This window comes from Ciconia boyciana, chromosome 2 (assembly GCF_034638445.1).
Source record: "Ciconia boyciana chromosome 2, ASM3463844v1, whole genome shotgun sequence".
Taxonomy (NCBI): domain Eukaryota; kingdom Metazoa; phylum Chordata; class Aves; order Ciconiiformes; family Ciconiidae; genus Ciconia; species Ciconia boyciana.
In genome coordinates, this window is record NC_132935.1 from 32,028,225 (window position 1) to 32,100,313 (window position 72,089).

A 72,089-nucleotide genomic window follows, 5' to 3' on the forward strand; every position below is an offset into this window, starting at 1 on the left:
TGCCCCAGCCTGCTTGAGGCTCCTCAGTCACACAGGCAGAGTCAAGTCTCAGCATTGCTCTCAGCACATCTGGAGTGCCAAATTAGGTTTTGTGGTCATGGCAGAGAAGGTTTTGAGGCAAGGTGAGCATGGGGAGGGGTCAATAAGGGGGAAGCTGCAGAAAGACATGGGTAAATGGGAAGGGGTAGCACTATTTTAGAAGTTTCTAGAATAATAGAATTTGGGGCAAGAAGAAGATTCTCTCCTGCTTTTCCAGGCTTTCCCAAGCTCTACAGTCACCTCCTCCATCCCTCTTCCATGGACAGTTATGCCTCCTTCCATCATTGCATGCAACGTCCCCATCCATTAGCCATCAAACCTGCCTTCTCCCTACGGCAGTGAACCTCTGCTCCTCCAATTACCCCAATGCACCCTCCTCTGTTGGCACCACCAGAGGAATGATAATAGAGAGGAAAAAGGCCGGACCACGATCCAGGGTGCACCTTATTGCAAGGTGAAGAGAAGAAAGTGCAGAGGAATGGTGAGCAGGGATTTCTGCTTCTGCTCCTGTTGCGACTGAGGACTAGGTTTTTGCTTGCCCCTCCAGGAGCAATCATCTCTTACCCACCCTGCATAGGGTATCCCTTTGCAGCAGAAGCACAAGGGGCCTTTGAAATATTTCAGCACAACAGATACAAAATGGGAATACTAGAAAACATTGCAAAACACTGAAGGACTTGCAAAGTTACATAGTTTGTTGGACTCCAGATGTTAGCAAAGGCTCTCACATTTCAAAGGCACATTTCTGTTTCTCGTACAAGATTACAGCAGCCCATATTCTTTAAACTAATCCATTTGAACAGACCTGAAGCTCCTAGGGTGTGTCTCTGCCAATTCATGTAAAGGCTCAGCCCATGGTGTGGCATAGTTTGCTATGCAGGTCAAAGAAATTGGTCACTGAAGAAGAACCTCTAGAAACAAAAGATACAAAGCGGCAAGCAAAAACTACATCAATCTAAATTTATTTTAAACTATATACACAGTAAAATGTTTTTTTACATTTAAAAAAGCTACTATGTTCTTTAGCACAGAGTTGGATCATACATCGAGGCATTGTTCTTTTTGCCATAAAGATTTTCATATCTTCCTTTTCTGGGCTCTATTCTGTTACTTGAGAGTCCTTTGTTCATATATATTAAAAGCGTACATAACTATAGAGAGGATTGAGGAGGCAGGCCTGAGTTGTTAACAGGCAGAGGAAGCAGGCTGCCACCCTTTCCTCTTTCTTTTCTTTGGTGCCATGCTGCTCTGTTCACCAGATGAGGTTGTAAGAGTAGTCCTTTCTGCAGGATGTCCAAAAGGACATCTCCATCTGGATGTGCTATAGCACTTTGAAAACAAGAAAGGCAACTAATAACATTATAGTAAATGTTCCCACAGTCATTTCCTTTCCTGAGACGAAGACAACTTTTTGTCTTTCTTTGTAAAAAAAAACATGGCAAATCTCCTTCAGAAACAATTCTACATTTCATTGTAAGTAAGAGTTTTTTATTCCTAGTGACATTCTTTCTTGCCAAAATGGAGACGGTCTACACTCCTCCCTCCCCAAATATTCCCTCAGGAACGCTTTGTACTTTCCCTTAACTGTTCACTACGTTCACTGGAGCCCGGCTGCAAAAAATGGCTCAACTTTACATCTGGATTTCCAATCAGTCACAAATTCATGGCTGTTTTCCCAGACAGAGAGCAATCAAATGAAACCTGTAAAACCCATTACCAAAACCTCTGGAAACATCAGTTCACCCAAACAAAATTCTGTTCTCAGTATTTCCTAACCTAAGCTTTCAGGATTAAACTGGGATTTTATAAACATTTAGGGAGAAATCACTCCCAAGTTCACCTGCTGCCTCTTTCTCTCTCCCCTCTAACTCACCAGTATTATGTTCCATTTTTTAAATTTTGCTTTGTTTATGTCTTACTTCCACTTGATCCACAAACTGAACTGACTTTGGGAGAGACTTTAGGTATCAGGCAACCCAGCAGGGACAACTGTTAGCCTCTATCCTTCACAGACCAGTAAAACTCAAGAGCTGCTGCTTTGCATCAGCTGCCTCACTGGAAATGACAAAGTGCTTTTTCTCTCTTCACGCTTGTTAACAGGATCAGCACAGGAATGCATAGTTTGACTAACACAACCCTGTAATGTGGTCAAAATAATAATTTACTAGAATTACATCTTCATATTATGCTGACCTGTTCTTAAAAAAACACTTGAAGAACCATTTCACAATCTTTATGTGCATTCTTCTCTAAGTAGGTAATCACTTGCATGATACATTTTGAATTTTTTACTAAAAATCCACTATACTCCAGACAACCAAGCGTACTAGTGGATTTGACGCCCCTGTAGGGTGCAGAACTAAGATAACAGTTCAGTTCTGGAGAAACTAGCTGCCTTCATTGTTTTTCAATGCAGCTTTTGCACAGAACATTCATAGTGCTTTCCCTTTCTATTCACAGGTCAAGTCCTGTTAAATAATCTGCAGGAAAAGCCACATTCAAGTGACACTCTTCAGACCATATTGTAGAAAAGAGAAGAAACTTATTCCTCTCTCAAAATATCCCAAATAGAAGAAGGTGGCACCTGTATGATGCCATGTTCCAGTTCTGTCCATTAAACCATCTCTAGGGAGCTACTGTTAAGGTTTCAAAATCCTAAGTAAACTCAAAAGCCCTGTCAATCAACCAGCTGAAAAACAAAATGGTTCACCAAACGTTACCAAGACAAGACTTTCTTCTTTGTCTTTATACGCTGCGGCCTGGGATGACAGTGTCTATTTTTGCATCAGGGTTCTCCACCTTGCAAGCCTACAGCTGCAAATTGTGTCTAAATAAAAGGACTTAGACACACAGTCACATCTTCTTGAGCACCATCAGTTTTGTCACAAGAGGCAATAAGCACCTTACTCAAGTTCTGCCCAAACAGTGCTTTTTCCCAGGGCTTGCAATAGCAGTTTTCTTAAATTCCTAAAGTTCTCAAGCCAAAAAGCTGCTAATCTCTGATCTAACTTGCACAACACATATTATGTATCAGTCCTCCTGTAACTTCAACATCAAGCCCGTAAGTTCTGCTTTAATTTAAGTGGTGGTACTAGTGAACAAAGAACTCTAAAAACCTACCTTCTATTCATAGCACTAGCAAACAACTTTCTGGGAATGTCACTTCAACTAACATTCCCTATACCATTTCCCTACCTATAAAAGAGTGGCAGTGATGAAAAAATAATACGGCACAAAAGAACTACACAAAACAGCAAGGTATTATTACAAAGTGATACAGATAACATGAAGAAAGATATCCAGACCTCCAGCTATGTAGTGTGGCTTGAATTTTTTCTTTCAGCCAGAGAGTTATAAAAAAAGGGACAATTTTAGTAGGATTGATTGTGATAAAGCTCACACAGGCAGTATAAGGATTGGGCTAAATTTTTTGATACTGATAATTTACCATAAACTCAAAAATATGCATCAATTAAGCACCAGTGTATCATTAAATATCCCCGTCTGTAGTGTTCCTAAGATCATTTAGCTCCTAAATATGGCCTAAAATGCTTATAATACTAATTTACTTAGTACAGAGGTGTCAAACCTCAAACCAATTAACTAGATCCAGCTTGACAAACTGGTTAATCTGGCCCAGCTCTTCCTGCTCTCTTTCCCAAAGCTCCCACAGTGATAGGAGGGGACTGCTCCGTAGTGCTAAACAAACTGGTCTAGCAGAACCAGCCAGCCTTGACCACCAGCCTTTCACCAGCAGGACCCACAGTCCCTCCCATCATAGGGTGACATCTGGGCTGAATGAATTGCTGAGAAAATGGCAGCCTTCTCCTGGCTCTTTTCCTAGGGGCTTCTCCGAGGTGGTCAAAAAGCCAGCAGAAACAATAAATATTCACGTGTTTTAAGAGTCATATTTGCATAAATTCAAGTCTTCAGGACTTTGCAATGCAAGGAGGAGATGTGAATGACCATGTGCTTGTGCAGCATGTTGTATGAAGATTAGGTGCTAAGGACTTAGTCTATCACCTATTTTATTATTGTGGTTTGCATTGCATTTGTCTTTAATGAAAATCCAGCACATCCATTAGAAGTTAAAAGACACTATTTCAGCACTTAGTCCAGAAATGGTACAAATTATACCACTAACGTATGCAAACCAATACCAGAAAATTTGCAGGCTTCTGAATGCGAAGAGGAGACAAAGGAGTCTAAGCACATAAAAATAGGGTGGACGTAACCACTTAAAGCATGTCCTAACCATTCAAGCAGTTAAAAAAAAAAAAGATTTGTATTAATGTTTCTAGTTTAAATGGTATTTGTTCATCTCAATAAATATTTTCCACTGATGTGGGAGAAATATGCAGAAAATGAACAGTTGCAGGCTTTGTGGTTTTAAGCAGTCATTTGAGGCCCTAATGCTCAGTGTGATGACATCTCCCCATGTAGGCAGCACGGGATATATAGCTATAGTCAGCTTTTGTACCCATCCGGTCCCTTCTCAGCTTTTCTATTGGTTCACAAAGCATCTTTCATGCCACTATTGAAGACTGCATTCTGTAGGTTGGTGACATTGTGGCTGGACTCCTCCATTCACAATCCAGCACTGTCATCACCCCATTTTGCTATCTCACATGGTCAGAGGCCTGGGCTATTGCAGCACATCCAGCAAAATCAGTAAAAGGCTGAACAAAAGAAAGAAGTGTTCAATAACTCACTACTAGTCTGAACAGCTGTTCGGGTTTCTGAAGAAATGAAATTTCTAAAAGGGCTGAATTTTCACACATTCATTTATGTAAGTCATACCAAAAGGGCTTGTCCCTGTCCTGTGGGGTAAAAGGAGAGAATGAAAAATAAGTGCTCTGAGGAGGTATTATGTCTTTTCTAAGAGGGCAGCATTCAGAATTCTTGACTTGGCTGCCTTTTGAAATGCTGAGATCCCCAGATGCACATTCTTCCTTCAGAGATTACATTCCCCTTGGAGCAATGAGCATACAGCAGCTGTCTTCTTTCCATCAGCAAATACTGTACCAGACTTGCTGGATGGAGACTTTTGTTCTCTGACGCAGTGCTGTGAAAGGATAAACCATGCCGACCTGGATACTCCCATTCAGGGCAGTAAAGGGCAAGGAGCTGAGGATTAAAGCTTTGTTCACACTACTGTAAGAGTAGTTGGTTTTGATCCCTTGTGGTCTCATGAGTAAAAATTATGGCTGCTTCTCCCTTGCCTACTTATCCTATAATCCACCAAGCAGATGTGCTAAGCAACTTGGAGAAAACTGCTTTGCAAAATACAAAATTTGGGTCATGCACCAGTTCACACTGATGAATGTAGCATTTGTACAGTCTCCAACACTTTAATTTCTAAGATCTTTAGTCTTACCAGAACATTAATTTGTCACATTAGGTGCCTTAATGCACATTTGGAACAAGGATATACACACATCCATTTTTCCCCTGTCTTCCCATATCCATTTTGCATAATGCCTGCAAATGCTGGACAAAACCACATGCCTATCATTCCGGGCATCCTAGGGAAGGTTCCCCCAAAGGGAGACAGCTGTGTCTTTTGTGGAAATGTGGAAACCACTGCAGATGGCGTAGGTGTCAGGAGAGCTTTCTCAGCCAAAATGCTTCCCAAGGCTCCTGCTGAGCAGGGAGGCTCTGCACCACTTCCAGCACAGCCGGTACCACGCCATGCTCTGCTGACTCAGGGCTGAGGCTCATCTCCAGCAGCCTCTCACCTGGCTGATGCAATCATGCTGTATTTTCAAATCATTTCAACCACTTGCCTTTCACCTTGGAGGTGCATGCAATATAGAGTGTGCGCTACGGGAACCTTGAGTAATTTTATTTCAGATTGGGAAATGCTGGATATTGGGCAATGATAAATCCGCTTTAGGCCTCGTTATCTCACTGCTTTAAGAAGTGAAAGCATGTCTGCAAGCATATCTGAATCACACTTCCAAAATGAGGCTTTTCCACAGCCTGTTTTGAACAGGACTAACTTATATCCATGGAAAATCACCTCCCCAAGTACCTTCTTCTCTGCTGACCTATTTTTAATTGTGGTTATAGTCCCATCTCACAAGCCTAGCAATCTACATTTATGCCAAGCAAATTTTAAAGGGTCTTAAACAGTTCCTTTATCATAATATTGTCATCATAAATATGACCACAATGCAAGACTGAAGTCTTTAGTTACCATGTTCTCAAAAGATCATTTGTTCCTTCCAGAGAAAACAACAGACCCAGCAGAAAAAAAAAGTGGCATACAGATGCATCAGTGTGATCAAAATGTCTTGAGAATTGACAATCCCTCTTCCTTTTGGACCCCCTGATCTCTTCTCTTTACCTCTTCTATCTCTCCCTGCTTGTTTTTTCTGCTTATGCAGAAGATGAGTCAGAGAACTCCCACAGGCCTTCAGGATTTTTTAAGGAACACTTTAAAGCATGGAAAACTACAGTGTTTCAGTAAGAAGGTGAAAGCAAATTTAACGTAACACCTTCCTGGCAAAGAGCTGAAGTGCCAGATGTAGTGCAAAGTGAAGCATCACACTGCTTTTTACTTCAGGGTCCTATGCTGTTCTCTTCCACTGTCAGATATTCTCTACTCATGGTACCCACTGGACTCCTGGTAGCTGTATCCAACTATTTTGTGGGACAGCCCCTTTGAGTCCTTTTCTTCTGAGTGCTTCAGTCTGTGCTTGACTCTAGATGACTTGCTCTAATATCAGTCCTCTGACAATATCCTTCTTCCTATCCACCTTCTTCTAGGTGTCATTTCAGTGTGTCATTTACATTCTCCTTTAAATTATGGATTATGCACAGTTCAAAATGTTTTCCTTTCAGCTTCACCAAAGTAGCACTAGGTGTAAGTGGTGGGATTTGCCCTAGACGTTCATTTTGAGGGCACAAAGACAGAGGACATAGACTGGGTCTGAAGAAACATAGGCCACTCCTTAACCAAATGGACAATTTAATCCAAGATAGAGATTGCAATCTCAGTTCTTCTCCGCAGAGATCATTGAAATGAATAAAACAACTTTATGAAGGAGGATGCCAGAATTATAGTCTCTAAAGTGTCACAGTACAGTGTACTAAGCAAACACGTATTGTGTAGAGTCAGTCCAGAACAGACTACAGAAAACCATATCATTGTTGTAAACTTACTATTGTTCCAGTGGCACATAGCTTTAATTCCACAATTACAGTAACTACAATGCCTATAAAGGATATTCTCTAGATCTGCAGGTAGGCTAGATGTTCAGATGCCATACTTTGAGTACATCCTAAAGCTGTTAAGTTGAACCCCCTCCACCCCAAAAAGGGGGAAAAGGTGGGACAAAGGATCTGCCACAGGAAGATAGGAGGAAGCTTACTGATGGGCAGGAAAAAAAGGAGAGAGGAAACCTCAGTCAGACTGAGAGTGCTTGCCTGGCACCAGCAGGCATCAGTTCCGTATTCTGGTGAGGGATTTGGCGTTTGGCCCATATTAATGGGGCCTTTGTAAGTGCCAGACTTCAATCAGTTGGTCTAAAAATACCTTTTTAAAATGGAAATTTTTGGCATCACATTCTGATACTAAACGCCTCTGCATCAGAGACAGCGTCACCAATGACCTGGTGACCCATGTACTGAGGGACAGCCACCTCTTCTGCCACCTTGCCAGCTCACTATGCATTTGGGCTGGACACCTCTCTGTCCGGCAATGCTGTGGGCCTGCCAAGTGGCAGGTTTTCAGAGGCTTATAACTGATGAAATTGAGCCCAGTTTTCACTGGCGCAGTATAAGATGTTCCCCTTCAGTGGGGCTTATGTCTGGCTCACTCCATGCTTTTTTATTTTTTTGGTGCCAGATTTGCTTAAAAAACAGTGAGTGAACTTAGCACGGGGAAGTTATTTTCTCATTCTTCCCGTAAAACTCAGCCAACAAACAAGAAATACTTCCAGTAGTCTTTCTTTTTCTTTTTCTTTTTTTTTTTTTTTGGAAGCTAAATTCAAGGCACTTGCAAATAGAAAGATGAATGTTTTTGAAAAGTATGAATTGTTCCCCTCATGAAAACAGGAGCCTGGAATGGAAACCACAGGAGCTACTGGTGCTCCAGTTATGTTACAATAAATCTAGACAGATTTGCTTGTGTGCATGCATGTAAAAGGAAACTGCAAGTGAGTATGCATTCTTCTTTTAGATAAATTTGTCGGCTACCTCAGTAACATGTATTATTACCAAAGAAGTGATTACAGAAGACATAAATATACTTTGCTAGTAGTTTTCTTTCTCATCCACAGCAAGCACACTCCATACACATGCACAAAGTAGCACATCCTGGTTTCCTTTCAAAAAAATCAGCTTTCTTGAGAAAAAATTAATGTTACTTTATCCACAAGAACATGCATGCTACATGCATGAGACATTTATCGACCTTCCTACTGAAAGATACCCAGTTTTCCAAGCTGTCAGTTTGTACATCGTTCTGCCATTCTTTCCAAGTACATGTATAATTTTTCTATACATGTGCAAGCTACTCATCAACAAGGCTGTTTTGGAAGTAAGCTATCTCAGATAGTATGCCAATGCCTCAGAGCTATGTCTCCAGCTCATTTGGATATGAAGGAAAGGGCTGAGAAACAAAAAGTTTGATTTAAAATTAAACTCCTGAAATAAAGGATTAAGAAAGCATTTCTGTTAGTGGAGGTAAAAATCTACCATTTTGTCACCTAAAATTAACATCTGAGTTGCCATCAGGAATTCATTTACTTACATTAAAATGAAATTTATCCAATTTGATTCAGAAGAAAAAATCAAGAATTTTTAAAATTAAAAAATATTTAACCTTAGTTGCATCATTGCAATTTTTCATTTGGAAATGACATTTTGGCATAAGATTGAGACACCTAAATGTGTAATGGGTGTCTATCTGTGCTCTAGGTGTCTAAATCCCTTCATGTTCAGCAGATATCTAACTAGTACAGTTGGTAGAGCCTGCACTGCTGCTCAGCTGACCAGTGAGTAAGTGTCTGCTTTAGGGTGAGCTAGACCACCAGGCTCCACTGACTGGGTTGACCTGAGGTTCAATTCAGCTGCCTAAAAATAGGCATCCAGTGCCACCATAGGTGCCTTGGATGTCCACCTGGCCTCCAGCTGCCTCCAGCAGGCTTCAGGGCTTCAGTATGTCCCACATGGTAACCACCAGGCATGTGGAGATGAGCCAGTGCCTCCCAAATGGTGCCAGGCACTTGTGTAGGGGCATTGGATTGAGGGAGGCCCCTAAAGCACATGTGGACACCTAAAGGAGACACCCAAATTGCATGTTCCAGGTGGGAGCTGAATCCTGCCTTTTGTTTATTCTTGTTCAGAAGATTAAAACCGGCATCCAAACCCCTAATGCATTAAGTGAAAAAAATTTTTTCCTCAAAACAATTTTTCAATCTTTCAGTTTGGCCAAAAAGGGAAAGGAAACGAGTTCTTCCCTTCCATCTTTATCACTATATCCCATTTAGCCAGATCCTGCCAGGGAAGCTAAAAGCAACAGTCAGACTTTAAAAGTACCCATAGGATCATGAATGTTTTTTCGCTATAGAGCTAATCCATGGCATTTCTAACTCATGTGAACTTGTTTCCGTTAAATGGTCTATTTTTACAACAGTTCGTCTTTCCCCATTCATGTCCTTTGCCTTTGCTTCCAGCGTGCACCAGTTTTTATTCCATCCTTACTGCTTCCTCACTCTTAGTACTCCCCTTTTTTAACAAAGGACCTGTCTGTTGGTGAAACTCATACGTTTCTTTGTATGCTTTTCTCTGTAACATACTTCATACAATGATAACCTGTTGAAGAGCACAAGGTACTTGTCCTGAATATCATATTTACCATCAGTTTCCCTAGAGAAACTGAAGAAAAAAGGCCTAGAAAGTCTCTGCTTACTATGTTAGAAGAGTCCACCTTGCAGGAGCCAGGCACAATCTACACGTGGGACACTTACTCGTTCCATACGTCAAACGTCTTATTTTTCATTAGTAGAGTATTTTTAAAGGACCTCAACTGATGCTTTTGTGTATGACAAAGAGCAAAACATTTGCTCGTCTGTGAAATTTCCCAATATTTTTTATTCAGCCTTGTAAAAATTAAGTTAGCAAAAAGCAAAATAATCTAATCAATGTCCCAGCCAAAATTTCCTTCAAGAGTATCTAAATGCTCCAACAGTACGAAGCAGTATAAAGTCCCAATCCAACAGTCTTCTTAAAATTTGCCATAAATTTTGAAGGCATTTGAAATGCATTTGAACAATCCATAGTTGCTTGCTGCAAATTCCTGAGCCTTTCCTCAAAACTACCACAAAGTAAATACTTAACTTTTTAAGCTACTGCCTGTGCTATCATCCATAGCAGCATACCCCTGCCATAATAGGACGCTGTTTTTGCTTTCTAGCTTGATATACAGTATTATAACAAGAGGTGCATTTAAAACACCCCAAAAAAGCACACAGCTCAGTTTACAATGAAATCCACTTAAAACTATAATTGATTTTAATAGGCATCAGAGAGCTTTCAGCCTGTTTAGGAGTCCTGAGACGTGTCTGATCAGTCGTCCTCACTTTCACGATGAGAGTTAACGTGCGGTTGCAGATGGCTAACTACACAGAAACACGCTCCTTATCAAGGTAGCGTTTCTTCTTACATATGAGTTAACCAAAAGATTAAATTGAAAGATATGACTGAACAAGCCAGGTGCTAAACTGGAAGGCAGGAGCTACTTGGAAAGATATTCCTATTTTTTTGGCTGGAGAACAAATAATAATAATAATAATAATAATAAAAGACTTTTGATAATCAGTTGTGTAATTGCAAGTGGTTTTTCTTTTTGTTTTGGTTCGGTTTCTTTAGGAAAAAATAGTTCTGTTAGATGAAAATATAGTCAATTCAGAGCATGGCTCCAAAGAGAAAGCATTGCCTCGCTGGAGGGAGAGGGCAATGTCAGCCTCCCCAGTGCTCAGAACACGAGACAAGCTGGATATCTAAGAGCCCTGGAGCCATGGGGCTCATGTCTTCGGGGAAAGGAGTGAGCACACAGGCCCTGACCCAGCATAGCTGCCTGGAGCCAGCCCTGTGGGTGCCACCAGGCCTCCAGCCACCTCCAGCAGGCCCCAGGGCTTCTCCACCTCCCACCTTGTGTCCACCAGCCCATGGCAACGTCTGCAGGGAGCCAGGGCACTCGGGCAGTGCCGGCCCCATGCTCCGCTCCAGCTGCGCACCGCCTGTCAGCCGCAGCCCGGGGACGCCCCGGACACTCACTGGCACAACTCAGCCCTGCTGCCAGCAAAGCCAGGCCCAGACACGGTGTGAGCTCCTTCAAGGACAGGCAATGAGGCCCGTAATCTTTTTTGGAAAATAGCTAAAATAAAAAGCGTATTTGCTGGGGCTGCTGGCGCAAGAGGGAGGTTTCTAATGCCCTGGTTGCTGTCACTTGAACTTGTGCAATAGCAGCTCTTGCTCCAGGTCCTGGAGGCCATCCAGCAGCGGGCCGGGGGCTCTGGGCCGTCCTGCTGCTGCGCATTTCCCGGCCCACCCACCCACAAGAGAAAACAAGGAGCCTGAAAATGCCTAAGCAGGATTTTTGGATGATCTGTCTCCATGCAGTCCCTCTGCGCTGGCACCAGCCCAGGCCCAGCTGCTTTCCCACGGGCTCCTCGAGGGCCAAGGTCCGGCAGCTATGTCCAGCGTCCAGCAGCAGCACTCAGCCCTGCCAACCGCTGCTTTGGGTGCAGCCATCTCCATCTGCGGGGCTGGCGATTCCTCCTGTGTCCGCACACAGCCACGTCCCCAAGTGCTGGGTTGCTACCAGGAATAGTCTGTTCCCAATTCAGCATTTGTGTAGGCTTTGTGCCTTTCCCTTCCCGGACGAGCGATGCCTGCATGGCATTGCAGCAAGGAGGGACGTGGTGGAAATGGTGTCTCCTGTTTAGCAGGTTTCCATAGCAGGTTTCCACAGAAAACCACGTTTTCTGTCACACATGGACTTCAGCACCAATATGTGTCCCACAGGACAAACTGCTTCACAGCAATCTCTCAAGAGCTTGGCCCACGCAGGGACTCCACAGCATCTCCTAAATGTGGCACATGGGCAAGAACGAACCTGCTCTCCTCTTGCTTCCTTGGATGCCATGGCTACACACACATAACTAGGCACTGATCACTTCAGTTATTGATATTTAAACTTAATTTAATTTGAACAGCAGGAAAACAAGGTTGACAAATCTGAGTAAAAGAAAAAAATGTTTGGCCACTTGTATGGCCAGGAGAGAAAGAAGCTGAACTCAAACAGCCTTTTTCAAGGACAACTTTCAGTTTGAATGAGTTCAACAAAAGTGCATCTCCAGAGAGACAAAATGTTCCTTTCTAGACAGTAGTTGATTTTTTTTTAAATAAAGACTGAGGTTCTGGTATTACCATAATTCTGACTTTAAAAAAAAAAAAAAAGACTGGATAAGCCTGTGTGGCTTTACTTTGGTTGTGATCACAGGGAATACTTTGTAAACTTGCTTGTAGAAAGCAAGTGGAAATGTAATGCTGTTTATATTGCTTGGAGGCAGAGATCTGGTTGAAATTGCAGTCTCATTGAAGTTTTAGCTGCCTATGCTGCAAAATGCAATATTAATGAAAAAATCTGAGGGATTAAATTTCTGAGGCTTAAAAGTATTTTTGTGAAGAAGGTAAATGTCACTTCCATGCCATCAAATTCCTCATTTTCTAACTTTCACAGGCCACCTAAAAATTAATAGTTGCTTGAATTCAAGTTATCAAATGAATAATACACAGAGGAAGGAATGTCATAATACACAGAGGAAGGAATGTCATGGGAAAACAGTGAGTATTACGATTTTTTCTAATAAGAAATGAGGCCAGAAACACCTGTTCCCAGGTGTAGCCTTTTTGAAAAGTCAAAAAAAGTAACAAAGAATACTTACTAGATAATCTGAGACAAAGGACTAGAAATTGCTTCTAGTCTTGCAGCCTCGGTTTAGTGGTACAAATCAAGCACAGGCCAGTCGTGGGGAAAGGTTACTGATATATGATAGCAGCTCTTCTTTCACCCCTAAGCTGACATTGTTAGTTCTGCTCCCATTTTATATCAGGAATGAGATGAAAAAACATCACTACTACATTTGTTACTGATTCAGAAAATCAGCAATAACCTGAAGGCTTCAGGTATGGAGAGTGAATTTGAGAAGTTGCCTTTGCAGCTCACAGTCAAACGGCAGTGGCTGGGAAGGCAATACAGACAGTTTTATCTGCTCTCTATACACAGAGGATCCACTGCTGCGAGTGTATCATTTTTCTATGGCACCATTAAGATAAAATTTGTCTTTGATATGGAAGGCAATGTGTTAAGGAATATGCTGCTTTCAGACTGGAAGAAATCTCTCCTGCCCAACTTTTGTGGAATTTGTGAAGGAAGATGAAAGTTATTAGGAACAAGAGAAGCATTCAGCGAGGCAAAAATTGGACTTTGAAGAAACCTACTGAAAGTTTTACACGTGACACACCTACATTGTAAATGACATTTTTCCTTCACAGAGGAACACACAATTCAGTAATTCAGCCCCCTCCACCATACACATTAGAAGCCAGCACTGCTTGTCCATTCATCCAAAAGTGCACATTCTCAGAAACTGGGAACTGTGCAGTTCCTAGTGGGCTGCCTGGATGATAATAGCGAGATGTTTCCTTCTGAGCCCACTTAATGGCAATTAATACGGCTTCGGGGATGGTGATAATCATAAATTTATAGTGTTCTCCAATGGAAAAAGAAGCCTTTACCAGTATTTACCAGAGAGCAATAGCTGGGACATGCAGGTTACCTGGGGACAGCTGCGCCTCTTGCACAGATCCTGATTATGAAATGCTATTAGGTTTTATTATGCCTAGAGGAGCATTGGGCAGACTGTACTTGGTAAGCTCTCGTGACATACAACTTCCACCATACTTATTCCTAACTACAAAGCCCCCACCCCTCCCAGGGTAAACTGTTCTCTGGAGGGAAGAGTGAGAAGCTGTTGTTTCTGGGTTTGGCCCTTGCCTAACCAATGCAAATGAAGACATTTCTTATACATCATTCTACCTGCTGCCCAGAATGACAACAAATCAAATCTGGATGTATGAAAGCAGAGTCACCAACCTGGACTTATCAAGACCCAGCTAGAACAAAGCTATGGCTGACCTGACACTGTACTAGTGGTAGTCCTGCTTCAAGCAGGAGGCTGGACTAAATGACCTCCAGAAGTGCATCCAATGCTTGTATAAAACTATAAAGTGTGTATAAAACCCTTAGACATTTAGAACATGCTGGTTTTGCATTTGAGTTGCAATTGCTTTGCAATTGAACCAAGAACGCTGTATTTAATGAAGTTGGTGCTATTCTGTCAGTGTGTCCAGGACTTCTGATGACACATATTGTTGCACACCATACTTCCGTAGCTTGCCTATCCATTCCATGGATTGCAGAGGTCTTTTGATTTCAAAATAGGAAAATGGAACATCAACAAGTCAATATGGTCCCTCCCATGCAAGAGGGATGCAATTAGCTTCAGTCACTGGCCTGACCTGAAAACAGAGGGCCATGGTAGCACAGGAGCTGCTGACAGTGGTTAAAGCCTGGAGGAGGAACTTCCAATATCTTGCAAACAGCACAAAGCCTTCAAAATAGAGCAAAATAATTACTAAATACAGCTTAAGTAGCCTCATTTATTCCATTGGATTAAAATGTTTTAAAGTCTGTAAGAATAGTAATACCTTCATTATGTTTTGATTATTTTCACAGGTGAGGGATCATTTCCTCTGAAGCATTACCAAAGGCAACAGCCTGATCAAGACTGAAAAGGAAAAATTGTTAAGTCAAGATCCTTTTCATGTTGGGCACTTTCAGAGCAGTTTTGGGGCTCAAAGGGCCTTGTCCCCTGAGGATGTTGTGTCAGCAGTACCTGCGAGGTGGTGCTGAGCGATGGAAACTGCCAGGAAAGCTGAAGGGAAAAGCTGTAAAGATAAAACTCCCTTGTTTTTTCAGGATCTGAATCTGAGGACAAAAAAGAAGACCATATCTGTTTCTGCATGTGCCACGTTAATATTTTAGTGAGTGTGGGGGCAAAGAATATCGTTTAAGGTGGGGCTGATGAAGGTGTGGGGTTTTTTGCATAATTTTAATCCAAATTAGTGTGAGGAAGTGATTTGCATAGTTTTCAAAATGCATTAGTGAGTTGCTCCCCTTCTCATAGCCTCTTCCCTCAACTTCTTCTATGACCCCATTATTTTAGTGTGTTGGGTATTCCAATAAATGCCTGTGAGGTAGAGAAGTATTATCATTATATCTTTCAGATGAGAAAGAAAAGCACAGAGGCTACGGTCAGATGTTAAAAGACACATAAGCACATGGCTTTGAAGATCTATGCGTAAGTAATTGTATTTGCTCACAGCAATAGAGAAGATTAGTGTCGGTGTCTGGTAGTCTTGCTCACTAATCACTCTAATAGCATTCTTCTCTGTTATTTATTGCTCAACAAATGGACATAATTAGGTGACCCTCAATAGCTAAAAGCACTTGCTCATTTGTCTGTTAAGATATTTAGAATAATTTAGTCCTGTCAAAGTCATGTGCCATAGTCCTCTGATTTATTCTGAGATTAATATTATAGTAAATAACAATATACCAGCAATACTTTTTGTCATGGATGTTTCCCATGTTTGTAGACTAAAAGGGGTAAAACGTCCTCACATCAAGATTTATGAAAATATCATTTCAATTTTCAACCAGATACAAAGCTAGCTGAAATATGGCTGATCTCTACATAAGAAAGGGAGAAGAATAAACCTGTGCTGAAAAATATAGCATGATCATGCTTTTTTCTATTATCCAGTAGATAGAGAAAATGTGTTGACAGAAATGTGTGGCTTAATGAGGAAAATAACTTCCTCTGTACTTTTCAACTTAATCAGTTGAAAACATCAGCGTCACTGAGCATGGAATGTAATATTGCTCTTGCGTACTGAGTTGTTCTATTTATAGTCATTTTTTGTTTTTGTGCAATTTACTTGTAATAGGAAATACGCTAGCAATGCATTGAGAAATCAATATCTAACATTAACTTGGCTCTTTTTCAGTGCATGATTCTGCTCTAAAAGCCAATGGGAAACCTGTGCACAAACTTTACGCTGTATCATTCCCCAAGGCAAAAGCCAAGAGTGCTCCAGATTGGAACTCTGCAGAATTTAGGGCACAGACTAAATATTTCTCAAATTGCACAGAATTTAAGTGACCCACCATTTAGATTCTCTTTATAGTAGCTTTCATCACCTATTTCCAGCAGGCTCAAGGATTTGTCTGTCTGACATTTCCCTGACTGGCCTCTGTTACTAAAGCATATTCTGGTTTTCCACCTACAATGTTATTTAATTTTCATTCTTGATTTCAGATATTGATTTACTTTTTTCAAATCAAGTCTTTCAAAAAAAATCTCATTTAACAACTGTCTTCAGAGGAAATATTACATTTTAACGCTAATAAAGTGTAGTCCATGTAGTTAATCTATCAATTCATCAATCAGTCATTCTTTCTGAGCCTCCTTTATCTATGTTTCCATATACCTGTGCACACTATCTTTTTTCTGTGCTATTTTCTTTATTTCACTCTCATTCATATCCCAAAACAGATTTTACTTCTTATATTTACCCTACACACCAAAGCAAGAAGAGCCACCACAACTGTGCTGTGACAAGTTCTTATAAGAACAGACGTGCTTCTGAAAACTCAATTACTGGAGGTGCTAGCTGAACCTAAATTTGACCCTGATGCCTTACTAACATCTGAAACAATCCCCTGTGTTAAACCTTGTCTAGACCCTGCATTAATGTCCATCTCAACATTACCTTCACAGACTGCCTCTGATGTGTGGGTATGATATCTCACGTGTGATATTTCAGCATGAAAGACAACACAGAATCACCTGTCACTGAGGCCTGAAGAGACTCTGGGAGGTCACCATCCAATCCCCTGCTCAAAGCAGAGGCAGCTCTGTGTTCAGACCAGGCGGCTCAGAGCTTTGGCCCATCTTGCCATCAAAATCTCCAGGCTCAGAGAACCCACAGTTCTCTGGGCAATCTCTTACACTGCATGGCTGTCCTCAGGGGGAAAACATTTTTCTTTCTACCCAGTCAGACAGTCCCCTATTTCAGCTTATGACCATGGCATCTCATTATCCCACCATGCAAATTAGTATTGAGCCTGGCTCCCTTTTCTTGGTAATCTCCTCATAAGTATTGTAAGGCTGCACTTCGGTGGTCCCTAAAGCTTTTCTTCTCCAGGCTAAACATGCTCCAGTGGGTTGGGAAGTGCACTAGCTGTGAGATTCAACTCACTTAAATGTCATCTTCTAAAACTTGGGTATCTCAGACAGGCTTGTTGTCTAGGGTAACCACACCAATGGAGAAAGAGAGAGGCATGTTCTCAGGGGAATATCCTCTTACAAAATGGGTGTGCATGGGAGGTAGGAAGAACTCACCTCTGCAAATGTCAGAGATTTCCTGCTGACATTTGCCTAACTACTTAGCTAAAAGCAGAGGACTATCCAAATGGCAAACATCAGGTGCAATGAATCTTGCTGATAGGGACACGGACTGTTTCCTCTGGTCTTCGACTGCTATGTTTGTGTGGCACTGGCCAAGAAATAGCCCCTCTTCATTCTTTGTTTCCTCTCTCCTAGAAGAAGAGAGCGATGACTGATCTGAGCGTTTTGCAAGTAGCTTGATTTTCACATATGAAAAGTGCCAGATGAATGGAAAGGGCGCCGGTCCAGCATGAAGCCATAGGAGAATGAATTACTGGGCAGAAAACTCCTTTTAAGTGGCACACCCCAGTGGTAACAAAATGTAACTTTTTTTTTTTTTCAGTTATTGTTTCTGGTTGGTAAATAGAGGAAACATCCCTAAAGGGGCCAGGCCCTGTAAAGGGAGATAGAGAGATTTCTGCCTGGGAAATGCCTGTTCTGCACAGAGAGCTGGCCTACAAAAATCTTTCCTTGTTACAAAGTTACTCTCAAAACATATAAAAACAGAAGAAAGCTGGCACCTCCTTAATCTTATCTTTGTAATTGCACCTATTATGGTTCAGGACACACCTTCATTTAAATACAAGTAAAGTTCAAAATCTTTCTGAATCAATCTGATTTTTTATTTAAGTGTTGTAAGAAAATGATTCAACACTGTAATTACCTCTGGCCATAATTGATTGTATTGTTTACATGGTAGGTTATTAACAAAACATTATCTGGAATTGAACTCTACCTTTAAGCACAGTTTAGATTATTGCAGCAATATACCAAATATAATGTCATAAATGTGCAGCAGGTGGCTACTTAATAACAGCTAGTAACATTCAGCATTCATTCTAAAAAGCGCGTTTAGGACCAAATTAGCTGTCTTGCATGAGTGATTAATTTGACTGATAGTGCACTGTACGGCATGACTAACAAGCATTATGCAGCTTTATTAAGCAATAACTCACAACTACATGGTGATGTCAATCTTTATCTTTGAAATACTATTTTAGAAAAGGAGTGAATGGTCTTTGCTTCTTTCAGAGTGTTGTATTCTATTCCAGGAGCAGTGCAATACTCATCAGTGCCTAAATTCGCCATCTGGTATAGCCCAAAGCTATTATGCTCTCATCTTGCCAGCTTAAAATGACAATCTAATCGGCCACTCCAGATTTATAACACTGTCTGTTTGTTTGAATGTCAGGCAGTAATACCATATTTGATCAAGCCCCTAACTGCATGTAATATTTTAGATTTCTGTGTATAAAACTGTGTTAATTTTGAGGAAAACATTTTTTAAAGATGGAAAATGAGGGAGGCCATGTTTCTGAGTATGCTCAGAACAGACCCATGGAAGCATTAAAACCGTTCAGCAAGCCTGTCCCCCACATGTCTCTCTTCATGCTCTCAAACCAATTAAAATGCTAAAAGAGTTGAAGTCAGTGATGTGGCAGACGCTGGGATACAGAGCCATTGGCACACAGTTCACAGAAATTTTTTGAAATGGATGAGAAGGGGCTTACAGGGATTGGGGAGGGGGGAAATACAGGGAAGGCAGGTCCTCCTGCCCTACTGCAGTGCCTTCAGACTCCTGCTGCAAGATATTGGGTGATCTTGTAGTTTATAATACCAGCAGCAAGATTAACACTAGACTATATTCATACACACCCCTTTTGCCAGGTACTTCCCGTCACCTGTGGTAATCTCCTTCCACTCTTGTTCCTTGCTTCAGCTGAAGACCTAGTTGATGTAAGCAGGTGTCAGTGAGAAGTTGCAAAGGCCTGTGGCTGCCATGGGACTCAGGTGAACTGAAGTCCCAAATGAGAAGATTTGGGTTTCCTTCCTTTTAGATAGAAGATATTCTCTTGTGCTGTTTGTTCAGTGCATACAGTATGATGGTGGACTGAGCCATGCCTCAGACAGCAGCAAAAGGGCAGATAGCATACAGGTAGGTGGATGTACTGCATGGTGGTAGAGTGCTGGAGGTTTTTTTCTGAAGAAAAGGATACTTGGAAATGGAAATGCCTGCCTGCAATTAAAAAAAAAAAAAGTGGTTTTACAGGGTTAAGGAAAAAAATTCTAAAAAATACATTTTGTAACATTTGAAAAACTGAAATACCATCTTCAGAAAAGATTGGTGTCTCAGGCTCCCACAGAGTCAACTGGTGGTGTACTGTGGGTCCCACTGGGGAGGTGAGAATATATCCTCCCAGACAGTGTAAAAGTCATGCTGCTAGGCAAGAATGATTGATTAGTTTATAAACAGACAGATGGGAACAAGAGTGGGAAGAAGAGGAAGATATGTCTCATTAGTGGCATGGATTACTGAGTTTTAGTTTGAAAATAATCTAAATTTAACCTGAGGATTGGTCTGGTTTTTACCCATAAGCTTTTTTCATAGTGGAGCTCTTTCTGCCTGCTACTTCTACACGCCCTGTCTCACCAGCATATTTCCTTGTGTTAGACACAGTCTGTTGATCTTTCGGATCACATCCAATTTATTAGTTTTCTATGGTTAGCTGAATTAAGGCCCTTCGATGACAGACATAACTCCCTTGTATGTTAAATTGTTTGCCGTGAAACACTATGGACCTCCTCTGTAAGCACCAGCTTGATGCATCTGATTTCTTTATTACATCCAGCAGCTCCCACATTTACAGCAAGTCTATGCCCCAATTCTTGGCCCCCTCGGTAAGAATAAAGAAAATATCAAGCTCTCCGGGATAATATGTTAGAGAATTTTATAGTTTAGATGTGAGTACTTGTGACACCTAGTGGTTCTGGCAGAAAAATGCAAGTATTTTAGAGGAAGAGGAAGTAGGGGTGGGTCGGGGAAAGGAAGGAGGCATTCACTATCACCTACTGGAAGGTAGTTACTACAATAACCTGAGAAAACACACAGCTGAGCAAATTCTTTCCCTGGGGATGTGGCACACCTGTCTGAGGCAGCCACCCTTTGTAACCCATCACGTAAGCAATGGAAAAGTTCAGCTATATGAAACACTTCTGGGGTGGGGTGGGATGAGGTGATTATAGGTGTTTGGGTAAGGTGGTCAGGCAATTGCCCAAATCCTCTTTGTGAAACAGGAGGTGAGCACAGGAGCTGTGGGTGATGGCATCAACCCAGCATCAAAAGAACAACTTAAAGGCACACCTGGGATGGAGCAAGACTATTGATTCAGGCAATTCCACAGCATGAAGAAAAAAAAAGGAAAATGTTATATCATTGCTGGCTCTTTACAAAGTCGTCTTTTAATTGTGACACTTCAGCAATGTCCCATCACCCAAGACTTTCCTTATATTCATCAGAAAAATGTGGATGTTTCCCAAGCCATGGACTCAGTTCTTAGGTGGACTGAACTGCTCTGTGAAGAAGCCTGTTTTAATACCCTTACAAGATCCTTTCAATTGTATGAACTTTGTAAAAAGACAAGATCAAGGGCCTGATACCTACCAAGCCAACTGGGGGTCATGGTCAGATGCAGTGACCAGGCAGCATAAGCTGTGCCAGCTGACTGAGGGCCTGCACCTGGAAAGGCACAACCTACTTGCTGTTGCAGGGCAACATCATCAGCTACCCAAGCTAGTGAGACAAGCGTGCAATATCTCAAGAACCTCCTATGTTGGAGGCTCTTGGGAGAAAAATGCTTTTGATGGTAGAGATAACAACATCCAATGGCTTTCAGCAGTCCCTAAAAGAAATCGAAACAATGGAGTGCAACATAATGCAAAACTCCCTCAGAGACAGGTATTCACAATTAATTAATAGTAGTGCCTGTTTCTATGCAGTTGTCCTTTAACACAAAATACCCATCTGAAGATCTTTAACAGGGATAACATAAAACAAAAGTAATTTACTTCATAACTAAACAATTTTGCAGAGCTAGATAACAAATCTATTAAAACACAGCTTGTAAGCACACAGTTACAGACATATACATATGCATGGCTTGTATATACTCGGTGTGACTCATGAATTGGAGTACGTGGTGTGATTCACACAACTCCTGTGAGATTTATTGGGTGATGGGTATGCTATGTACCTCCTACTGTATAATGGCTTCTAGTGTTATAGTGCACCACTGTATGTCTCTGGAAGACAATGAAGTATATTTTGCAGTGGACTTGGCAGTTTACTCCTCAAACTCTGCCACCTGGCATTTCCAGGTCACATCTGCCCTTCTTCACTGCCTTGGCAGTTTACTTCTCAAACTCTGCCACCTGGCATTTCCAGGTCACGTCTGCCCTTCTTCACTGCCTTGGCAGGAGCAAAGCACCCCAGCTGGGTGCTTCAGGTTGGGTTAGGTGAGATGGGTCTTACCCTACAGTGTGCCACAGTTGTTCTAACTCCTGTCAGATGCTATTGCTAGGTTTGTCCAATGAAGGGGTAAAGCCTGAATCACCGTAACTGCATTATTTGTCTAGAAGTATGTGAACAACAGATCCTATGTCACTCCCAAAGCTGTTCTCAAACTTTGAAATTGGTCATTTTGCTTGGACTACTTAGTTGTAGTTGCTCGTCTAAGGGACCATTGTTAGGTGTCCCTTTGTAGACGGTTATAAGAGAAATAAATATATTTTGTGAGAGTGCTGCTATATGATGACAGGAAGAAAACTGATCTCCCCTAGTAACCAAGGTGTAAACTGCATGCCTTCAGAGGAGCAAATACTTTTCATGGAAAAGTAATGCATCTGATGGTGGGAGTGAAACTATTCAGAATTTGCTAAAGGATAATCTTTGTTTCTTCATCCCAACCCTAAACAGCATAACTGCAGTTAAAAATGGAAACTGGATTGATTCATTCCCCTCAGTATCATACTCCCATTTTCCCATGTGAACCCTCAGGCTTGCAGAGAAGCCAAGAAACTGTGACCTGTTGGGTCAGCAGAGAAGCAGAGTCACTTCGTAGGGCACAGCACCACCAGTGACCAGGGCAGCCTCAGCATGCTGCTGTGATATATCCCAAGTCTGACTAGACTCTGCCTTATATAAACCCAGAGTAAACAGAACCAGGAGAAACAATCAATTTGATAGTAAGACCTTATCAGTCCCTGCTCCTTGTCAACAATGCAGATAGCAGAACACCAGACAGAGTTGTTTTGCATGCATAGGCAGAGCCTGTAGGAAAGGTGGAAGCAAAGCCATGGAGTGAAAAACTCTTAAGAGATGGAGTTGCCAAGAAAGCAATTGTTCACATGTGAAGCATGGTAAGAAGAAGACGACCTTAATCAGGATGTCGGCACCCACATCAACTTATGAGATAGAGGGCAAGGACAAACTTTGCAACAAAGGAAGGGATCTATAATTTTTCTTCAATATTTGAAAAATATTGCTAAGGAAGGACGTGGAATCTCCATTAGTGAAATGTTTTAAAAATAGCTCAACTGTTATTTCTCAGGGACAACACAGACATCATTGATTCAGCTTTGGGATAGAAGAAGAAATTAGATGACCTGTGAAAGATCCTTCCTGCTCTACTTTGTATTATTTTTCTATGATACACTTCTTTGAGATAGAAGTGAATTAGTAATGAAGAACGGTGCTTACAATAACACCATCATCTCTCCCTTGCAATCTCAAATATGTATTGTAAAAATGAAACAAAGAATGAGAAAGAGAAAGGAAAAGATAAAGAGGGGGAAAGAAAAAGAAAAAGAAAAAAGGAAAAGGAAAATAAAAAGGAAAAGGAAAGGAAAATGGGAAGGGGAAGGGGAAAGGGAAGGGAAAGGAAAGGGAAAGGGAAAGGGAAGGGGAAAGAGGGAGGGGAGAAAGAGAAAGAAATAAAGTAAGAAAGAGCAAGCTATTGCAAAGCATACAAGAAACTAGGAAACTGGTTGGTTCAGGATCATCCCAGAAAAGAGTAAAATTACATATTTGGCTTGAGTAGAATCAAACTTCATTTGCACTGTTATACCTGAGCTCAGCATCTGAGTCCATTCAGCTTTAAACTTGTGTTTCTATATCTAGAATAAATCTAGTATACAGAACTAGGACAGTAAAAACCCATAAAGAACCCTGTAGAAATTCCTCTTTTACTGAAGTGGGAATATTAACTACTAAAGGACTCATAAAAAAGGAAAGTTGAATGAATTCCACTAAATTCATCTTGTCACAGAAAGGAAATAAGCAAAAGCCTTCTAAACCTTCTAATAAAAACATGACATGAGCAAAATCAGTAAAATGTTCAAACTTTCCTTTTGAAGAGGCCTTTCACTATGTGAAATGCTAGACCTAGCCTCACCAAAGGATAAAGAGGGGACAGAAAAATATGCCGTGGTTGCTTACCAGTTCTTCACAATTGTTTTCTTTCGCAGAAATAAAAGCTTTGAACAGTACATGGTTTTTTACTTCCAGGGGGCATTGAGTATTTTTGGGTCTGCGTCTGAAGGAGTACTGTTCAGTTGGCCAAATCAGACACTGGTCATTAGATGAGCCAATAACTTCTAAGGTCCATCAGAACTCTGAAGGAGCACGGTTTTATTTGGTAGAAAGACAAAGTCCTAAAAATAGAGATTATGCTGCTCTGCCCTACAAGAAGTGTGCCTGTGAAATGCACCTATTAAATGCAAATCACATGAGAAAACCTGCACTGGTTTTTCTTGGCTTGGGCATTAAAAGCAATTGTGTTAATAAAACCATGCTTTTATTCATGTAACCTATTATTATCAAATTATATCCGAAATTACATCAAATTACATCCAAGCGCATCTTTCAAAAGCAACAGGTGAAGTCATGAGAGTTATCTCATATAAAATAATTCATAATTTCACCAGTAATGTGAGAGCGATACAAAAAATTAATCTGGCTTTTCCAGATTTGTGTTGGATCCATTGAACTCACAGTAATAAAATAGCATCAAATTTTCCTTTTTCTCCCTGATGTAACTACATGCAACTTAATATGCAAAGAAAGTTGCTCTGCTTAGTAAATAGCTGGCATTTTATTACATGAAATTAATTTAAAGACTTGCAAGGACAACACCCCATTGTATAGTGTAGTCGAAAATTAATTACAGCCTTCTTTTCAGCAACATTAAATAACTGTAGAGGCATGATTTTTAATATTGTACAACATCTTTTATTGGTGTTTTCTTAAAAAGATATCCCAATAAGCATTAAGCCAAAAAAAAGGGCATTGGATCCTAAATGCTTTTTCCTTGTGCATATGTCATCATAACGTTATTGAAGTTAACAGTGAGATGTTATTGTAAGATGCAACTAAATATCATTCCTACTAAAAATCTGTTGATACTATTCAAAGCAAATAAACCACGTAAGGGAAATGTTTTCTCTATGGTAATATAATTAAATAAGAATAACAACAAGAGGACGCAATATTATTTTGTTCTCTACTCAATTCCATACATTACTCTTGTGTTTTGTTCCCAGAATAAGACAGTGATAGCATAATAAAACCATACCTGCAACAGTGATCTCTCCTTTTTGTTGTAAGTCTTAGCCTCATCAACCTATCAGAATAAATAAGTAAAAATACAAATCTATCAAACTTTACTTGCTGCTCAAATTATGTTCCCAGTGAACTCTCTTATCATCATGAAAATTTTATAATTAATTTTAAAGAGTCAGTAATGTGTCTTAAAATTAATCATTCATTCTTGATCTCTAATATTAGCTTTCAGTTACTAAAGCCTAACCCAATCTTACTGAAGTAATGAAAGGCTTTCCACTGATATAGAAGGCTGTCGCTTCGTAAGACACCATCAGTGCCTCTATAATAAACGCACTTAGCTCCTGATCTTAGCAGGAATCCAGCTCAGAAATCCAGCTCAGTATGCTTCAGCCTTAAAGCAGCAGTTAGCTCTCTAGTAAAGTCTGTAGAAGAAATTATGGAAAAGTGCCAAGCATCTCCTGAAATTTAAAGCCGTGAGTACAAAAGGACCAGAGAAATCTCACTAAATGGAGAAAAAATTTGGATTTTATCTTTAAGAAAGTAGTTGATCATAGTGGAACAAAGACACAACTGACAAAAAGAGCTATCAACTGGGAAAAAGGGAACTTCCAGTAGAGGTCTGGACAACCTCTCACACAAACCGTGCTTTTACTCGCAAGGAGGGATGTCCAGCCCGTCCCAGATAAGTCACTATCTACATGAATGGGAGCTATGGCTGATGACCTGAGTTTGCAGAGCTTTATCTAAGATTTTTTAAATATTCCAAAGGGTTTGATACACTTTGTTTTCCAAGGATAGGTAATGTTTCACATTTGTGTTTTCTTTAACAGAGAAAAATCTCTGGGGAGACCTTTCTTCCCAGACTTATTATTTTGGACATACTATATCAAAGGATATTTAACCTGAATTGTTCCTTCCCTCTCCTTTACAGACCCAACGAGGAAAATAAGTGGAGAAACTTCTACAGACTGTCTCTTAAATATTGACCACAAGGGAAGGATATCATTAAGTAACTTCCCAAAGCAATATATGTATGACAGATGTGAGTAACTTACTGGGAAAATATCTAAATTATGAGGGTAAATCTCAGAACCCTGTAAATTAAGATAGCAACAAGACAGAACCCAGTGAAAAATGAGCTACAGATTTTCAAGTTCCAGCTTGAAACTTGAGTTCCAGTTCTATCCAGATATGATCAAACTTATTCCAGGTCTGTAGAGCTCTAGCTGACAGATTAATAAAGGAACCAGATCTTTTCAGATTAAGTTGTTTACTTCATATGAGTATCATAAATTACATGTAGAAAATAATAGCACTGTCACTATTAAAAAAAACTCAATCCAGCAGAGAATTGCTTTTTGGGAAACCACATATCTATCTACTTTCAAGGTCAGGGCTATACTGACTACATACTGGAGAAAATTCTGCTTAAAACCATTTCAGCACAAGCATAAGAACAAAGTACATGTGGGACCAGTTAAATCTGGAGCTAATATTACTTAGATGTATACTACTTTAAAATCAAATTTTCAAGATGGCGGCCATGGATAACATTGCATGTTGTTAAGGGAAAAGCTGTACACTTAGTTTTCTTCAGTCTCTTGGTGCTGAACAAAGAGTGAAAAAAGGCAAAGAGAGAGAGAGAGAGAGAGAGAGAGAAGATGCAGCTATATTTATTCTTATCTTTCTTAATCCCTATTCCAGTAATCACACCAGCTGGACACTCAGAATCTGGATCCAAGAGACCTGATAATCTTAAACATAATAGGAAAAAAGAAGAATCTTCATGAAGAAAGTGAACATCTAGAGGGATAATGTGTAGGCTCAGATAAGCATGAATTGTGTTGTGCAAATACATGACAAGGGGAAAGGGGACTGAGGATGATAAGGCACTGAGGCATGTGTGATTTCTGTTTTAATCAATTGGCTTCCTCTCTTCTGTCGCAGTTTCAGAAAAGCAGCTATCAGTTAAGCTGCTTAAACAGAGGAACCATATTCCATGAATTGTGCAAAAAGAATGTGATTATTCAAACAATGTCCCCAGTAAAGATATGCAGCTTTCATTTTCATTCTGCATCTCACCAAGAGAAAAAAATAAATGTAAAAGAATAGAAACATCCCATTTTCTGAACTTTATTTATGTGCAATTAAACTTGTACTAAGCAAGGTGGTTTAGGAGAATGAGTGGAGATGAGACAATAGAAAGCACGGAGAGCAAATCCCAGTATCAATTACTGCTTTACACAATTTGGAAAGGGAAAGTACTAATGATATTTTCCCTTAATTGCACTCCGCAATAGAATAGGAATAATTCCTATGCCTCTACTTCACTGGGCTACTTATAGAATTAAATTGCAAAGCCATAACAAGGCCTGGCCACAATTTCTAGAGCAAGGAGTCAGTCTGAGTTGCCTTCAGCTCAACTTTCCATGTACGCAAAGAGCCCTTGTACTTAAGGAGTTTCCAGAAACACCCTGTCATGGACTCTCTGGCCTCAGTTCAAGGTTGCTGTTGAGGTCAAGAGATACAGGCTACTCCGTTCTTTATGATTTCACATTTGCTGTTCACCATACAGGACTATACTGCACGGCCCCAGAAGACATCAAGCCACAGAGCAAGAACGCTTCTGGGGTGTGCAGCATCAATGCACCATCAGCCCAGCCTGAAAGTTGCACTCAGTCCCGTGATTTTCTGTTGGACACTTGCACTGCACAATGAGCTGAGCTGCATCCTTAGCTAATGCCTTTTCTGAAGGTAGACTCATTGACTTCAAGCAGGAATTTCTGAGGGAACCAGATGCGATGCGTGTGGGAGCAAATGTCCAGTCCTAGATATTTGGATATCAGAGTGGGATATTTGTCTTCTGATGTTTAATTTCAGAGTGTACATCTGTGATTAATGACAAAAGTGTTATTTATTTTAAAGTCTCAACTATAATATTTGGGATTCAGTAGATTTTTGCAGGACATTATCTGATTCTGGATTGCACTTATTGCTGAAACATTACATTTCTTCTGAAAGAAGAAATGGACTTCACCTGTAAATATCTCCAGAATATAATTAAGACCATCTGGTAGAGGGAATTGATTTTGGAAACATTTTTGCTGGAAAGGAAGCCAAATTCACTCTTGGGAGCAGGGTCTCTGATAGTGTTTCCTTTTCCTCTCAAATAATAGTATGAAGTAAAACCATTCTGGGAAGTGTCAACAAAGTCTTAATTTGATGTACAAGGGCTGAAAAGCCAAAGCTAGAAGGAGAACCATGGGACAAAAATGTGTTTACACAGATGCTGGATTGTCTCCAAACCCTATGAAAATAGTGCTAAATCCTCCCAGGGCTGAACAATGGGTCTGAAATGAGGCATCAAAGAATAATTAATATATGTTAACGTGCTCCCACCCACTATCACACTGCGTGGGATTTTTTCCCCTACAAGCACAAATAATCAACATAGTGCAAAGGGTTTCTAATCCATTCATTGTGTTAGCACATACTCAGGCAGGGAAGGAGTCACCAACAAAGGTTTGATTGGAGCTGGCCTGCATGACTGCTTTTATTTTTGTAAAACAATTTAAGTAGAATACAAGCCCTTTATAAGGCAGTTCCTTCATAGAAATGAGCTTAACGCATGAATTTTTGTGTAAAATCTACAGGTGTCTGGGCTGGAGACTGACCCGCTGACAGCTAGCTCAGGCACAGACTGTTGCCCCAGGCTGAGCTGAAATGGGGCTCGTGGGCTCATGGGCAGGGGTCAGGGGAAGCCCTGTGATCAAGGCCCTGTGGGGCCCTGGAAAAATACTTACAGGGCACTTATTTTTGGCATCTCATTTTAATAGAAGTTACTTTGAATGGACTGCTTTATGAACAACAGAATATATTGGACATATTATATAGAAGTAGATAAGGTTGTTTATTGTTTGTACTCACTAGAATCAACAATACTAGATTTTTAGGTTCTAACCTAAAAAAAAAAATAGAGTGCCTATTCAATGATTCATTTTCATTTTGGATGTTTGAGTCTCACAGCTAATATTGCCCAAGTAGCCATTGGCAGAGCAAAACTATCTTCCTACATTTGACCTCCACGCTTGAAGAAATAATCACTGCCTATTTTTAGGACAGCTGACAGCTAACAGTGGGACCATAACTTCAGAAAACTGAGAGATTTCCCATCATTGACTTTGCTTTTTAAAAAACTTTGATCTGAAGTGCATGTGTGAGGTAGGGAGGGGAGAGGAAGAGGAAAGGCCAGTATTAATTGCAGAGATTGCAGGCAGAGTAGGATAACAATTTTGAAATAAATCATATAACCAAACCATAACAGGAAAACCTTTGATAGTCCGAACACTGTATAGAGCCAGTACACTCTCCCCAAAGCACAGTGCCATTTCATTAGTGTTCCTGGAAAGCTCAGACAAGAGATTTCCCTAATGTGATAGAATATCAGATCTAAATTGCTAAACAACATTTTCTACTCCTTTACCCAGTTCACCACCAAAAAAAACCCAGCCAAACCCCCCAAAAAACCCACACAAACAAACAAACAAAGAAACAAAACCCCAAAACCCCCTTCTATGGAAACAGCAGAATGACACCAATTTGATAAGACAGTGAGATATAAAGATATAAATTGGACACTGCTCATGACTTTAAATGACCATGTGTTGGAATGGAAATGGAAACTGCTTCTCTTTGAGCAAGTTTTACTTGCAGCTTCAGTGTGCTGAACATGTTTCTTTTATCCCTCCAAAATATTTTCAAAAACATGCACTAAAATGTCACAACAAAACTTGTCTCCTTATTTCATAATTCTGTAGCATTATAAAGCAGTCCTGGATGGTTAATGCATGATTTCTTCTTTTTCAGTTGTTCTCGGAAGTCTTATTTTCTGCCATCTTATGTGATATAGTGAACTACAGAGAGTTATTCAAATAACTCAGGACAATTGGTTATTTTAAGCTGGTGAGAACATTGTGTATACACACTTCATGAAGAGTAAAACTTTTGGCTTGTATAATAATGAATAGAAGGAATTTGGACATTAATTATATTTTCAAGTCTTAAGCATTATAAATCTTGGCTTGCAGTACTATGAAAGAGTTGTCATTTTAAGTATACGGTCTAATCTAACACAAACAGGTTGTATATATGGTAGTTCCGAGTCACAGTACACTTACATTGATGTTACCAGCAACATAGGCTGAAGCTAACATCAAAATAAAGCAAATAAATATGTCAGCCTAAGTAGTTCTGGAGAATTAGCTCTAAAGAAAGCCAGTTTCCTGTTGATCTGTGTCTTACCATTGGTCAACGTTTGTGTTTAAGAAAATTTCTTATGTGTGCCAAGAGGGCTTATAATGTTTTTCTTCCATTTAATGTCAAACAAAGCGTCACTTCCATGTGCAGTCTTTCCGTCACTTTAATGGTCTATCTCCTTCAGCAGGCTGCCTATTTGCATGACATTTGTGAAAGAATAATTATCTTTGGGACCTCTAGCCTCTACTTCACATGTGGCTGAAATCAGAGAGCACACACACACAAACACAGAATTTATAAGCCTTGTTTCCAAAGGAAGTAACTCTAAAAAGATACTCTTCTGCCTTTTGTTTTACAAGAAGTGATCTCATTGTAATTAAAAATGGATGTCCTATAAAAGACATTCAAAACTTTTTCCATTCAAATGAAGATAAACAATTAACACTACCCAGTATCAGAAGAGTAAACAAGCAGCGGTAAGTGATAGACCAGTGACCCCAAAGAAGGCATAATGTCCCACTTAAAGCAGTAATGTTGTTTCTTTTTGAAGGGAGGCAGGATTTTCGTATCATGCCATGGATTGCTGCACCCATTCTCCTGCTACCATTTAGTGTATTACTGATGGTAAACTTACCAGGTTCCTCATCAGATCAGTTTATTTTCTGTTTCTGTTGTTTCTATGGGGAGATTCCTTCCCTTAATAACAAAAAACCCTGTTTCTAATGTCCTGTATAAAAATATGGCATAGATCTTCAGGGTTCACATTTGTCGTGGTTTAGCTTCAGTCAGCAACCAAGCACCACACAGCTGCTCACTCACCCTCCCCCCGGTGGGATGGGGGAGAGAATCAGAAGAGCAAAAGTAAGAAAACTCATGAGTTGAGATAAGATCAGTTTAATAACTGAAATAATAATAATAATAATAATAATAATAATAATAATAATAATGAAAAGGAAAACAACAAGAGAGCGAGAGAGGAACAAAAACCCAGGAAAAAAAATAAGTGATACAACCACTCACCACCCGCCAACCGATGCCCAGCCAGTCCCTGAGCTGCGATCACTGCCCCGGCCAACTGCCCCCAGTTTCTATACTGAGCATGGTGTCATATGGTATGGAATAGCCCTTTGGCCAGTTTGGGTCAACTGTCCTGGCTGTGCCCCCTCCCAGCTTCTTGTGCGCCTGGCAGAGCATGGGAAGCTGAAAAGTCCTTGACTGGTGTAAACATTACTTAGCAACAGCCAAAACATCAGCGTGTTATCAACATTATTCTCATGCTAAATCCAAAACACAGCACTACACCAGCTACTAGGAAGAAAATTAACTCTATCCCAGCTGAAACCAGGACAACATTAAAGTCAGGAAAAATACTAAATGAAGGTGATATGAAGATTGGCCAACTGAAAAAGGAGACATTAGGGGACCAGGAAAAATACTTTTATACAGATCATGAAAGAAAAATTTGCAAGAAATATGGTCCAGCTATTAATTCTTTCAGATGACCTAGGTAAAGGGGATGGCTCATAAAAAGTCAGGAAATTATGAAAAGGATAAAAGGTCCAAAATTATGGGAAAAGTAATTTTCCATGGTTGGTAGGATGAACGTAAAAAGAACAGACTTTCTGCTATTAGGGTACACTCAGTAATAAGATACATGCACTGAGCAGCTAAAGTGTTGGTAGGGCTGAAGTAGCAGTGGATTCTGCAAGACTGATGCTGCAAACTGGAAGTGTGCGATTGCATGATCCCCCAGGCTTCTGAACCTGATAGAAATCTCCCCATCACCTGCCACCAAACAGTTTCACTTTTAGGACATGTTTGTCTGGTGTGACAGAAATTCATCTAAACATTTTTAATTGTGTCTGATCTGACATCTCGTTGGAAGAATAGTAGCATCATGGTCTCTGTTTCCCAACCAGTGTAAAAGTAATACTCAAGACACTGATATTTCTGATTATTTATTATGGCACTTTAAAGCATATAAACTCCATTGCTAGGTGTTTCAAGCCAGTTTAAAAATAAAATAAAATAAAACGAGGCTTTAAGTTTTAGGCAGTATTTCAGTAGATTTTGGTTAAGAATTTTTAGAATGTTACTAGACAGGAAATAAGAATTTTGCTAGAAAAACAAAGAGTTTTCTCAAAATAAGGCTTCCTTTCAGTAAAGCATATATGTGTTTGCTTAAGTTTGTTGTGTCCATTGGCTCACCAGTATATGTTTTTTCAGATAAGAACCCGTGGGTTTGAAATATGAAAAAACAAACTAACCCCTGAAAATACATTCGTCTACTTAAACACCAGCAAAGCTTATCTCGTATTTATACCCACCCAATTCTATTTACTTTGTGACATGCAAGTTAGAAACAACTCTAGAACCTGAACTCTGTTTTTTCTATTTCAGATTTTACTACCTTAGCATTTAAGGATGCTGGTCAAAAATCAGCTTGCTATTAACTGTTCGTTGCCATATATTGCATTATCTTGAACTGAAGGCAGTTTGTAGTAGAGCCTAAAACCAAACTGAGTATTTATGAAACCTCACTTTAAAATTCCACTATAGTAACAACATTTCCACTTCATATATTTGACAATTTTATTCAATAGCCTCATAAGTTCAGAATAGTTACATAATAGTTACATCACGGCTTTTAAAAAGGATTGCACTCAGCTACTCAGTCCATTGAAATACTAGAAAACAGGGAAAAGGAAAATATGGAGTGTAAAGGAGCTCTGCCCACTGAACTGAGTTGTTTGTAGCAAGTTCCTACTGAACATGATGTCCTCATGCTTTCTGGTAGACTCTGATACACTTGACACCATTCATGTCACATTCCTAGAAGACAAAGAGATGGATTTATTAATTTGCCTCAGTACAGACTATAAGGAAAAAGATCTTTTAGAGTTTACTTTTCAGGCTACCAGCCAGCAGCACTCAGGGATCAGAAAGCGGGACTGAACTCACCACCACCAATTGTCCATCCACTAGTTTCCGTGTTATTATGGTCTTCTTGCCATCCCATTCCTGCTCCTGAATCAATGACCCATCGTCTTTTAAGCTGACAAGGGTCTGAAAGAAGAACCCGAACATCAATATTTTACCCATGACATTTGATGGAGACTGAGGCTTTCCAACACCTTATTCCAAAGGAAAAATTCCCACCCCAGCTCACTCAATAGTAATTTTGCCATTGACATCTACAAAGCCAGGACATTGTCTTAAATGTTTTATTGATCCTCTTCTTACAGTAGCTCACTGCTTGTTCACTCACTGCTCTGACACATTCCTGCATCAGGCAGACCTTTGACAGCATGCACAATTTCAATTAACAAGAGCAGAGGATGTTCTCTGCCCATCTCTTTGTACATGGGCTTTGAGCCTTTGTGTAACGTTTATCTGATCTTGCAATAATAGATGAATTGCCCGTGTGTGGATGGAGGGGGGGGTGGTACACAGAAAGCACTCACACAAGGAAATGAGACACGTATTTGAGGGCTTCTTTGTGCTTAACCTCCTTTTGGATTAATATTCTCCCTATTTGGTGCAGGGAGAAGCTCTTTGCCTTCTAAAACTGAAGATTAGCGACTGTGATTCACATATATGCCTTGTGTGTCTGTCATCCCACTGCACACTGAACCAGGCTCTCTTGTTATGCAAATACGAGACTGAGCAGAAAGGTTAACCCTAGGGCTGAATTGCCTCTGATTAAACATCAATGGGATTTTTTCCACAGGCTTCAAACGAAGTGGCATTTGGCTTTAACATGGATTTAGAGGTCTGTTAGTTTTACTAACACAATGCTTCTGCTACAAATTGAAAACAACAAAATACACAAGACATTATTGATTTCAGCATTTTCCCTCTTTGGAAGTTGCTTAATCCGGGGGAAAAAAAAAAAAAGAAGAATTTATTTCAGTGAGACTTACAGCGACAACTGTTCGTGAAATAAAGCTTTGTTAGTATGGATGTCAAAATTGATTTTTAAATAGTGTCTCCATCTGTAAAACGCCCAAAGAATTGTGTTTTTTCAGTAGAAAGTCTGGTATACTGACCTGAGTTTTCCTGCCATCTAATGTATTTTCCTCAAATTTCTCACCAAGCTTGAAGCTGAACTGTGAACTTTTGAAGGTGCTTTCTGTTTTTACGGTGATTGTGTCCCCATCCTTAATAATGTAAACATCTGGTTTGGCCATGCTTCCCATTTTTCTCATGGCCATACCCACACCTGCAAGGCGAGAGGCACAGTGTCACAAAGTCAGTTAAACCCTAAGGCTTAGGGCCACACAAGAATTCAAATACCTAATTCCCATTTAATTAGGCACTTAAGTACACTTGAGAATCAAAGCTCAAGAGTCACAAAGAAAGAGGATGTTTTAAATTATCCACTGATGAGGAAAGAGAAAAGCTTATTTGCAGGGTTATTCTTCAGCTTCCTCGGGGAGCTAAAGTTAAATCTATTTTGCCCTCTAGAGGATTCGCAGATGTCCCAAAACTCAGCATCGAATTTTTACAGAAATAAACAATAAACAGGAAAACAAGCACAAAAGCTGAAACTAATATAAAATTATTCCCTTCAAGTTCTGAACACTTTAAGAAATCTACAGATGATTTTTAATTGACAGATTAATCCACCTGCATATTTATTTCAACTTACTCAAGAAATTCTCTTCAATCACTCTGTAGACAATTGCAAACATGCAATTTTTAATATAAGTTATCTTAATATCTTAATATCTTCTACATCCTGTATCCAAAGTATGGACTTGTGAATTAGAAAACCACTACCATGCAAAATAGTGCTTATATACACACAAAAAGGACCGTGAGAGAAATGAGCTTTGCAAATGACTGACAATTCATCATCTAGAGACAGCAGCCCTCAAAACTCTTCAGCAAAAAAGGTTCATCCTGCCTCAGCCCCTGCGTGCACTGTTTGAGCGGTTTGCTTGAGTCTTTTTGATCTGAAGGACGAAGATACGAATAAGAGGGTAGTCAGGCAACAAACATGAATCCATCAAACTGGAAAGTGCAAATCTGAGCCAAGAACTGATAAGCAACCAGATGGAGCAGAACGTGCCACCAAGTCAGTGAGTGCCTGGGCTCTGCAGCTGGTGTAGTTAGAAAATGTTGTCATATAACAGCACAGCACTCCCCTGGAGTGTACAGGATACTTGCGTGAGGGCTGAATCCACAAAGCAAAGATTACAGTTTCCTTGGGAGGTGGAAATAACAAAGTACTTCCCAGCCACTGCTTCTCCAGACTCAACTGAGATTCCAGGACTGAGCCTTAAGCTTGAAACTGCAGAGCAAAAACCAGTCCTCCTCAGTGCAGCTTTTCTGACCAGAATTGGAAGTTATTGTCACCGTGACCCCCACCCACCCTTTCCTGTCGTCCAGTCCAGAGTAATCAGTGAGTTATCTGATCAGCTACGCCTTGGAATCCAACTAAACGGAGATGAGCCGTGTATGTTTTCCATATGGCAAGGAGTGAAATTCAAACTTCTTTATCCTCGAATGTTCTTTTATACAGACTGAGCAGAATCTGCAGAATATCATTTATGGTGTGTCAATAGGATCAAAGGTAGAGAGTTTCCTAAGTAGTCAGCGAGGGTGAGATCCAATAAAGGACTGGCTTCTACAGTGTGACTTGGAGTAAATTTAATTGCCTAAACTGTAATTGTAAAAAGGAAAAGTGACTGGTTTAAGATTGCGATTTAAAAACAAACAAACAACACTCAGTTGCTGCCTACACATGGGAGGTGCTCCGCAGTTGCAGCACTTAATGCCTACTTTGAAGTTGCAATTTGGCACATGCCAAGCCCTGCCTCTTAGACGTGAGCACCGCGGCATCCTAATCCATGGCTGAACTGAGCTGAGCTTAAAATTTTTGAATTTCCTCCACCAAAGTCTCCCAAAGGGCTCAGTCCAGAAGGCTTTCTCACATCATAGCTATGACATATTGACAGGCCTCTCACAAAATGCAATTACAGCCACCGCTGTCTGCAGAGTGTCAATGCAGTGATGCCTTTTGTATTTTACATGAAGAGTGCGAAACCTAAATTCCTTCCTCTCCTCCCTCCAAAGACATTCGAGGCCACATTTTCCACCTCTTGAGAAAGTATCCTAGCTTTCAGCAGTGAATAAATTGCAGAAAATAAGAGCTCCTGGGCTACACAGACACTGCAAGGTGCCTGTCACCTGCGGCCAGGATGCTCCCAGGAGGTGGTAAATCTGAACTTGCAGAGAAGTCTCCTGGTGTTAGGTCTGTTCTTGATTCAGGAACTTCGTGTTGCAAAATGTACGGCAACCTGGAAGTGCGCATAACAAGCCAGGACTATCCCCCCGAGATAAGGATGCCCCCCCCAGAAGAATACAAGCAGCCTCTGGCTGTGCAGTCAGCCGTCGGTTACCCGTAGGCAGTTGGTCCAGTCTGGCTTTCTCGTGACGAGACACCCAAGGTGACTCCACGGGAGAGCTGCCCAGGCCCAGCAGCTCCGTGTGTGGCCGCCCCGGGCGGTGCCAGCCCGGCCCGGCCCTGGCAGCAGCGTTGGCCGCGGCCCCGCCACCCGCCTCCCCGCTCCCCGGCTCCGGCAGGTGTCCCCCGCCCCGGGCTGCCCCGGCCCCCGCCCCGGGGCATTACCGGCGAGGGAGGAGCAAACTGGCCTAATCGCAGCCGGGCTGCTGGCACCGGCTGTTAATCCGGGGACTGCTACCGGTGGGAGGGGGCGGCTGGGCAGCAGGGAAGGCGCCGCACGGGGCGGCGGGAACGTGCCTGCCGGCACCGGCACCTGCCTCCCCGCAGTTACGGTGCCCAAAGGGTCGCCGACATCTTTAGGACGCGGAGCCGGAGGCGGCTGCTATCCCGGGAGGAAGGGTCTGCGCCCGGCCGGCTCTCCCTCCCCGGCGCCGGGAGGGCGCGGAGCCCCCGGTGCCGCATCCCGGAGCATCCCGGCATCACCCCCCCGCCGCCGCCCCCCGCCCTCCGGCCCAGCTCCGGAGCCGCGCCCCGGCCCCGCGGCCGCGGCCGCCGCGGACCTTGGACAGAGCCTCGCCGGCCGGCGGCGGCACGTCCGCGGGGCTGCATCCCTCCCTCCGGAGGCGCGGGGCCGCCGGCTGCTTACCCAGCTCCTTCATGTACTCCTCGAAGCCCTCGCTGGAGATGAGGCACCATTTGCCTAAAAACGCATCGATGGCCATGGCGGCGGCGGCGCTGGGGCTGGCGGTGTCCCCGGGGAAGCACGGAGGCAGGAGGACGGGCTGCAGCGGGGCCGCGGCCGCCTTTATAGCGGGGCCGGCGACATGTGCCGCCGGGGAGAGCCAATGGGGCGCCCGCCGCGCCCCGGCCCCTTCCCCGCCGAGCCCCCGCCCGGCGAGTCCCGCCCGCGGCGGTGGCGGCAAGAGCGGGCACGCCGCGCCGCTGCCCGCCCTCCTCCCGCCCTCCTCCGGCACACACACCCGCACACGCACACGCACACACGCACCGTCTGCACCCCGGGCCTGCAGCTCCCCAGGACGGCACGCTGCGCCCAGAAACCGTGGGACACTGCCGGAGCCATCCCGCCAAGGGATGCCGCAGCCTTAACGCTTCTTCGGACACAAACACCACCCGGCACCTACCGCGCTGAAAGAGGCCAGTGCGCTGTGCTCTGGCACCCGTGGGCTCCAAAACCCGTCTCCAGGATTTTGGCTCCAGGGAATTTTTTGCAGTCTGAATCCTAAATTATGCCATTTACTACGAATCATGCTGTTTATGGATAATTCAGGAAGAGGCAAGCATGGGGCATCATGTGGCACAGAGGCAGAGCAATAAGGAGCCAACATCCCCAAACAGTTTATTGGGTTTGATCGCAGGCCTTGCCAGCATTCCCCCAAGTCCCGCTGGTATATCACATGTTACTGAACTACAGCAATCTGTAGCTTGCTGCAGACCTGGGAGCAGACTTGTTACATACACACAGTGATCAGGTAGCAAACAAGATCGATCAGAATACAGAACTAATGCTGGTACTTGGAGTACACAGGAAAAATCAAAGCCTGAATGCAATCTCATGCTTTAGCACTGGAGAAATGCAGATTTGGTACCTTGGTTTTAGTCCATATTGAACTGCAGTGCCCTAATTCCTACTTCCTAAAGGAAAACCCAGCAGTTGCCATTGCTGCACACTGGCACAGAATTACCATCGTAAAATATATGCCGTTACCAGGCCCCGTGAGGGTTGGGCCAATCTTTTGTCAAATTCTGTTAGGTGAGCAGAGAGATTTACTGTCATATTCTGTGAGAAAGCTGCTGTTTCTAAGTCACAACAGAAATCCTGATTCCAATGTATCCCCAAGTCTTTTTTCCACCATCAGGGTTATGCCAATCTCTGCCTCTTTTGGCCTTGTGTCAGACTGGATGAAACCCAGAGCTACTTTCTCCTGACCAGAAAAATAGGAATCCAAAGATATGCCTAGTGCCTGGAGTTTTTTGATGGAGTAGCCGTGGCTATGTTTCTCTGCTAGTACTTTTGTGGAGGAGTTTGAGACTGAGGTGTCAAAACCAGAGAAGGCAGCAAGGTCTTTGTGCTGCTTCCAGAATTTCACAACATGAGAAGGTGCCGTGAATCCGGATGTTTTGGTGCGAGGAGGACGCTTCCCTTTGTGCTTTGCAGTGATGCAACTTAGTAGAGCTAAACTGAATCAGTTTGAAAGTTCAATACTTTCTAGAAAAGGTCAGATTTGTCATACACTAAGTAATCAGCTCATTTTTCAACAGATTAAAAAAAAAAATCCTTCTGTTTAACTATCCTTCCCTACTGAGCTGCCTTTAATTACCTCCCACTTCTCTGACTATATGTTTACTTTTAATATGCAAACAACACTATAGCGTCTGCTCATAAGGCGGCAAGCCACGTTGCTTTTTTTGTCATTAAGTTGGTACATTGAAACACAAGACTTTCAACTTCCTTCCACTTTTATCTTTTTTTTTTTTTGGTCTTGCGCAAGAGACTTCGAGGTAAATTTTAAATTAGGCTGATGTTTACTACCTAATTCATGGTAGCAGAACCAAAATGCCATCCGTCCTACAGTTCTTTTCTGGTTGCTTACAGATAAACGGTAAGGATAAATGAAAAGCAATTAGATTAGGGATCAAACAGAATCATCCTTCAGGAATCAGGAAGTCTTCAGTCTTGTAAAATGGGGACAATTTCTAGAAATAGAAATCTTGGCTTTACTCCATGTATGCTAGCAAAGAATTTCGGATCCGCATTTCTGCAGTGTTGCCTGCAGATGGCTTACGATATGCAAATAATATTCAGGTATAAGTGCTGATAATGCAGCAGAAAATGTAAAATCCACTATTTCCATCTAGTGGTGAGACAGTATTCCTGGCTCTGAAGTACATGGAGATCCAGCTACCTACCTGTGCAGAACGTTGCTATGTTTTTGAATCCTCCCACAAGTAATTTGTTTTGATTTATTCTCCTTACAAATTTTCAGGTCTAGGCATGTAAATTCATATAAGATGTGACAAGAAAAGAGAATCTTATCTCTCTTTTTTGAAATGCAGACTGTTAGGATACAGTGAAAAATCTCGCTGAATTTTTACAAAAATCTAATGTTTTGCAAATTAATCCTGTGATATAGATTACTGGCTGTGATAATGTCAAAGCCACATCTAAAAACTTATTTGAAACAAGATAGCGCTGAAATGTGTGGTATGTCACATAGCAAATAAAGTAACTAGAGGGACCAGAGATGTATCCTTCTGGGTAAGGTATAAGCGGACTGGCCTACAAAATATTTGGGTTTTTTTCCTTGACAGTACAGTATAAATATTGGTCAAATATTTCAAAGGTGAGGGAATGCAGCTCCCTACTTTGGAAGTCAAAATAAAATGGTCAAACATTCAGAGATGCTTGGGCCATGGGGCTCTGTGTCTGTAAATCCCAGTTCCTGCCTGGTTTGAGGCTGCCATCACGGTCAGACATGTTTTGCGTGTGTAGTCTCCCCTTCTCTCTAGATATACCCGAAGAGAAGCAGCAAATACATGTATTCATATGGAAAGCGTTCAATTCCTATGCCACATATTACTGTTCCAGCACAGACAGCTGAAGTTCTCTGAAGTTTTGCTCATTTCCATGTTAGCTATACATTGTCCAAGAGAAGGAGAATCAAATTTACAATGAGAAGTGTAAATTTTTCCTTGGAAATTAGCTGCACGGAAAGCACGTAGCCACAGTTAGGAGCAACCACCACCTTGGCAGCTTGGGCCTGCCAAAGTGAATGTTTTCCCAAGGTAGTCAAGCCCTTGCATCCCGTAGGAGGGGAGGATATTACAGTCCTTCATTACCAAGTGCAAAGAAAAGGACCAAGGCAAAAGAGTGCAGAGAGACCTTCATTCTACTCCTTTGGGCAAGTGTGCGTCGTGCAGTGATGCTTCATCTGACTGGAGAGTTGGGAAGCTGTGGCCAGCAGTGTTTGAGGTTTCTCTTCACGTAGCCATAGCGTTACCCATTGCATGCAAGCCAAGCCATACTTTGTCTTTTGGAGTCATAATACCTGCTGCTTGGGCAGGGCAGAGCACCACCACCTCCTCATCTGCAACGTATCGCTGATCAGGTTGCATAGGAGGTGTAACTTTTTCCCTAGACCTTTACTCATTAAAGTGCCTATATGTTTGACTTGGAAGGAACCCAATCTGATAGTGCTATACTTTGCTTTACTGTGTAAAAAGGAGGATCTCACTTTCCTTCTAGTATACAGACATACCTGTATACGTATAGTACCTTCTCTAAGTGGTAAGCTTCTTCTAGACAAGATTACCTCTTAAGAAAGCCTTAAAAAATTGCCAGGAAAATTGAACCACAGCCTAAATTTTACTCTTCAGCCTATCCCTAGCTGTGAAAAAAATTAAAGCAGGCCATGAATAATAGTTAGTCACCCCCAAGGCATGGATGAGAAAAATTGCAGAGGTAGCACAGCTTTGTTTCTGTTTCCTTGTTGTACAAGTGTGGTTTTCCCTTCCCAGCTATGTCATCACTGGGTAGACATGATGAAACACGTGCTATGGTTGCATTGCTGGCCTAGGTAAGCTTTACTCCAGCTCAGGAGCTCTTTGCTTGGGCAATACAGGACCAGGGATTATGAAGCAACACATGAACCTACAAGTTTTCATTTGTATGTCAATATGAAGGAGATCTTCTAGCATATCGGCATGTCATTACCTCTGAGCTAAAAGAGCTGGTCATAGCCTGTGTTTTATCAATGGGCTTTGCATGATACATCTCAGTTTTCAAGTCAAAACAAAGCCATCTTACTCTCCAGCATGGCTTAGTCTAAGGAGCATGGGTCCAAAGAGTCCTTGCTCTGGATCTGGCCACTGCTGCACCTGCTCCGGGTGGCCGGCTGTCAGGGACAGGCAGGCTCACGCGCGCCCGCGGTCAGTGCCGAGCCAACCGGAGCCCCAATCCTTGCTGATGCCACAGAGCATTACTATAATGCAATTAACACACCAGCAACCTCAGCGTGTGTCCTGTACACTGTCAGCAGCATGTTCAAAGCAAGTTTAAAGGGAAATGCTTACATCGAGGGCAAAGTTTACTGCAGCAATGGTGTGACAGCTCACCAGTTGTACCCTGCCTAAATGACAGGAGAGAAAGCTCGAGAGCCTGCAGTGACCAGAAAGAGCACTCCAGGCTTCATTTTCCTCATTCCAGACAAAAATGACCTGATGTCAGTTCCAGCCCAGCTCACAGCAACTGCAGATATATGAGCTCGCATCTAACTTTGGAAGCTTCGAAAAACCCTCTTTATTTAGCAGCAGTATCTACCCTGAATAGCAAATATCCACACATTAGTATAAAAATATTTTTATTTATCTTCAGAATTTGTAATGACTATGATGATTATCAATGTTAAAAAAGAGACCAGGATGACTACAAATTGTCCATAGCTGTAGTTTTAGCACTGAAAAGGCCTTTGATCCGCATAAAACAAAAGCATATTAGCAGGGGATACCTGCTCACAGAGGAGACCTTCAGAAAGATAATACTCTGGCGTGGCTTTTTAGAAACCTCAGATGTACAAAAAATTATCCCAAAGCTCTATAAATAAAGCCAAATAAAACCCCCAACTTTGTCCTTCCTGTGTGGTCTGGAACAATAAGGACATAAGGGCAAGGACAAGGAATGGAAAAATGATTTGGAATAGATTATGATAAAAGAAATATTTCTACCAGTGATGAGTAATTAGCCTATGAAATTTAGAATCACAAATTACAGGTGTGCCCACTGGATTTTGGAAGGGGTGTATAAAGTTTTATTTTTTTTTTTATTGCATATTGTCAGTAAAGTTTCATCACTAAGGATATTAATTGACCACTGTGAAGGTAACCTTAGGAAAAAAGTTTAATTTATAGTTATAACAATTGCACTACTTTTCATTCTCAGGATGTCACCAAGAACAGCATCGCAGCTATAGAAATCTGGAGGGCAGAGCCTGACACTCATCCTCTACAGATGAAAGGTGTTCTCAGTGTGACGTGGATACCAATGCCATTCCAGCAGCGTTGGAGCGAGAGGGACTACAACTGCTGCTCTTTGTGTTGAGCAAAGCCCTGTCATAAGGTGTTAGGAATACGTGTAGCGTGTCTACCAGATCAGGGCTCCCAAATGACTTCATCCTGGGGTGACAAGGGCTTAGGTGTGAAATAGGTCCCCGGGGCGCTGTTGATGAAGGCTCGCTTTTGCCAAAAAACACAAGTCTCCTCACACCTGCACGCAGTGGGAAGAGATAGGCTCTCTGGTGTGTCGCTCAAGCATTAGTTTCCAGTTCTGACTCACCTTTCAGATAAGACCTGCTCTTTCATGCACTGTAGAAGAACCTAGAGAAAAAACATTTGGAAGCTAAAGCTAGTTTTTACTATTACCCCATTCCCACTGCCAACACACTAAGTTTGCCAAGTGTGTTGACTACGTGACTCGTGTTCAAAAGATCATCTAAGAAAATTCTTGCCTCTGGCATCTCAGGCAACCATGAAGGACCAGCAGGTATCCGCCAGTTTGCTCTTCTAGACTTTAAAACCCTCATGGTATTTGGGTTTACGTCCTTGATTACATCCTTCTCAAGATATGATCTTACATATCTAACATCTAGGCCAGAGAAAACCTATAAGGAGGTAAGAAATTACATTGCAGTTCCCTGATTTTTTCCTATGCTTCTGCCACAAGATTGTTTCTGGTACTGATTCTGACACTTTTACTTTTATGTGCAGCTTAACTTGATACTGACTTAGCTATGTGAAGGAAAGGAAGAATTAATCATCCGATTCTTAAATTTGCCATTTCCAGTAAATACTTTGAAATTAATTTGAGAAATGGATTTTGAAGACAAGTTCTATAAAGCTCCACCTAGAAAAAGATGCTTAAGAACTCCATGAAAATAATTCTCATTTCTTCTATTCGTGCAAGTGATTGGAACCACTCAGATTCACCAGTAATGAAAAGACAATTCAGTGAATCTGTGCAAGAACTGTTTGAGATGACAAAGTTGCTGGCTTTGCATGCTGACCTTTGCATGCTGGGCTGCATATTTTTACAGTAAGGCTGGTCTTTGACTCCTTGCTGAAAAAGGGCGGAGGGGTCAAAAGAAACAGAGAAGTACTGTCTGAGCAAGGAAGGAACCTGCTGCTTTGCCTCTCCTGCCTGTCCTCTAAACTTCCTGTAGGGATTGCCAGTCTGAGTTGTGAAAACCTGTCCATGAAGGACTCATCTTTCCCAGCCTTTGCTCCTATTAACAGAACATTCCCTTCACAAACAGGTCTGCTGGTCCACTTTTCCAGCTATTTTGTCTTAAAATAAATGTTATTTTCATATGTAAGCAAGTCAAACTTGCCTCATCCAGTGAAGCACAACGCAGAGATATCCTTTGATATGTTATTAACCCCTGCTGGCAACACTGCCAGCAGTGTTGGAGTGTAGGAGACCGCTTTAAGTCAAGTAGAGTCTCTACATCACCTTAACTCTGCTTTCAAGTACCACTTTGAAACTTAATGAGACATGATCAAAACAGGTCGGCAACTCCTTTGCCCTCACACCTCTAACATCTATTCCTGGGCACAGCCTTAGTTTTGTCAAATTGTCCTGGTTTCAGCTGGGATAGAGTTAATTTTCTTCCTAGTAGCTGGTATAGTGCTGTGCTTTGGATTTTAGTATGAGAATAATATTGATAACACACTGATGTTTTGGCTGTTGCTAAGCAGTATTTCCACCAGTCAAGGACTTTTTCAGCTTCCCATGCTCTGCCAGGTGCACAAGAAATGGGAGGGGGCACAGCCAGGACAGCTGACCCCAACTGGCCAAAGGGCTATTCCATACCATATGATGTCATGCCCAGTATATAAACTGGGGGAGTTGGCTGGGGGGTAGCGATCGCTGCTCGGGGACTGGCTGGGTGTTGGTCGGCAGGTGGTGAGCAGTTGTATAATTTTTTTTTCCTTTTTCCCTCCCTTGGGTTTTGTTTCTCTCTCTCTCGTTGTTTCCCTTCTCATTACAATTCATTATTATTATTACTATTATTTTGTTCCAATTATTAAACTGATCTTATCTCAACCCATGAGTTTTCTTACTTTTGCTCTTCCGATTCTCTCCCCCATCCCACTGGGGGGGAGTGAGCGAGCGGCTGTGTGGTGCTTAGCTGCCGGCTGGGGCTAAACCACGACACAAATCTTGAGAAGGCCAGCTCAATGTAAAGATGATTTGTTGTTAAGTTAAAGACGATCAGAAGCAAAGTAGCATCTCTAACTGTTTGTGCTGCTCTGCCCCAACATTACTCAGCATACAGAGTGAGGTTGAGCAGGAAGGAGAGAACAAGTAGGGGTCTACCAGGAACAAAGCACCTTGGCTGCTTGAAGCTACTGCAAGCTCTTGGCAGACAATAAAAGAGGCTCAGAAGAGTGACTCAGGCCTTCCAGGGGGAAAAGGTGAGACTGGATGAGATCAAACAGTACCAGGAAGGAAAAAGGCTATTACGCCAGGAGGAGGAGAAGGGAGGGGAGGGAAGTGCATTTGGGAGAGGCACTGCCGATAGGTGACCTGCCAGTCTGAAGGTGACTCCAAACCACCCCGTGGAGAAGCAGGACCCGGCATCCAGGGAAACTGCATGCACATGTAGGTGATGAGGTGGGCAGTAAGCCAGCAATTCTTAAACTGCAAGGGGTGTGTATACCTGCACAGGGAGAGTACATATGCAGAAGATGCATTTGGGAGCAAAAGTCTTGAGAACTGTTAAGTACAGTCCAAAGATATTAAATTTTTTTTTTTGTTTCCTTACACCATATAAACTCCTTGGTCATTCAGAATTCATATATAGTAGAGGTGAAGAGCTAGGAAAAGCCAACCAAAAATAATGCATTCTTCCACATCCAACAGGGCAAATACTTGTGGGCAATTTTCTGAAATTAGTAGATGACACCTTTTGCACGTTCACAACAGCAAATATGTATTAGATTGCAACATTTTCAAAATAATTAAGATTTAAAGCATCTTCCACTCCTCAAATGGGGTTTGCACAGCAATACTCTATTGCACCCAGTTTTTCCTACAATATGTAGCACGAAATTGCCCAAATTGAGATCCCTGCAAATAAAGAACAGAATTTGCACTGGCATGCATGAACTACCTCTGATAGCATGTTTCTACTTGTTTCTACCCTGCAAGAAAGGCATAGGGACATTGCAATTTTGTACTTATTTGGGCCAGCTAGTAGTTAAAACTTGCTGTGGAAATGCTCGCTAACACTGCTGCTCCCGGTTGAAATCTTTAATAAAGATACCATTATCTTTTTCTAAAAACAATGCTGCTGATATTTAAAAAGGGAGTACCCTCAGCTAGTGTTATCTGAATGGCACATTCATCTGTTTCAGGACTATTCTCCCTACGCATTGACAAGAACTTCTAAATAAATAGGTATTTGTACGATAAACATGTCTAAGATGATTCTAATAATCATTTTAAATCTCCAGGTATTAGAGATCTAGACATTTTAATGTCATTACCTGCTATCAGACACCCTACATGGACGTGGTGTTTGTATTTAGTTAATCCTAGTGTTTTTAGGGCCTGTTCCAGTTCCTTTTATATTTAGGCAAGCACCCACATTTTTGGTGGGGTATAATAACCAAGATTAGTGGGCTAGAGAATAACAACATGCAAAGTCAATGCTCACCCAGCCCCGCTTTGTTCTGCATGACTGACCCTAACACCCTCTACATCCACAGCCCTAGACTGTGCACGTCAGGAAGATGTCAGACAGCAGAGCGCTCGGCTTTGTTTCAGTCAATCAGACAGCAGCAGAAATTGATACTGTATGAACAGCTTGCAGCAAAGTTATCTAAATGCTTAGAGAAAAAATTCATTAAAGATTAGCTTTAACATACTTGAAAAACAAATTTGTACCTTTATCTACGTGGTACAGGGAGAGCAATTTTCTACATATTAGCATAAAAATCACCAGAGGAGTACCTCCTTGCCCATTGCTCGTTTATATTGCTTCAATATCTTGTAGTCTTCAGAATGCACATTTTTAGCTTTATTTTCCTGTCCTGTATGTTTTCCTTTATACCTTAGATATTCAAATCCTAGTCATTACTTCTTTTTTATGCACAAAACATACTGGAGTTTTACCACTGCAAATTGCAGCCACGAGCACACACAGCAAAAGCAGCATCAGCTAACACCTCATCCACTGAATTGTCAGTCATCTCCAACGGCTATGTTACAGGCCTTTGGTCTAACCTAAGCAAAAAGGTTGGGCATCTCTGGGTTAAAATGAAAGCACCTAGTAAGAGCATGTCTTCACAGAGCAGGATGCCTATCCATGCAAGTAAAGAAAAAAAAACAAATCACCTTTCTTCAACAGTGGAGAGGACTTATTTTGGCTATAAAAAGCCTGAACTAGGATCTTCATTTTTCTCCCTTTTCATAAATGTAAACCTCAATCATGGGCCAATAGAAACACTATAGAAACTTAATATTACCTAACCCCTGTTTTACTATTTAAGTACTTACAGATGGCTAATTGTTTAAGATGGATGTAAGTGCTTCACATTTAAACACAAGTTTTACACACTGACATCGTTGTACAAACTGTTACAAGAAAAAACTAAAAAACCCACAAACCCACAAAAATCACTGATATATTACAGTAAGAGGGCTTTTGAGTATATGAATACGTGATTAACCAGGGAATGAATAATTCTGCCGTGTTTTTCCACTTGAGCAATTCTCACTTTCCCTGTAAGGCTTCTTCAGGTGAAGTCATGCTATACAATGCTCTTCTAAACCCAAAAAAAAAAGAAAAAAAAAAGAAACCAAAACTGTCCTTTGAACAGCCTTATTTCTATTTGGTCCACTTTCTAGGATAGTCTTCTAGCTTGACAAGATTTAAAATCCTCTCAGTTTCAGATGTTCTCATAACTCCTCCACTAGAAGGGAGCTCAGTAGCAGGTTCAGGAGCTCAGCACTCTGAAACCACTCGGAAGAGTTGGTGGCCTAATAAAAAAAAGGGTAACAGACGGCAGAGAAGGTATTCATCCCAGACTAAGTCATTCACATCTATTGTTCCCAGGTGTAAATTTAATTGACCCATCTGCCCCAATCATCTTATCTCACTCTCTTCTATTTGTTGCAAACACACAGACAAGGCCACCATAAAATATCATCAAACATCTTTAGCACAGCTCTGCTTCTCCAACATAAGATATCACCTTGACTTCATCCTGGTGAAGAAGTTGCAAAGAACTACCTTGACAGTGCTATTTAAACCAATGTTACTTTCAGAAAGGACAGTGTCCATTTACACATCTCAGCAAAAGTAAGGTAAAACCAGCTCAAGATTTGTGCCCTGAATCTGCTGCCAGGTTAACTTTGGAAATATATGTACTACAATTTTATAGAAGTCAGGCATCTGATTAACAACAGGTAGAACTAATGCCTCTCAATAGTACTGCACTTGCAATTCTCAAAACTGGAACTTTAATTACATTTTCATTATGAATTGAACTAGAACAAAACTGATGCACATGAAATACACGTGCAGTTGACACCTTCACCTCCACATCCTGAGGAGAGATCAACCCTCCCAAACCCACAGAGCTTTGCAATACAGATGAGACACCTAAGCACTTACTTTAATAAATAATAGGGTTGGACATAGGGCTATAAACACCAAATAAAGCTCTCTCTTTGATCTTTATAAAATATTTAATGAAATCACCCAAAAGTGAGTGACAAAAATATTACAAAACTGAACTTCAAAGAGAGCCCTTTTCTCCAATTATCAAAAAAACTAACTTACCCTTCCCTTTGAGCTAAACTTAGCTACTTTTATGCAGGATGAGTAGCTCTACTGTGCATTCACAGTCCCATTACCTTGTTACTTTAATTGCTGAGCTAAATTTACATTTAGCAAATTTGACACTTTATTGAAAAAGAGAGGAAGAAGATGGCAGGGACTTAGCAGCAGAAGTATTATAAACATAGTACAACAAAATCCACTCTGTATTTGCAGCTTGCTGTCCCTCAGCTAAGTCAATGATGAATACTTTCAAAGTGTTCTTCAAATTTTTGTATTTAATAATTTTCAAAAATAACCACCACTAATATTTTGCATTCCACTGTATATAAATTTTGTAGGAAATAATGTCCAAAGAGATCTATCTTCACTGTAATATTAATTTAATAGCTAATGTGCATTATTCACATTTATATGCAAATAAATGTGATATTAGTCCAACATGCAGACAACTGAGAGGCAGCTGCTTAGAAAGATGCATTCATGCATCTTAAGCCACTCTGACCCACTAGTGTTAGAAGACTTGTTGATCCACTATGTTTTCCTTCAGGTGAAGACACGAAACATTTAAATGGTTCGTTCTGCTGCATGTTAAACTGGTCAGCGTTTGGCCATCTCTCTCTCTTTCAGATTTTGTTGCATCGGAGAAAAGCCTTCTGTACAGCCTGCTGTTTTTAACACATGTAAATGCAAAACCAGTTGTTTTTCTGTTCTTCAGGGACTCTTCTTCTTGCTTTTCTGTTCTTCCTTAAGCTCTTTTGCATTACATCTGGACCCCAATGCTGATAACATTTCTATTGTCGTCAAGTTGGCTCCCTTCATTATCAATCGCTCTCCATCAGCTGTAAAGGGAAAAAAATTTAAGAAGTCACAAAGTCTAAGTCACAATTACTTTAGTGTGCAGTTCTCTTTCATATGTATAAATACAAATACCCTGTTCAACTTGTCTGATTAGAAAGTACTCAACTTACCAAGGAATCTGATTATGCACTACCACTAAACAAACATATTAAACTGCACAGAATAGACATGTAATTTTAATTTCTGTATTGCATTATTGAAAAATCTGAAACATTTGTCTAGATATACCTATAGTAAGAACACATGTTTGATGAGAATGGCTCATACTATGCCCTCAAAGTCATCTAACAGAAGGCACAGAAGGCACTGGAAGGCATAATTTCCACACATGGCTCAGCATTTTAGCAGCATGTTGTCTATGGTCTGTTTAACTTACTTCTTTAGCCAAAACAACAAATTGGTTTACACAATCTGGTGGTTATAATGTAAAAAATAGAGAGCACTAGGATTTCTAGTGATTCTATGATTCTAGAAATTCTAGTGATTCTAGAAATTGTTTTAAAACAGGGAGGAGGCAGTAGAACTTAAGTATTGTACCTAACTTATTTATTTTTGCAAGATTTGCAAATACAAAAGCCATACTCAAACCCATATAATGCAATACCATGCATGGCATCCAAGTTCCAGCCCCATGTTTGCCAACTACAAGGGCTGCAAACTCTTGTTTGGAAAATAATTTATTTTGAAATTAAATTAACAAAATAAATTACTTGGAAAATAATCAGCTCTTAGAAAACAAAGAGTTCAGAGCTCTGGCTCTTGGCATTAGTGAAATACATTATTTTGGCTTTACGCTGTGAAAAACATTAAGCTTTACTGCTTAAGTCTTAATACATCACAGTTAGAGACAAGGATGGGAAAGACAGAGGCATGGGGGAGGGAGAAACAAGCAATGTCAACACTGAAATAACTAGACTTTCCTAAGCAAAATGAAGTACATTCAACACTTCTGACATTTCTACCAATTCACTAAATATATTCCTATACCTTATAGGAAGTTTAAAGAAATGGGGGTAGCAAGAATCAATAATAATGAAAACGTTAATGGGCCACATGACATATTGGTCCAGCAGGAAAGAAGATGCAGCCAGAGAAAAGGGCAAAAGCAGATTAGAGCCATCTGTTCACAGCCTAGAATCTGGGCCACTTCCAGAACTGATGAAATGTCCACCATCAGTTCCCTGCCTGCTCACTACACCCTCAAAGGAAACGAAGAAATTTGTTGTACATCAGTTGACCTCTTTCTGCAAGTCCATCTGCACATGTATGGTCTTATGCATACGAGCAGTTCCTTCAAACTGCATAGTAAGTTACTCAGTTGCATAAGCAACTAAAGGCATTCAACTTTTCTGTTCTCAAGACAGAGATGCCTCCACCACAGATAACATAAAAAAAATTACAGAAGGTGAACAGACTCTTACATCAAAACAGAGCTACACGTACTTCCCTGGAATTGTACCTGACTGCAAGGTCACACAAGTATGTCACTACAAAAGTAGACTCAGCTCTAAAGTTAAGTCAGTTCTTTGATCTAAGATCCACCGGACCTAACTGTAGTACGAAGACATATATACACATTTATCTAGACATCAGGCTGTTAGTGACTCCCTCTTCCTTTCTTCCTCCCAGCTGCACAACATCCAGCTATGGACCAGAACCGAAAAAAAGTAACCACAGTAAAAAAAAGCATAGAGAAAACAGTAACATCGTAACAACACAAACCAAAAGGTCTCTTTTTTGGTCAAGATTAAAAATGAGCTCCTTACCGAACATAACATCTACAAGTGGTTCAGACCCATCATGTCTCACATCAGCAGTCACTTCACAGTTTCTATTAGTGGCCTGGATTTTTTTATGGTTTATACATCCAAGAAATTTTCTGAAAATATATTTGAAAATATATTAAGTATGTTGTAGATAGAAATTATCATAAGTATATTTCTAAAACTAATTTGAATATCTTGATAGTGCTGGGCAACAAAAGTATAAACAAAATAGGATTTGTATTTAATAATTTCAGACAGGTATTTCTTATGAGATAATCACTCTTAAAAATCCAAATGGATAGTGCTTATATGCTAACATGTAAAAAGCATACCAAAGAATTTTGCAAAAATTCAGTGTATGCATTTTCTGTGTTTCTCTCAGCTGGGTTAGTAACAATAATAAAAAAATCAGCAAAGTCATTTTCACTTTTCTTTATATACCGATTGCTTGCCAATGTTTTATTGTTTGGGTTTGAGACAGCACTTACTTAACATCATCGGTCTCCTGCAGATTTCTGAAATGCATGACAGCTACTTGACATTCTGGTGGCTTAAAGACATTCTAAGTTAAGTTGTGTTACTAAGTTCATTTCAAAAGTAGATGTGTCTGTAAGCTATTGCAAAATGACATTTTACAGTTGTTTGGTGCAGAACTTACATCACTCAAGAAGCATAATTACTTAGATTTCTCCAACAGTTAATTACCAAGATAGACCAGCAGCTGTTGCCCCCTCTCTCTCCCTTTACCAGCACTTGGACTAGTGATTACAGACCTTCACCTACAGGCCTGGCAACTGAGAGGGGCATCTCCCTGGGTGGTTTGGTAAAGCTAAATGCACATGCTTACATAGAAGGATCTACACTTAGGCACAGAGACCCTCCAAAAATCAGCACAGAATGAATGCTGTGTGCATCCTGGTAACACCATAAACAGAGCCCTTAGGACAAACACAGTGTCTTCTTATTCTGAAACGTTAAGGTTCTGCCTAGACTAAGCTACAAAGCCCTGATAAATGCAAGCATTCAAAGACCAAGATCATGAAAGTTAAATTACAGCGGATGCAAAAATTTGGGAAAAGGAGGTTCTTCTCCAGAGGAGAACAGCAGATACTGCCATTTCCCTCATGATTTGCTCCCAGGACGTCTTCTTACTTTTGCTGGCTACAGTGACAACAAGTCACAGGGCCCTGCAGTGACAGCAGTTTTAACGGCTTCGTTTTGGCCACTGCTGCGACCTGGGCAGCAGCCGGCAGGGGCGGCCGCTCTCCCTGCGCTTCAGGAACCCCCCACGCTTCCACGGGCGGAGGGGAGCAGGCCCGTGCCCCAGGCCCTGCCGCAGAGTCCAGGCATGGCGAGGGGCACAGGCCGCACTGAGGGCACATATAACCCCAGCCTCTACCCCCCCAAATAAATACAATTAAAGGCAAAATGTCCAGCCCTCACGCCTGCCGCGAAACGTACAGAACCCACGCCCCGGGCGTAGGAAGGGCGTTGGGTGGTTTACAGACAGGGGAGCTCGCCCAAGGCCTCCCCGCCGGCGCGGGTCCGAAAGCCACAGCATGCCCAGGCCGCCGCGGGGCCGGGGCCGGGGCCGGGGCTGCCCCCGCAGCCCCCTCACCTCGTGCTCTCCACGTTGGACTCGAAGGGGCAGAAGCGGACCACGATACTCTTCACCGGCCGCAGCACCACCCGGATCTTGGACGCCATCTTCTTTCTGCCCCCTACTACAGCTCCCAGCAGCCCCCTCGCAGAGGCGGGAAATGGAGGCGGGCGTGCCGTCCGCCCCGCAGGTGCCTGGGAAAGGTAGTTCGCGGCCGCCGCCGCCTCCGCCTCGGGATGGTGCCAGCGCCCGCCGCGCCTCTCACGGCAGCCCTGCGGCCCGGCCTCCGCCGCCGTGCGCGCCCTGCCTCTGCTCTCGGTGGGACGCCGGCTGCGTGCCCTACGAGCCTCGTTCAACAACCCGAGGTGCTCGGGGCCGGGCTCATTGCGGTTGTGGAGAGAGAGGGATCAACTGGCCGACCTGTCCCGGCTCCTCCCCTGACTGTAACACAGTAGATACGGTTGGGGGGGGAAAAAAGACACACTTTTGACATAAAACTGACATAAAAGACCTCCTCCGGGCTCTGCAGCAGAAGTAGCGGGCCCTTGCGCGTTAAGACTTGCATGCAGGAGGCAGAGGACGTGAGATAACACTTGGGGGAAGCTATGGTACATAGTATCCGTCAACTTAAGAAGCAAGGTTGGGTTTGTTTTCTTTATGTTAAATCTATCCCTATGTCGTGACAGCTTATGATGTCTTCCAGAAGTAGTTTATTTAATACAATTGAATAGACAAGGGTATTAATGAGGATCAATAAGGAGTAGCCAATACAGAATCAGAATAACAGAATCGTATAGGTTGGAAAAGACTTTAAGATCATCGAGTCCAACCGTAAACCTAACACTACCAAAACCACCACTACACCATGGCCCTAAGCACCTCATCCATACGGCTAAGGATAAATTAGGGGCGATATTTTGCAACATATCAAGCAGCAGAGAGACTTGTAAGAGGCAACGCTACTGGAAGTGAATCCGTTTTTTTCCGGCGGGTTACTGCGGCAGTTGCCCACCCCTTTAAGCAGAGGTTTCGGGGTGTCGGTGTGGTTGCTGTCAGCTGTGCATTTCCCACTAGATGGCAGAAACCTCCCTGACAAGTTGCTGCAGCGGCCTCAGGACTTCCTCCTGCTCTACAGCACCGAGATCTTAGGGGGTTAGGGGCATGTGCTGGTTTTGGCTGGGACAGAGTTAATTTTCTTTACAGTAGCTAGTATGGGGCTATGTTTTGATTTGTGCTGAAAACAGTGTTGATAACACACTGATGTTTTAGTTGTTGCTAAGTAGTGCTTACACTAGCCAAGGACTTTTCAGCTTCCCATGCTCTGCCAGGTGCAGAAGAAGTTGGGAAGGGACACAGCCAAGGCAGTTGATCCAAACTGACCAAAGGGCTATTCCATACCATATGACGTCATGCTCAGTATATAAAGCTGGGGAAGAAGGAAGGGGGGGATGTTCAGAGTGATGGCGTTTGTCTTCCCAAGTAACCCAAGTTATGTGTGATGGAGCCCTGCTTTCCTGGAGATGGCTGAACACCTGCCTGCCCATGGGAAGCAGTGAATTAATTCCTTGTTTTGCTTTGCTTGCGTGCGCAGCTTTTGCTTTATTCATTAAACTGTCTTTATCTCAACCCACGAGTTTTCTCACTTTTACCCTTCCGATTCTCTCCCCCATCCCACCGGGGGGGAGTGAGCAAGCGGCTGTGTGGGGCTTAGTTGCCGGCTGGGGTTAAACCACGACAGGGCAGGATGGAATAAACTCAGTAGCAGTGGCATTTAAACACACGGCGTGAATTTCTATGGAATATTCAATACAGAGCCATTCTGATCTACAGGAACTGCATTAAATATCTTGCATCCCTTGTAATGGGCAACCTATTTTTAGAAGCGTATCCTTGTTTATTGGAAGTTCTCTTTTTTAAAAAAATCACATAGTCACTGAGAAAAATCATCCTCTTTGCTAAGATTTAGCCAAGCAAAATTAAGTAGCAAAACTAAACACAGCGGAGTCAATATAGTTTTATTATTTAATGTTTTTATTCTTTTTTATATCATAGTCTTTCCATTATGGGAAAAAATACATTTCTGTGAGATATCTTTTGAAAGAGTCCACTGTAACCAATAAATGGCTGATTTAAATAGGATTTTTTCCTATTTAATAGGATCAGATACAGGACCAGGTAAATAGAGTATTTTACATTTAGAAGGCAAAAGTAACTTACAAAATTTCAACATATCTTTCTTCATTATAACACAAAGAGCTCGATGTATTCCATTTAAAATCTGTAGCAAAATTTCCATTAGCTTCTATGGCAGTACCAAAGGAATAACATCAGTAAAGGACTGGGGAAGAAAGAACGATCACTGATTTTTCTAAGGACTCCATTCTCCACACTGTTGGTACAATGGCACTTACTGACTTAAAAATATGCATGGCAAAACCAGTTTTATGTTTGCTCTTATTGCATTTTGGCAGTAATTTCATGAAGAATATTCAGCTTACGTTGCACAATTAAATGAAGATAAAATTTTGTTTACTCCTTTCCACATGCAGATCGGTTAACTTTTTAACACTTACTGTCAGCAGTAAAAATTGCATCTTTCCCCTTAAGCCATCTGTTTGGAGTAATCAAAAACCATCTCTGCTTTTTCAAACTAATTTTTAATTTTTTGAAGTCCAAGAGATTCACAGTAGCATGAAGGAACAACTAACTAAAAAGCTCTGTGTTCTTTTCCTCCCCTCAAAAAATAGACTGTATCTGTGAAATAAAACCAAGGGACTATCAGTAGGAATATCCCATCCTTGGATGCTACCCTACTTGTTGATCTCAACACTTACTCTAGATGCAATAGTTTTAGCTGATGGTAATTCTGCTGAGAGTGCTAACTTTTACACTTACTAAATTAGATAGATAAACAGCAAAGTGACACAGCTATTTAAAAAAACCCAAACATTTCTTCATCTGCCTTTAAACCCAGGTGGTGGTTAACCCCAGTGTGTTGGACTACCCTCAGTTTATACCAGAGCAACTCCAACTGACCTCTGAAGCACAATATTTAAATGCCATTTCAGGAAAGCTGACAATTTATCCATGAAAGACCTTGTATCAGTCTCTCCAGCTCCAGCAAGTAATCTGGGACCTCTCAAATGTCTGCATTTGAGACCGTTCTCTGGGAACGTCCTTGGGGAACTGAATGATTCATGATTCTTATACCTGGTGATAATCATACACATTCCTAAAGCATAGTAACATGAAGAGGCATAAAAGTTATATTATTATAACAGAAACAATTTTAGTATTCCTTTCACCAAGCTGATCTTTTTATTATAAATGCTGCCTCATCCCGAGTCTACAGACTTTCATGTCATTAGTTTCACTGAAGTGTAGTTGCGAGCCCATAGATGATTTATATCTGAGCACCATACATAGCAAGGAAAAAAATGCAGCCATGTTTCACACTTTAATTATGAAGATAGGCAGAAAAAGACTATAATATTAATTATAGTAAGTCAATGTTCCTCTTTTCTCATTGATCCTCCTAGCTCTCTTAAATCCAGGGAGGATTCTTCTGCTTTTTCTCCTGTTTCTTACTTATCACTTTCATTTTCTGTAATGTTTTCTGACTATAGAAAGGCACACATTTCAGAGCTTTTGAAATCTAATTTCTCTATCATTTGGGCATGTGTGGTTTTAGCACCTTGGCTCTGTCTTTTCATTGCTGTTTAGTTCATTTTTTCCTTTAAAATCTGGTCATCTTGCAGATTCTTCTTCCAAAACACTGCATGAGAGAGGGCTCACCATGCTGCATTTCAGGTACAGTATTAGACCTTCATGCACTTTGGTTCTGGAGTCTTGGATCATTATCTCTGCTTGTCCTCAGCTGATTCCTTCCTCTGCGTCTTTATCCTTTTTTCCTGGGTCTTTCTCTGAGTCTTGTCACAAACGTCAATAGGGCCAGAATTTAGCAATCAAAATGTCATGTCTGCACATCTAGTTATAATGCTGTGTAGTCCAGGAATAAAATGTAATGCTGCCTTCAGGGCAGTAGCCAGTACTGAGGAGAAGTGAGACAACACAAACCCAGCCGCCTGCCTATTTTGCACTGAGGTGATGCTTCCAGATGGCCACCCAGAAGAGGCTCTTTGAGAAAGATGGTGTTCTGGGCCTGACAGGAGAAACAAATTATTTCTGGAAACAGAAAAACATTCTGACAAGTGCAGTATCATGGGGCATATCTTCATAAGAGCAATGGACAGAGATGGTCAAGATCACAAAGGACTTGTAGGAAGTCATTATAAAATACTAGTGCCACGTTAAAGGACATGCTGGGATGAATCCCCTACCATACTGGAGGAGCATTGCTTATTGTACTGAGTCATAAAAATATAAACTAGTCTGTGTTTTCTGTCTGGTTTTGTTTCTTCCTTTGAACTGAATATTCTTACACCATATGTCAGTTACTGAATTTTAAAAATATTTCCCCAAAGAGAAGAGCTCATAAAGGTCCTTTATTCCCTGAAAATTGTAGAAGTCAAGCATAGTTTTATACTAGTAATATACTAATAGATACTAATTTTGCGTATCATTTATAAACCAACTAATAGTTGTATGCTGTTAATGAGGTTTTCAGCAATAAAACTAAACTCAACCAGCAAAGGTGCCACTGAAAATGAGCAATAAGACTAAACTCAACCAGCAAAGGTGCCACTGAAAATAAGCTTGGTTTATAATTCATTCTGAAATAGTAACTCTACATATCTGTTAAGAAAAGCTTTTACGGAAGTAAATAGACAGATTCCCTAGTTGCTCTTTCCTCCTCTGCAAACATGTATTTCTGTTGCCTGAGGTTAACAATTGCCAGCAGAAATGTTTGCTAAATAACATGCAACATTTAACTGGCTGAGAACATACTGTGCCAGTTCCTGACTTTTGTAACTTAATTTCTTGAGGATAATATTGAAGTTTTTCAAGCTACACCTTCATAGAGCAAAAGCTTTACTTCATCTATTTGTCTTCCCTGTCTAATAAATACTACATTGGATACATGCAGCTATCATTTGCATTTTTAAGTTGATTTAAAATATGCAGTTGCTCCCAGCAAAGAAATTTCCTTACTGTAATAGCACAAGGCACAAAGATGAGCTGAAATGAACAGCAACCACCCCAGGTTAGCACCTGAGTCCTTGAGGTCTGGAATCTGTGCTTGAAACTCCAGGTATATTAAATGTGTATATTTTTACTTTAAAGGTCCTTGCTCACAATGATCCACAGGTATGTTCCCATTTGACAGATCTAACTTTAACAGAGACATTGTCATAATTTAAGAGGGAACAGATTTCCAGAAGTGCACAATTTGGAGAAAGGAGTTGTATTGGAATTTGAACTATATGTTCAAAGACTTCCTGAAGGTTTGTCTGTGCTTCGGATAACTTGTTATGGATTTTGAGGAGCTCAGCAGCATATTGATGTTTGTACCACTCTCCTAAGGGCATACTTTGGTGTTGTGAATATTGTAAGCAAAGCGTTTTGATTTCACTGTCTTCTGCTAAGAATAGCCATGCCTATAGATTGATGTCTTAAATTATTAGTATTGTCAGCAAACTACAATAATATTGCTCAATTGAATGTGGTGACCAGCCAATATAGTCTCTCTATACACTTTAATGCTTTCCATGGCAAGAACTTTCACCTGATATTCTACAAGCTTATTTATGCACCAGTTCTAACTTCTATTTTTATAGACTTCAAGAAGGTATCTAGGCATTACACACATGTAAGCCATAGAATACCTACTTAACACAGATAAAAGCTGAAACATGGAGTGTCTAGTCAGCGGACATACAGGAACTAGATATCATAACAGAGGATTTTTATCTAACCATTTTCTATAACTAGTTTAATTTCATTTTATCTATTTATTAACGTAAGTAAAAGGTATCTCCTCAAGAGAGTAATTGCAACAAATTCTTAGTGCCTATGTGACTAGAAGACCATAGTTCTTTAAACTTGAAAACATATCGACATCAATGACATTCTACTAAATTTAGTATTGTAATTCCAATATAAAGGTAGTTTGCATTACTGAGAGTCTGTGATAAAAATATTCTCTATTGTAAATTTAAATATGCCACAACATCCTTTGCATGAAGCTCATTCTATGTTTGCAGTCCTATGCTCAGTTACCAAAAAAACCCCACACAAAAAACCCTGGCAACTGGATCATGAATCTGTTGGTCTGACATTATATTAGAATAACAGATGTATGTTTGGTTAAAAGCCTGCATAGCACAGGAAGAGTATGATTCAGTTGGTTTCACACAAGAATTCCAGATGCAATGCAGTCAATGATATGCACAGACGTACTGCAGCAATTAGTGGAATGAAGATCTGAGCCATTTTGAAGTATTTGTCAGGTATCTCCTTATGTGATTATAATAATAGTGTAATAATTACATTATTCTGTACTAATTGAAGTAAACATGTCAGAAGATAGAGGAGAACAAGTAAAATAATGCAGGAGTTGTTATACACACAGAAGCTACGTTATATAAACAATAGGCAGCAGATGACAATTTAGAAAGGTATTCCCAGAGAAATTATGTTACACAGATGAAATTAGGAATATGGAATGCCATATAAATAGCAAAGCTGGTGAATTTTATTTAAGCATATATTGCCAGTTAATACCAGAATGAAACAAGTATCATTTCTTAAAGTAGTGGTTTTCAATCTGTGGACCCTTAGTCATTTGTAGTGGGTTCACGAAGGATTATTTTAAAAATATAATTCTTACTTTTGGTAGGCTTCCAGTCAGGATCAAGGAGCCTCAATGACCACTTGAAAATTGTGAGGATCCACAGATCAATAAAGATTAATCACCACGGTGTAAGTGGTCACTGTTCAGCCCAGATGATATGAGACAGCAGAACATTGGTTACTAGTCTAGTTCTAAATGGTCAGATTTTCCAGACAGGGTTTCTTAATGTTTTTAAAATATCAAAGATTCTTCTCTGTATCTCTCAAACCAGAAGAAATTATGGCAATTTTTGCTTGGTCTTGAATAACTGAGAGCATATCCACATTTCATCCCTCTTTAAGTACATTAGTGAAGTTAAACATCTCAGGGCCCTTAGGATAACTAATTCAGTCCTTACCTTTATTCACTTTCTTGCATGAAGTATATACATATTAAACAGAGAATGCATAAGTCAGAGATTTCAAACACTTGTGGTTAGTTTTGTGCATATAATGCTTTTGTTCACATAGTGAAATTGCTTGACCAAATTTCGCTTAGGTCAGTCACATTTCCCTCTCTCGTATTGATTGATAAAAATTAACCAGATGAATCAACACTATAAAACTAGAAATATTTGCAATACATTTATTTTTATGCTGTTTTCCCATTTTTAAATGAATTAGCAATGTATAAAGACAAGAGATTAAGAATTAGAAACCATGTATTTTCCAAAGATCATTTCTAGCAGTAAGCAAATTCATCTCTGCTTCTCAGAGCCTCATTGAGAAACTTAGTGCCAATCAAACATTTGTGACCAAGTATTACCATACTAAAATAGCTTTACAGAGATTCAAGCAAATATTCAAGGGATAACCACTTCAAAATGAAGGCAGAGAAACTGTGAACTTAGCCACATTTAGTCAATCTCCATCATGCCTGCAATGAGAGTATACATTAATTTATTATCTACTGTAGTACCCCCCCCGACAAGTCCATATCACCAAAGAAACAGTAAAACAGCATTTTCCAGAGAGGCTTTTTCTTGCAAAATGCACCAGTACCGTGTTGACTCCAGGTACAGTAACAATGTGAGGTTTGGGGGATACAAGCTGTCCCTGTGTATGTATCCCTTGTACAATGGTAGCTGGGTTTATTGGCACGACTAGAATTACAGTGATGTCTGGCCATTCATAGCCCACTCCCATGCTACAGGCACAAAACAGGTTTGTCTCCACAGACACTCCGTTGTCCAGATTAATAAGTGATGCTCTTGCCGTGACTGCACAGAAAGGAGCACGCCATTTGAGAAAGGCAGCAGCGCACAGCAAAGAGGCAACTGCCCGTGGCTTCTCACAAAATACGTTTACAACAGCAGACAGCTCCCGTGGAATAGTTGTGATGAGCCAAAGGTCTCTGCCGCCTTACCCTGCACTGCCCACAGTAGCTAACAACCCCGCTCTGCCTTTTGTGGGGCTTTCATGTAACTGTCTGTAATCAAGCAGAGGTAATCAGCTCAGAGGAACAGATTTCTTCTCCCAGTCTTATACAAATATATATAATCTATTTCCGGTATTGATTTGTGCTATTTGGTAGTGACGCATTTAAGTTTTAAATCCTCTGTGCTTTTCACTGTCTTAATAAGCTGCTCCTGCCTCCCCCTCTCCTGGGGCTTTCGGGACAGAGTCAATACCTATAAACTCTAAAGATGTGACAGGAAGTTTCATCTCATTAAAGTTCTTCACGAGAGGAGATTTCTTTATTCCCTCTTGTGATTTGTGTTCACAATTTCTGACCTTTAATATCGGTGTTGTCTCACTGACACATTGTGTGCCCCTGGGGAGTGTACTCAAGTATGTCACAGGACTTACGAGGGATTTTTGCTTTATGTTATAGACCTTCCTTATCAACTATAAGAGTATTCTCATCTGTTTATACATCACTGCAATAGCTCAATGAGTAAAATCATTCTTCTAGAAGATCAGGTTCTAGGGAAATTACTTATATTGCTTTCAGATATTGCTTTTCTACCATATTTTTCACTGTACTTATGTCAATAATGCAATTTTTTACTTCTTAGTGGTACAATTCCTCAGTAAAGATCGATTATCTTTAGGAATATCATAGCTGTCAGGGTTTTCTTCCGCTGTTCTTATCATACCTGTGGTTCTGACTGTGTCGTGTTGCTAAGGTTTCTGGAAACTGGGTTATGACTCATCCTCTTTCTCCCTCTTAGAGCACCTCCAAGAGGCTTAGAGGGAGTCATAAAATAAAAATACAAGTGAAGGAACAGCTACCCAGCTTCCTAACCCTACAACACTTTAAAGAGTCCACATACTTCAAAGTGTCGACGGATTGCGGGCATGAAATGACAGTAGGTTCCCAGGGCATCCCAGTGCATTGCAGCACTGAAGCAGTGCTGGCTTCAGCAGTCTCTCCTGGATCTCCTGCTGTGAGATATTCATATTGACCAGTCAGCCCCATGTTAGCACAGCCTCCCGCTGCTCACAGATGCAGCCCCAGAATAACAAATTGCACTCCAATAGCTTGAGAGCTGCAGGTAGCTAAAGAGCCCCAAAACTACCACCCACCGTCTAACAGCAGCCAGCAGTTTCCAAATTTGTTGTAAGTCCTTGCAGCTAGTAACTTGTTCTGGTTTTGGCTGGGATAGAGTTAATTTTCTTCATAGCAGCTAGTATGGGGCTGTGTTTTGGATTTGTGCTGGAAACAGTGCTGATAACACACTGATGTTTTTGTTACTGCTGAGCAGTGCTCACACAGAGTCAAGGCCTTTTCTGCTTCTCACCCCACCCCACCAGCGAGGAGGCTGGGGGTGCACAAGGAGTTGGGAGGGGACACGGCTGGGACAGCTGACCCCAACTGACCAAAGGGCTATTCCATACCATATGATGTCATGCTCAGCATATAAAGCTGGGGGAAGAAGAAGGAAGGGGGGACTTGATGGTGTGATGGCGTTTGTCTTCCCAAGTAACCGTTAGGCGTGATGGAGCCCTGCTTTCCTGGAGATGGCTGAACACCTGCCTGCCCATGGGAAGGAGTGAAGGAATTCCTTGTTTTGCTTTGCTTGCGTGCGCAGCTTTTGCTTTATTTATTAAACTGTCTTTATCTCAACCCATGAGTTTTCTCACTTTTACCCTTCCGATTCTCTCCCCCATCCCACCGGGGGGGAGTGAGCGAGTGGCCGTGTGGGGCTTAGTTGCCGGCTGGGGTTAAACCATGACAGAACTACAAATACTTATCATTTTCTCCATCTAAAGAAATTAGGCTGCTGCCTTCTTATCCGAGAAATGAGGGGAGGGCAAGTCAAAAGAGGGAACTATGCTGAAAGGAGTCTCACAAAGACAGATGGGGCCAGAAAGAAGCTGTACTCAAAGAAATACAAGTCTAAACCATTCTCCATTCTCTGTGTTGCTAAAATTTCATTTTACAAAGAGAAATGGCTGATCAGGATTCTGATCCTCATCACAAATTTTCTGAAGGCACCAACGACTTTACTAAAACTGCTAATTTTTGAGCAACACTGCACACTCTTGCATAAAAATGCTCTTTCCATCAACATCAGGTTTAAATATATGCATAACTGGCTCCACATTACTTGAGAATGATCAAGTTCTCAGAGCAAAAATCAGGAAGCTATATAAAGAGAAATGCCATGGGAATGATAACATTTTATGTATTTATGAAACTTTTCCATTAGGAAAGGTAGTCAAACATGAAGCAGTCTTAGTCTGCTTTCATATATGCACTTTTCCATAGGATTCACACAGCACAAGAGTAGGCATGAATATACATAACATCTGGACGAAATACAAAAGTGATACCAATCCTTTTGGTTGGTATCAATATGTTAAGGGTATTGCTCTGCCCCTTTAGGAGCCTGATGTGATCTGAGCAGCGCTGGTCAGCCAGTGCTTGAAACCTTGGCTGAAAAGGCTCATGCTTTATTTTTTTGGTAACTGTTCCAGAGAAACACTGGCTGCAGTGAGCTGAAAAAGACATTTTATTCCAGGTGACATTCAGTAAAGAGATGTCTCAGTTAAATAAGTAGGCTTTAAATCCTTTATGTATTGTATCAATCACAGAATCAAAATGAAGAAGTAAGTTGCTTGAAAACTGCTGATTAATGGCAAAAGTTAATACTGGCGCAGAAGAGAGAAACAAGGGATAAACTGCCAACCTAATTCTTGAGTTGTAGAATTAGTTGTAGAATTCTAGAAACTACTGAAGTCAGGTAACCAATAATGATAGAGTTGGAACCAAAAAAGCCCCCCAAAATAATAAGCCAATATCATGTTATATAATTTTCAGCAGTTTGGTAATTAAAGATAAGTAACCACAACAAACTTGAAAGTACATCAGGCTGATGGTGCCTTGGAAATGCATTAGGTGGCCATGGGCACCTGCCTGTATATTGCACCAGTTTGTGCAGAAGGATCTGATGCTTTCTGTTGCTAATACCTTGTTGCAACGGGCATCAAGGCTTATGCTGGAGTACATCCATTGAATCCACTGGTGTTCTGCAACAAAATGCAGGCCTTCCTGAGGTGGCCCACAGGGCGGTGACTCCCTGGTGAGCCTCTTTGACTCCATGGGAACTGACTTCATAGGGTCACCGTTTTGTTCACCAAGTGCATTTGGGCCCATCCCCCTTCTGCTTTCCTGTGCTCAGGGAGTGATTTTTCTATGCAAATAAGGGAGGAGAGATTAATCCAAAACCTTCCCTGCATATTAAACATGTTTAGGCATGTTAACCTGTCTCTCTGTGCTTGTTTCTGGGATGGCACTGGTCAACTACAAAACCTGTGCTCAGTTAGGGTCAATGCTTAGTTGCCATTGAATTTATCCAGGTGACATTGGGTCAAAATTCTTGTTGAAATTTCTGAATACAACTAAATAAAACCTCTTTAATGCCAGAATAGCCTTCTAACTAATACCAATTTAGTATGAATTCCTTAAAAAATGCTGAGTGCCAAAGAAATGATGACTGTGTCTAATTGGGCCAACACTACATGGAGCTCACTTGTATTTTGCAGCTACAGTCGTATGAGATTTGCTTTAATGGATTTTCCCAGAAAGCATTTTCTCAAACTGGTGCACAGCTGAACAACCAGAGCTTGTGCAATTCTTCTCTTGGATGTTTCACAATGTCATTTTTCGGCCCTCTGAATGTGAGATTCCAACTAAAGTAACAGAGCATGTAATGTTGGCAATAGAAGCAGGTAATGTGAAATTCATACCTCACACCTGCTTTTCTATGCCACTTAGGCTGTGCCAAAATGCTACTCTCTTGTTGGAAGCTAAGCAAATATCAGATGCCTTTCATTTCCCTGACGTGTGTGCCACATGCCACAATGTGCTCCAAGTCTTATTTGCATTTGAAGAAGAAAGAATCGGTCTTTTGTGTGCTTTTACTGCAATCATTGCTGTTGTAAGGGTATTCTTTTCCTGGCAGGTATAGATTGCCTAACTGGTCCCGTCCACCCAGGTGTCTTTGCTTTTTTCTACATTATCATCCTGTTTATAAGACTTGTGCTACCCTGATTTCTTTTCCTAGTGTCCTAAACATGTGTGAAGAATATAAGTAAATGTAAGGTAAAAGGCACCCCACATTTTTTTCTTTGCTGTATTTCTTGCTTCTTCTACTGGGTGCTGGCTGTTCTGCTTTGGGGGAACACTGATCTGCAGAACTCCAGAGATTCTTCTATGACTTACAGGTGTGGCAAGCTGTGTGTTTAAAGGATGCAGGACTTCCCTACTGCCTCCTAACTTCCCTGTTCTTCACAGCCACAGGCAACCTGGAAACATTCTTGACTAGACTGCTGACTCTGGATTTCTTTGGTGGAAGATGAAGAATGATGGCAGGAGAAAACTCTTGCTGGCCACAATGACATCCCCCACTCTGCCCTTCATTTTTAAGGATGGGTTCATCTCTCCTTCTACTGAACTCGTGCAGAGATTCAAAAGGATCCAGGAGAAAAAAGAAGTGGTAGAGTGCTCCACACATGGACAGGATTCAGCTGTGTATTCGTGGGTGCTTACTGTTATTTCAGACAGTGCGTGCATCCTGCCTGGCCTCCAGCTGCCCACCTTATGGGAAGGTGCAGCTCTTCCCATAAGTCCCATGTCATATCTGCCAGCCTGTGCAAATGACTTGGATATCCCAAAGAACCTCCAAAGGATGTCTTAAGAAGTGCACTTACATCGCTGGATTCTGTAAGCATAGCAAATATTGTAATTTAATTCATTGGAGGTAGGAATAAATTTGGACTGATCTCACAAAAATCGTAGCTCTCTTCAGTAAGGTTTTTACAACATAAGATTCTGGTATTAGGAAACCAAACAGAATGCAGTCTCATTAACAGTCTATCTGCCAAGATCTACAAAAGAGGAAATGAAATAATATTTTTAATTTTTTGTGGATTTTTCAATCTTTCTTTGGAGTGTGCAGTTGGTTTGTGAGTAGAGTTCAGCATAACCAATAATAAAAATAAAGGGGGGTAGAATATGTATTAGTGTTATTATTGTTATGGAAAGCCAGAAAAGAACTGATAGTTTGCTTGTAAAATATTCTCTTATATGTGAGAAGGAAAGGTCAGCAATAAATAATTTCAAGTGAGGAATGCAGCTAGATTTGGAGGATTTTCTGGGAATGTGATTTTCTTCTTCCTGCCCCAACCTAACAAGCAGAATTAAAGTAAACAAATGGCATCAGCCTGTGAGTTAGGTTTTAGTGAAGACAGTCATTGACAAGTCAACCTAACTGTGTTGCTAGAACTTAGCTGCTAGATGAGGTTGGAATGGCTGAACGTGCTGTCAACAGTGTCACCAAATTACCTCAGCTTACAGCTTGCCTGCTGTGCCTTCCCAGTTAGATATAAAATCTATTAGTTGCTTCTTGCCTGCCTGGATGAATTTCATACACTGTTATGAGAAAGGAAGATCTCTCCAGCTTCAAAGCACAACCAACAGGAACCTATCTTTAACCTGTTTTTTTTTCCCATGAGCCAGCCCAGTTGACCAGTCTGGCCATTGCTACACACGAACAACTCGCTAAGGTAAGAGTTTGGTGCAGCTCTGGAGCAGAGTGGGCTTCACGTGCAAGACAAGCTAAGACTCCTCCAAGCTAAAGACTCCAAGCTAAAGACTCCTCTTTAGAAGAAGTGACTTGCCAAAAGAGTTACTACAGGGCTGTACTGTACCAGGTATGGTTTTGATCCACTGAGTAAAAACTATAAATATTCCAATTCACGGCAGTTTAGAATTTTTCAGAGGAGAACTTCAACTTCATGATGTTTCATTATTATGTGGCATCAAAAACATAATTGGGAGATATGAAGAAACAACATGGGTGTTAGGAAAGAAGAAATTGTGGTATGGACTCAACATCTGAGCAGGGAGAATAATGGGAGTTAACTACCTATCATAAGAAGCACACTTCAGCTGGACTCCTTTGGCCTTTCAGGTCTAGCAACACAACAGGTTTGATATAGTTTAATTGCAGTGGCAGTAATGAACAGGCTTGAAGAGTACAGAGAGAAGAATCATATGTTTCCCCTTTGGACTCCTCCCAACAAGATTTCAGTGTTGTTGGTTGCTACCATGAAAAGCCGTCATCTTGGGTCAAAGGTGCAGAAATGTTCTGATGTGCCGGGGAAGTGCCGCCCTGCCCTGGGATGGCAGCTCTTAACCAGAGTGGAGCAACTCCTATCCTAAAATATGTGTCCACATTTTCAGCTTCGCGGTACACAGCCTTCTTAATTTAGCTCTTATCCAGCAGGTTTTTGTTGTTGTTATAACAAAGGGCTTTTGTGCTCTTTGGATTTAGCTAAACAATCAGATAATTTGATGAAGCACTGTAGGTGGAAACAGTATGTTTATTCCACTGCACGGGGCACTGTAATAATAATAATAATAATAGTAATATAATTTGGCTGGTAATTTTTCTTTTTTCCTTTAATATGCTCAAATTAATGTTCCTTAGATAATTAGACTCCCAGGCTACTTCAGTGTGGATCACTCCAGTGGCTACTTCAGCCATTTGGAAGCAGCACACAGCAGCTTCACACAGAGAGGGAAATAATATCAGCTTTGCTTTCCGCCAGGAAACAAAGAAAGATGTTCTCCACTTGAAACTAGTGTAATTTATCATTTCCAGTACACTGACAGGCTGGTAGGTTCAACAGAAAGGTAAAGGTGAAACAGTGAAACAAATCTGGAAGACCTTAGATTATATGAAATAGAAATTTGTGCTGCAAGGGACACACAGAACAGGAATAGTTTTTATTGGTTCTTTGTCAGTATTTAAAATCAGAGTGACAGCGGTGGTGTACTGGTACTGCCTGGAGGGATTGGAGGGAGAAGTTTCTGTAAACAAAGGTAAAAATACATGGTTTTAATCTTTCCGGCTCCCATAAGAAAAACTTTAACAGATTGATCAATATTTGGATGGAAGATGTCTAAAGAAACCCAGGTGACTTTGGCTGAAGGTAATTGGCTATTTTCTGTTCACAGGGTGTTCATACTTCCTTAAATTTATGTGACAAGAACTTTAGGGCTGAACTGTTGAAACTTGAGTGATAAGATTTTGTTGTAATTGATCAGATTTGTCCTAAGGTATTCCCCAGCTGGATGACTAGGTATGAATGCAAATTTTCAATTATATACATGCTTGTCCCAACAGCTTTGAAATACACTCTCCGAACCTCTCTGCCAGCCAGATAGATATATATGGGGCTTTTGTCAAAGTTTTACAGGAAGAAAACATAAAAGTGGGCTTAAAAGGATAAATGGCTTAAAAACAGGATTAGAAAAAAATAAAGAAGAATAGGTTTATCAGGCGCCATTAAGTATAGCAGCTCCACATCAGCTCAGCTCCCTAAACCCCTGATTCCTGGAACGAGGGAGTGCACAAGAGGGATCCCTCAATATTTGTGGCTTCCTTATATTTTATAGAATCATAGAATCATTGAATACCGGGTTGGAAGGGACCTCAAGGATCACCTGCTCCAACCTTTCTTTGCAAAAGCACGGTCTAGACAAGATGGCCCATGCACCCTGTCCAGCCAAATCTTAAAAGCATCCAATGTTGGGTAATCCACCACTTCCCTGGGATAGGTTATTCCAATGGCTGATTGTTCTCATTGTGGAAAATTTTCCTCTTGTGTCCAATTGGAATCTCCCCAGGAGTAACTTGTACCCATTACCCCTAATCTTTTCCACATAACTCCTTGTAAAAAGGGAGTCTCCATCTTCTTTGTAGCCACCCTTTAATATTGGAACATGGTGATAAGGTCTCTCCTAACCCTTCTTTTCTCAAAGCTGAACAAACCCAGTTCTCTCAGCCTTTCCTCACATGGCAGGCTTCCCAGTCCTTTGATAATCTTTGTGGCCCTTCTCTGGACCTTCTCCAGCCTGTCCACATCTTTTTTGTATAGCGGATAGGACCAAAACTGAACACAGTATTCCAGGTGTGGCCTGACAAGCACTCAGTAGAGTGTGATAATGACTTATCTCTGCTGGTGATGCCCTTGTTGATGCAGCCCAGCATCCTGTTGGCTTTCTTTGCCACAGCAGCACCCTGTTCACTCATATTGAGCTTGTTGTCCACCAGGACCCCCAGGTCCCTTTCCACAGAGCTGGTCCCTAGCCGGGTAGATCCCAGCCTGTGCTGCACTCCTGGATTATGTTTTCCCAGGTGCAAGACCTTACACTTGTCTTTGTTGAACCTCATAAGGTTCTTGTTAGTCAGCTCTTCCAGCCTATCCAGGTCTTCCTGCAGGGTGGCTCTCCCTTCCCAAGTGTCCGCTTTCCCACTCAGTTTGGTATCATCAGCAAACTTCATCAGGCTACACTTGATCCCATCATCCCAACCACTTATGAAGATATTAAACAGCGTTGGGCCCAATATTGATCCCTGGAAGACCCCACTTGTGACAGGTTGCCAGTTTGAAAAGGAGCTATTTACCACCACCCTCTGGGTACAGCCTGGCAGCCAGTTCCCCACCCACCACACAGACCACTTGTCTAGAGTGTAACGCATCAGTTTCTCTAGGAGGAAGCTGTCGGAAACCATATCGAAAGCCTTGGAGAAATCCAGGTAGACAATGTCTACCACTCACCCCACATCAACCAAGCAGGCTACTCTTTCATAGAAGGTGACCAGGGTTTTCCAAGCACGATTTGCCCTTGGTGAATCCATGCTGGCTTTTTCCAATCACATGCTTCATTTGACTTGTGATAGCCCCCAGGAGGATTTGTTCCACAGCTTTCCAGGAACTGAAGTAAGACTGATGGGCCTATAATTTCCTGGATCCTCCTTTAAGCCTTTCTTGTAGGTGAGGGTGACATTAGCTTTCTTCCAGCCTTCTGGGATGTCCCCCGATCTCCATGACTTCTCAAAGATTATGGAGAGCAGCCTCGCAACAACATCAGCCAGGTCTCTTAACACCCTCGGGTGGATAATCTCAGGGCCCATTGATTTGTAGGGGTCAAGCTCCTGTAATAGTTAACATACCAACTCTTCCTTCACTGACGGTGGGTCTGCGTTTGCATCAACCTGGATTTTTGTTCCCAAGGCCTGGGGCCCAACACTGCTGGTGAAGACAGAAGTAAAGAAAGTGTTGAGAACCTCTGCCTTTTCAGCATTAGTGGTGACTAATTCACCTCTCCTGTTTAACAATGGGCCAATATTTTCCTTCTGTTTCTGCTTGTGTTTACGTACCTGAAGAACCCTTTCTTGTAGTTTTTTACATCTCTGGCCAATTTCAATTTGAGCTGAGCTTTTGCTTTTCTAACTGCATCTCTGCACACCCTGGCAAGCCCTTGTAGTTCTCAGTGGGTATTTGTCTGCTTTTCCATCTCTGGTATGCTTCTCTTTTGGTTTTGAGGAGAACCAGAAGCTCGCAGTTAAGCCAGGGGAGTTTCTTGCTCCACCTATTTCCTTTACCTTTAAAGGGGATGAACTGTTTTTGTGCTTCCAGGAAAGTGTTCTTGAAAAACTCCCAGTGCTTGCTAGCCCCTTTATCTTCCACGGAAGCTTCCCAGAGAATCACTCCCAACTGAGCTCTGAGCAAGCTGAAGTTTGCTCTTCTAAAATCTAAAACCTTTGTCTTAGTACTAACCTTCAGCATGCTCAGCAGCATCCCATACTCCACAATACTGTGATCACTGCAGCCAAGGCTACCACTAACTGAGATATTACAAAGCAGGTTTTCTTGGTTTGGGAGTAGCAAGTCCACCAGTGCCTCATTCCTGGTTGGCACATCTAACATTTGTATGAGGAAGCAGACCTCTATGCATTCCAGGAACTTGATGGGTGACATGTGAGCTACTGTACTGTTCTTCCAACAAATGCGTGGGTAGTTGAAGTCACCCATAAGAACTAGGTTCTGTTGACCCAAAGCTTGATTAAGTGACTCAAACATTGCTTCGTTGGCCTTATTGTCTTGGTTTGGAGGTCAGCAGCAGATGCCTACTGTAAGATCCCCCTTGCAGATGACCCCTCTGATCTTGACCCAGAGGCATTTGATAGGGTTTCCACAGTCACTGTAGTTGACTTCTATACATTCAAGTTTCTCCTTAACATAGAGCACAACTCCTCCTCCTCTTCTTCCCTGCCTGTCTTTATGAAACAGCCTATAGCCATCCATTGCGATCCTCCAGTCACGTGAGTTGTCCCACCATGTTTCAGTTATTCCTACGATATCATAACTTTCTGACTGGGCACGGAGCTCCAGTTCCTCCTGTTTGTTCCCCAGGCTACGTGCATTGGTATACATACACTTGAGGTGTTGGTCTTCTGGTTTTTATCTCGGGAGGCAGCTAAGGAACATTTGTCGCTGCTCTGGTTGGCCTGGCTTATTCCCCAGTTGGTTGCATTGGCATGAGTGTTGCCCCTTTGGACCCCGACCCCCAAGTCCTTCAGTTTAAAGCCCGCCTCCCCAAGTTGGGCAGCCTGCTGCCAAAGATTCCCTTGCCTCTTCTAGGCAGGTGGATCCCATCCCTCCCTAACAGGCTATAGTCATCAAAGAATGTCCTGTTGTCATAAAAGCCAAAACCCTCACGGTGGCACCAGCCACAAAGCCAGAAGTTGATTTGCATTTTGCAAAGATATATTTCCTTATAACTTCTTCTGGTCACAGCCAAAGACAACATGCAGGGAGATATAAACAACCAGAGATAAAACCAACTCAAAAGCGTGATTAGGAGGGCTGCAGCACTTGAGCCAGGCTTTAACCAATGGCATAATATCTTCTGGTGTGGGAGCTGCCTGGCATGGCTGCCTGGCCACAGCTGAATTTGGGACCTGCTGGGACCACGGCGGGGCTGTACTGGGCAGAGTCCACTTGGGCTCTGGACAGTAACAAAGCACTAATTGGCAGGTGTTAGTATTAGTGGAACAGTAATAAAGTAAAGATGATTGTGTTATTCCTCTGTGCAGCCACAACCAGTCTGTTGTGCAATTATCTGAAGAAAATGCCCACAACTAAATAAATCACTG

The 72,089-nt window shown here is 41.5% G+C and overlaps 2 protein-coding genes across 2 annotated transcripts; both read right to left on the minus strand.

The window, feature by feature from the left end:
* Positions 1-32,255: 32,255 nt before the first annotated feature.
* On the minus strand, positions 32,256-37,515 carry LOC140646879 (fatty acid-binding protein 5). Its single transcript, XM_072851217.1, has 4 exons — positions 37,401-37,515; positions 34,332-34,504; positions 33,244-33,348; positions 32,256-33,114 (listed from the first exon to the last, which is right to left on the minus strand). Exons 1-4 carry the CDS (start codon positions 37,474-37,476, stop codon positions 33,064-33,066), a joined length of 405 nt encoding a protein of 134 aa, XP_072707318.1. The 5' UTR covers positions 37,477-37,515; the 3' UTR covers positions 32,256-33,063.
* A 10,987-nt stretch (positions 37,516-48,502) lies between these two features.
* Positions 48,503-53,002, minus strand: MRPL53 (mitochondrial ribosomal protein L53). The gene is made up of 3 exons (XM_072852290.1): positions 52,858-53,002; positions 51,240-51,352; positions 48,503-49,454 (listed from the first exon to the last, which is right to left on the minus strand). The coding sequence occupies exons 1-3, from the start codon at positions 52,944-52,946 to the stop codon at positions 49,327-49,329; spliced, it is 330 nt and encodes a 109-aa protein (XP_072708391.1). The 5' UTR covers positions 52,947-53,002; the 3' UTR covers positions 48,503-49,326.
* Positions 53,003-72,089: the final 19,087 nt, after the last annotated feature.

What these genes read in the sequence shown, in the direction of transcription:
- LOC140646879 (XM_072851217.1), bottom strand. Translation starts at nt 37,476, where the DNA reads ATGGCCATCGATGCGTTTTTAGGCAAATGGTGCCTCATCTCCAGCGAG. An exon ending in TAGATGGCAGGAAAACTCAG is followed by an intron (nt 33,349 to 34,331) that starts GTCAGTATACCA and finishes TTCTTCTTTCAG; the next exon opens with ACCCTTGTCAGCTTAAAAGA. An exon ending in TGGATGGACAATTGGTGGTG is followed by an intron (nt 33,115 to 33,243) that starts GTGAGTTCAGTC and finishes TTTGTCTTCTAG; the next exon opens with GAATGTGACATGAATGGTGT.
- MRPL53 (XM_072852290.1), bottom strand. Translation starts at nt 52,946, where the DNA reads ATGGCGTCCAAGATCCGGGTGGTGCTGCGGCCGGTGAAGAGTATCGTG. An exon ending in TCCAACGTGGAGAGCACGAG is followed by an intron (nt 51,353 to 52,857) that starts GTGAGGGGGCTG and finishes ATATATTTTCAG; the next exon opens with AAAATTTCTTGGATGTATAA. An exon ending in ACTTGTAGATGTTATGTTCG is followed by an intron (nt 49,455 to 51,239) that starts GTAAGGAGCTCA and finishes TTCCCTTTACAG; the next exon opens with CTGATGGAGAGCGATTGATA.